Source organism: Macaca nemestrina, chromosome 15 (genome assembly GCF_043159975.1).
Source record: "Macaca nemestrina isolate mMacNem1 chromosome 15, mMacNem.hap1, whole genome shotgun sequence".
In the NCBI taxonomy this organism is placed as follows: Eukaryota; Metazoa; Chordata; class Mammalia; order Primates; family Cercopithecidae; genus Macaca; species Macaca nemestrina.
In genome coordinates this window covers 26,846,727-26,902,941 of record NC_092139.1, presented here as the reverse complement: position 1 = coordinate 26,902,941, position 56,215 = coordinate 26,846,727, and the positions used below count along the sequence as shown (strand labels likewise).

General features: G+C 52.7%; 1 protein-coding gene across 1 annotated transcript; it reads left to right on the top strand.

The window, feature by feature from the left end:
- Positions 1-1,949: 1,949 nt before the first annotated feature.
- LOC105496317 (V-set and transmembrane domain containing 2 like) lies at positions 1,950-44,777 on the top strand. The gene is made up of 4 exons (XM_011766651.2): positions 1,950-2,294; positions 31,193-31,362; positions 33,109-33,159; positions 43,394-44,777. Exons 1-4 carry the CDS (start codon positions 2,174-2,176, stop codon positions 43,664-43,666), a joined length of 615 nt encoding a protein of 204 aa, XP_011764953.1. The 5' UTR covers positions 1,950-2,173; the 3' UTR covers positions 43,667-44,777.
- Positions 44,778-56,215: the final 11,438 nt, after the last annotated feature.

Here is a 56,215-nt window from a genome sequence, read left to right as displayed (position 1 = left end):
CGAAGGAGTCCTGGGTTTTAGTCTGGCTAACATGGTGGCTGCTATGTGATCTGGAGGATTTTCAGTTTCCACATCTTTATGACGAAAGCAGTAGTCCGTTTCACTGGGAGCGAGATTCAAGGGAGTTAATGAATGAGAAAACACGTGCATAGAGTCCAAGACGCCTGGCCAGCCCAGGATAACCTAAACACCATCACTATGTGGGAAGAAAGTCAGAAGTGACAGAAACAGGCAAACACGGCCCCTTCCTCCAGGGCATGTGGTCCAGAAGGTGCGGGGGTCGACACCTGGGACCTGTACTCGGTGCTGAACGGAGTGCGGGGCTGTGGATGGGGCTGGAACACAGTGCTTGTAAGTGCGGGACATCGTGGAGGAGGTGTCCTTAGTTTGGAAGAAGCTGGACTGTTGCCGGCTACCACGGGCCCCTTCCGGTGTGCTACTCCCCATAATACCGGAAGGGGTGTGCTGAGACAGAGGGAAGACGGCGAGGGGCTATGTTCCTTGGGCTCTAACCTCATTCTCAAACTTGGGCGCTGTCCACAGGGCTGGACGCGGGGTTCACCTGTGTTCTGGAGTGGGTGGTGGGCTGTCGGAGGGGTTGACCCTGTTCGGCGGGAACGGGGGAGAAAGTCTGAGGGTCTGTTCACGGTGTGAACCCCAGCATCAAAAGGTCAGTTGAAACGCTGTCCACGGTGCCCAAAGGATGGGACCTGGGGACCGGCGCTGTCCTCCTCCATGGTGCTGAAACTGGGAGGACCAGGCTGTGTGAGCAGGGAGGCCTGGGGAAGGGCAAGGGATGAGAGCAGGAGGGACCCCGCTCGGGAGTCAGGGGCCCCGCCCGGCTCGCCGTGGGACCTCAGAGAAGCTAATTACCTGATTTCAGGTGCTTTCTTATCTTTTAAATGGGACCACAGGTCCGCCCTCCTGTCTGTACCGAGGGTCTGTCCCATCAGCCCCAGTAACACGGTTTGGGAAGGAATTGGAGGACCTTGTTGGATTCCTGCTCTTGGGAATGGTGCCCTATCCCCCTCCCCTGCCACACTGACACACACATACACCCACGCACACGCGCGCGCACAAGCGCGCGCACACACGCACACACACACCATCGAGGCTCATTGGTCTAGGGAAGGAGCCTACAGTCCAGAAGGGGGCGATCCCATCCACCACATAAGGTCCAGTATCTTCAAGAGCCAGGAGCCGCAACAACTGGCCTGCCTCTCTCCCATTACAAAGACTGGAAAACTGAGTCCCAGAGAGGGGAACACCGACAGTAATAACCACTGAGCTCCTGCCACGTGAGCGGCATTATGCTAGGCGCTTTGCATGCACGATTTCGCAAATCCTCACCAGGACCCCCGCAGACAGCTATTACCCCCATTTCTCAGATGAAGACTTCGAGGTTCAGAGAGGGGTAGACACCTGGACGCGATCACACAGCGAGCCGAGGTCGGCGGCAGAGCTATCACCAGGTTCCCTGTGTCTCAGCCCAGGCTCCCACCCTACCTCGCCCTCACCCCCAGCCCCACTGGTCCCTGACCCAGGCCCCGCCCTGCCGGTAAAGTTAGGAGCCTCTGAGCGCGCTGGCCTGGCAGCGGGTGCCTTGGCTTTTCTCCCTCTCCCTGCTGGACGGTATTTCTGTGGCTGAAGCCCGTTGGGTCGTGCTTTGCTGGAACTGCGGGAACCCAGTCGCTGGGGTGGCTCTCTCCGCCCCATCCCGGCCCCGCCCCCGCACTCGGGCGGGGGAAAGTTGCAGGTACCGCTTTAAAAATCCCAGCCTGGGCAAAACTTTGATGATAAATCAAGCGGTAGATCCCTCCGCCGCCTGCTCCGGGCGGGAGGAGGGACGGGAGGAGGGAGCGGAGGAGGGAGGCGGGAGGAGGGAGGAGGGAGGAGGGAGGAGGGTGCCGCGGCAGCGCGGCGTGGCCTTCCGCGGAAGGGAAGAGTCCCGCAGTCGGAGGCGGACGGCTGGGCGTGCGCTCGCTCCCCGCAGCCGGGGCTGGGCCGGAGCCAGGCGAGGGCTGGGAGCCCGGCCGGGCCGGGGACAGCGGGCGAGGGGCAGCTGCCGGAGCCGGGCAGCCAGGCCGCGCAGGTCAGGGGACGGCGGGTGCGGGGTCTGCGGTCTCCGGGGCCCCGATGTGAGGCGGCGGCGCCCCCGGCCCGAGCGCGCACCATGGGGGCCCCGCTCGCCGTAGCGCTGGGCGCCCTCCACTACCTGGCACTTTTCCTGCAACTCGGCGGCGCCACGCGGCCCGCCGGCCACGCGCCCTGGGACAACCACGTCTCCGGCCACGGTGAGTTCGGTCGCCGCCACCGCGGACGTCCCTACCAAACCCCACCCCGGGCCGCGCCACTCCAACTTGGCCGCCCCGGGGCTCGAACTGGCGGCAGTCGTGGCGGGAATCCCGGGGCGCCCCCTGCCGGCGCAGTGGACCCGCCCTGGCACCCCGACCCTGTGGAGGAGGGGGCACCCGGGGCGCACCCCCGAACCTCCTCCCCCCACACTCGCGCGGATACGCACACCTCTATGGCCACACCGATATGCACAGCCGCGGACACACTCAGACCCACAGTCGCTGCTTTCTCACACTCACAACTCCTACCCTGCACATCTCCACACACCTCAGGTCCCCCTCCTCACTGCAAGCCCTTACACTTATGCCCACTACGCACGCACATCGGGCACTGCGCCGGTGGACTCACTCTGCCAGCTGGCGCACACGCTTCGCCACAACTCTTGCCTGCCCACCTGCAGACACACTGGTGCGCGCGCGCACCCACACAGACACACACATACACACACGAACACAATTTGCTCACCCACTCCTCCCCGCTCATCTGCCTTTACTCTTCGTGGGTTTAACTGCACAGAGGCCCTTGTCCTCTCCCTCTCCGCACCCTCCCCTTATACCACTGGAAAGGTCCTTGGGAGCAGAAGACCCTGTTTCTTGAGAACTGTCACCTGAGGCCGCAGCCTCCCTGTTGGGCGGGTGGCACCTGGTGGAAGCCCCTCAGAGCCACCGGAGTAGTTGAGGTTGCTGCTTGCAGCCAGAGGCATGGGAGTGGGAGTGGGAGTGGACGTGGAATGCCGGGTGCTTTTGTCTGCCTCTGGGGGTGGGCAGGAAGCTGCTGCCATCCTTCCATAGGGTCCCCCCATCCTCATCCTCGGCCCTAGAGGACTGAAATGTGGGAAGTCACAACTCCAGCCGCTGTGGGAGCCGGGGAGCAGACAAGCATTCCCAGCACTGGCTGGCTGACTGTCAGAAGCTCCTGCTAGCCCCAAAGGAGCCCAAGTTGGCAGCAGAGTTGGACTGTATGAGCCTGGCAGCTGTGGGGGCTCCCCCTGGCTCCTGTGAGCCTGGCTCTGGGATGGGAGCTTGAGCATATATGAAACCAAAGGAGACCTTTCTTTCATGCAGCCCTTCACTAGACAGACTCCCAGCCCTGTGGGGGAGGCTGCAGCCCCAGTGCTGGGCACTGTGGGCCCAGGGCTGCGGGGAGGTTTGCACAAAGGCCAGATAATTGGATGATTTATTCTGATGGGAGTGAGTGAGGGGTGTGGGGGGGGGTAGATAATCAGGGAAGGCTTTGCTGGGGTGTGACACATGAGTGGGATTTCTCCAGTGGAGAGGGGGGCTTCAAAGCCATCCTCAGGGTCTCTGCTTTTGGGGAACCATGACTCCCCACCCCCTTCTGCCTCACCATGTTTGGTAGTAACCGCTGTGTGCATCATTTATGTACCCTTCGTACCCCTCACCTGATTTCTACTGACCTGGCTAGAGCGGTGGTAAATAAGGAAAGGGTTCTTTTGATCCTCAACTTACAGATAGGGACACCAAGGCTCAGAGAGATGAAGGAAGTTGCCCAAGGTCACACAGTAAGAGAGTGACTGAGCCAGGACAGGCCCCAGGGTCTGTCGGGCCAAGACAGCGCTTTTTTTCCAGGACATTCATCTCCTTGTCAGATTCCCTCCCATTCTAGGGAAACGGAATTCCTCCCTCTCCACCCCTCCTCTCCTCGCTCTGTTCAGTTCCTTGGCACAGTTGGAACTTTCAGTAGGAGGGGTTTTCATGGAAGGGCTTCCCTGAGTTTGCAGTCCCAAGGGGTACAAGGAATGGGACTCTGAGGCTTATGGTCGTTCTGTCCCTAGAGCACCAGACCCCAGGGACTTGGGTGCCACTCTGTCATTCCTGAGGCCCCAAAGTGGCTCCCCCCATGGAGAAGCAGGGTCTGTCTGCCCTTTGTGTGACAGTCTTTACCTGCCCCCTGGTGCCAGGTAAGCTGAGGGGGCACAGCTCTGCCCAACCAGCTGTAATCTCCCCTCTGCACCCTGGAGGGTCAAGCTAAGGCCCAGGGCAGGGGCTAGATGAGAAGGAGGCACCCCTAGTTGCTGGGGAAACTGGCTTCTCTCCTGAACCCCTCGTGTGGCTCTGGGCAACTGAGCCACCCCTCTGGGTCTCCCTGTGTCCCTAAAGAAACAAGGAGGCCAGGCTGCTCTGCAGGGGCCAGGCTGCCTTCCCCCGACATTGCTAGGTTCAAAGTCACCAAGTAGTGACCGCCAAGGAGCCCCCACAGCTGCCCCTCTGCCGGGCCAAGCACCCGCCACCACAGGAAGGGTTTGGAACCACTCACTTAATCACAAAAAGAAACTGTTATTAATGATAGTGAGACGCGGCGAATAAGTGGGTCATGTCTAATAAGCCATTTGTGTTCAGGAGGAGAATACCAATTTGATAAAAGCTGTGTGTGCTGAAAAAGCTCAGAAATTGCTGTTTAGCAGATTGGAGCCTGATCGTTTCATTATTCCTGGGCTCCGTGTGTCCTCAGCTGATTCAGGAAATGTGGCCCAGTCGGGAAGGTGTCTCTATGTCTGGGGGTGGGGGGTGGGGGCTGGAAGCAGGGACTCCTGGGGAGGGGCACGTTGACCCCAAGTGCTTGGTGGCTGCTCACCCCTCCAGCTCCATCTGAGCCCAACCTGGCCGCCGGGCTCCTGCTTTCCACCTGCCTGCCCTGGAGCTTGTCACAGGGAGAGCCTACGGTCAGATGGGTCAAAAGGGACATCTGTTTTGCTTCCCATCTCCCTCCCAACTCCACGCAATGCACTTGGAAGAGGGCTTTTTCGAGGTGTGAGGAACGAATGGGGAGCATGTATCTCAAGGGGGCATCAGGCACTGGCAGGTGGGATGGTGATGGTCCGTGTCTGCACCTAGTAGGTGCTCAATAAACAGGAGCGATTTTGATTTTTTCTTATCAGAAAAATGTTAACTCATTCCCATGCGCACAGCAGGGATGGGAGGAAAAGGTGCAAACATTGACGAAATGCCTACTGTGTGCCCTGTGCTGCCAAGCCCTTGCCAGTGTTAACTCCCTCAGGCTGACCATTCATGCAAGGCTGGTGTTGGAGATAAGAGGAAACCGAGGCTCGGAGAGGGCCAATGATTTACCCAGAGGTGCTGAGTCTGTACAGAGAGCTGGAAAGCTGTGTTTAGGATGAAGGTACATTTGGTGGTTCTGGGACTGCCTCCTCCAGGACAGCCTTGAGGCAGGCTTGGCCATGGCATCTTCCTTCGTGTAGCCGTAACCCAAGCTTGCTCCCTTCTAGCTCCTCAGGGAACCAGTAAAGCAGTGGGTTCCACCAAGAGGAACCAGCCACTCAAAAAGGTGGCAGGTATCTGAGGATACCTGTAGGTTAGAAACAGGCAGCTGGACTGGACCCCAGGATCTTTCCAGATCTTGTCCAGGGGAGGGATCCAGAAGGCAGGGTCTTTGTGAAGATCTCCGTAGACCCCTACAGCTTGCAGAGGACCCAGCGAGCCTCACATGGCAGAGTCCCCCAGGGAATTTGTTACAATGCAGATCCCCCCAAACCCACTGCCAGAATGCTTATTTGATGGGACCTTGGAATGTGCATCTTATTATTATTTTTTAAATTTCTCTTGAGACAAGGTCTTGCTCTATTGACCAGGCTCAAGTACAGTGGCACAATCTCAGCTTACTGCAACCTCTGCCTCCTGGGTTCAAGCGATTCTTTCATCTCAGCCTCTGAGTAGCTGGGAGTACAGGTGTGCGCTACCACCCTCAGCTAATTTCTAAATTTTTTGTAGAGATGAGATCTCACTATATTGCCTAGGCTGGTCTTGAACTCCTGGGCTCAAGCCATCCTCCCTCCTCGGCCTTCCAAAGTGCTGGGATTACAGGCGTGAGCCACCGCATCAGGTGGAATCTGCATTGTAATAAGTTTCCCAGAGGATTCTCATGCAGCCTGGGGTTTGGAAGCCACTGCCTAAGTATTTACCCATACCTGATGGGAGATGTAGGGACAGGAAATGTCTGATGCTAGGGGCTGGCTTGGTTTGGTTTCACAGGGGAGGGAGAGGTCCAGACGGGGGCAGGTGGATGGTCCCTGAGAGGAGCCCCAAGAAGCCTCACACTGCAGCAGACAACACCCCTCCCGCCCCCACTCTGCCCCCCACACACACCCCTACACACACACGCCCCTACACACACACCCCTACAAACACCCCTACACACCCACACACACACACACACACACACACACACACACACACACACACAGCCCTAGGCAAGCACCTTCAATTATTCATATACCCCAGTGCAGACAAAGATCCTGGCTTGGCCGGGGGCTTTGTCCATTGAGTGATTCACTGTCCTGAGATTCTCTCTGTTGCCAGGAGGGACCAGCAGGGCGCTGGGGGAGGGAGGGGGCACGGGGCCATTTGGCAAGCAGCCTGTGCACTGAAAAATGACTCTGGTTTTCTTGCGTTCCTTACTGAACTGTTGGTATCTCACCATCAATAAGCTGGCTAGTTTGGTGGCTGGAAGATGAAGAAAATTGAGTCCTGTCTTCCGAAGGTTATGATGTTAAAAATGTGTTCGTCTTTGTCTCAGGCGTTGGTGATTATTCTATCAATTACGCCTGTAAACACTCTGCCTTGGGCTGAGGGTTTTCCGGCCTCCTGTGGGGAATTGGCCCTCACAAGCGCTTTTCCCCAAGTCCTTCATACCAATTGGTTTTGACACCTTGCCCATCAGCGGCTCCCGCAGCCTTTTCCCCAAACAAGAGGAGCCGCAGGCGGCCAGCAGGACGCAGGGAATTCGGGTCCTTGCCATGGTGACAGCAAGGGTGGTGGGCAAAGTCTCCTGTGGCAAACAAGTGGACAGGGTGAGGGGAGTCATGTAAGTGGTCCCTTCTGATCCACCAGCTGTGGGGGCAGGAGATGGAGCTTTTGGAATGAATCATCGAGGCCCTTTGGGATCATCGTCCCCAAGCCTCCCTCTTACAGATGAGAAGACGGAGACCCAGGGGCAAGGGGGAATTTGCCCAGAATTGCCCTGGAGGGTACCTCTTGGATTTTGGGATTACCTCATCCAACTCTGTACAAATGGAGAGATTGGCTGGGTGCGGCGGCTCATGTAATCCCAGCACTTTGGGAGGCCGAGGTGAGTGGATGACTTGAGCCTAGGAGTTTGAGACCAGCCTGGACAACATAGTGAGGCCTTGTCTCTACAAAAAAAAAATAGCCAGGCATGGGTACACACCTGTTGTCCTACCTTCTCAGTAGACTGAGGCGGGAGGATCATGTGAGCCCAGGAGACAGAGGTTGCAGTGAACTGAGATTGCGCCACTGCTCTCCAGCCTGGGTGACAAAGTGAGACCCTGTCTCAAAAATAAATCAATAAAAATAAAAACAGGAGAGATAAACATATGGAAGCAAATGTGTGTTGAGTGCCATGCCAGGGCCTTAAATGGTGTCATCTCATTCAATTCTAACAAAAACTCCAAAAGGAAGCACCGTCTCAGGCCCACTGTTTAGATGAAGAAAATGAGACTTGGGGAGGTTAAGTGGCTTACCCAAGGTCACACACCTACCAAATGTCGGAGACTGGACTTGAACTGAAGAATCTGGCTCCAGGGCTGGGAGGCCAAGGAAAGAGGAGGAAGAGGCCCACTTCACACAGTGGGGAAGAGCAGGGCTGGGCCTTGAGGCTTGGCTCCGGGGTGGAAGGAGTGCAGTGGCCTCTGCATTCCACACCCAGGAGAGCGAGCAGCAGTGGGAACAGAATGCTGTCCCAGCGACCCTCCAACTTCTCTCGATTTTCGAAAGCGTGGGGAGAGTGCATGGTGTGAACAGCAGCACGGGTGCCCACGTGAGAGTGTTTGGCCATCACCTTGGACTTTGGGGACCAAACCAGCTGCTGATGGGGTTGTGGGAAGACCCTCTCAGTCCTGAAAGGAGTTTGGGGCCCGCTGGGCACACTGGGGTCAGATTTCCTTGTGTCCTGGGACCCAGGACAATGCCCGGCCCAGGAAGGTGGCAGGGAATGAATGAATGGATGACAAGGAGGACAAAGCAGGGGATGAGGTCTGAATTCTTAAAGCTTTGCTCATTCCAAGTCAGTATATTTTTAAACATTCAAATGATTTTAATTTCATAAGGAATCTATGTTTAAAGGGGGAAAAATCACAAAATTGGAGCCCCTTCCTCATCCCTGCTGAGCAGAGAGAGGACATCCTGGAGTGGGCAAGGCTGGTGGCACCTTGCAGTGGGTGGTCCCGGGCTCTGACCTTGGGGTGCATATGCGATGCTGCAGTCATGAGGATGGGGGAGTCCAAGGGTCGCGCCCTCCTCCCCTAACCTCGATGAGACACTTGCATCAGAAAAAGCGGCAGTGGGCCGGGCGCGGTGGCTCAAACCTGTAATCCCAGCACTTTGGGAGGCCGAGACAGGCGGATCACGAGGTCAGAAGATCGAGACCATCCTGGTTAACACGGTGAAACCTCGTCTCTACTAAAAAAAATACAAAAAACTAGCCGGGCGAGGTGGCGGGCGCCTGTAGTCCCAGCTACTCGGGAGGCTGAGGCAGGAGAATGGCGTAAACCCGGGAGGCGGAGCTTGTAGTGAGCTGAGATCTGGCCACTGCACTCCAGCCTGGGCGACAGAGCGAGACTCCGTCTCAAAAAAAAAAAAAAAAAAAAAGAAAAAGCGGCAGTGGTCCAGCTGGGGAAGAAATCTGCTCCTCTCCTTCCTGCTGGTCCCGGGGTCCAGAGCCTACCCAGCTGGCTCCGCCTGGTTCCCACTGCTCCGGAGAAGTGAGGTGGGGGTGGGGAGGCAGAGAGGGGCTGCTGCTCCTCCAGGTCCCCTTCTCACAGCCAGGCCTCCCTTCCCTTCCTTGAAGCCATCAGGGAGTCCCTGGGACTCAGCTCCACCCCCCACCCTCAGTTTCAACCCTCTTCAAAACCCCCCAGGGCCCGCAACAAGATTGGGTCCTACCTGAGAGATGATTTTAGGCAGAACCTAGAGAAACCTCTTACATTTTAATAGTTACGCATTTATTTTAATGTGTACTGAAAAAATATAACCAGCACATCAAAACTGTGATTTCACAGATATGATTGCTTAGGATGAGACTAACGGGGGTATTAAAAAATGGTGGGTTAGTTTATAGAAAAACATTAAGGACATAATAGAGCAGGCGGCGCGTGGGCAAGTGCGTGGGGATCCACGGTGCGGACATGACTTGGGGACCTGGGGGCATCCGACGGGCTGCCCGGTCACACTGCATGCTCCATACTCTTCATACTGGGAGCTACTGGCCTAATGGGGCTGCTGCCATGTTTGGGAAGCTTGGTCATTCATTCATTCTTTTATTCATTCAACAAATATCAACTGGGCACCTGTCATGTTCCAGGCTGTTTTAGACACTGGGGACTTATCAGTGAAGAAGACAGCTAAGGTTCTTACTCTCTTACAGTTCTCAGTCTAGTGGGGGAGACAGAAAACTGAACCCATAAAGAATATATAAGTATAGAGCTGGGTGCAGTGGCTCACACCAGTAATCCCAGTGACTCAGGAGGCTGGGGCTGGAGGGTCACTGGAACCCAGGAGATTGAGACCAGCCTGGACAACATAGTGAGACCCTGTCTCTAAAACAAAAAAATACAAAATTAGCCAGGTGTAGTTTATGCCTGTAGTCCCAGCGACCTGGGAGGCTAGGGTGGGAAGATGACTTGAGCCCAACAGTTCAAGGCTGCAGTGAGCTGTGATTGCACCACTGCCCTCTGGCCTGGGTGACAGAGTGAGACCCTGTCTCCTAAAAAAAAAAAAAAAGAAGAAGAAGAAGAAGAATATATATGTATTGTGATAACATTTAAGAAGTTGGGGCCAGGCGTGGTGGCTCACACCTGTAATCCCAGCACTTTGGGAGGCTGAGGCGGGTGGATCACAAGGTCAGGAGTTCAAGACCAGCCTGGCCAAGATGGTGAAACCCCGTCTCTACTAAAAATACAAAAATTAGCCGGGCGTAGTGGCAGGCACCTGTAATCCCAGCTACTTGGGAGGCTGAGGCAGAGAATTGCTTGAATCTGGGAAGCGGAGATTGCAGTGAGCCAAGCGAGACTCCGTCTCAAAAAAGAAAAAGAAAAAAAAAGCTGGGATAATATTAAACACAGAAACACAGAGAAGGACACCCACCTGTGGGGCAGTGAGGGTACCCAGTAGTGAGCTCCCTGTCACAGGAGGTGTGCAAGCTGAGCCCTACCCGTTACTAGCTGGGGATATTAGTGAGGAGATTTCTGCCTTATTTCCCAAAGGAGCAAAGACTGTTGAAGTAGGCAGAGCAGCCAGAACACAGTGGGCGGCTAATAAAGATCTGTCACACAGCAACTTAGTGATGGTGCTGGCACAAGGGCCCAGGTGGGTGGAGCTCCCAATGCCGAGGATGCCCTGGCCCCACCCAGGGGTCATGGCAGGGATGGGGCCTTCTCTGTCCCCTGTGTTGTGACGTGGGGACAGTGGCTCCTCGGTGACTTCACTTTAGCTCTTAAAGTGCCAGGATGGGGAGAGGGGCTGGGGGATGCTGTTTTTTGTCTACCATGCTCCCCTCTCCCACACCCTGTGTTTGCCTTGCTGTGTGACTTGCCATGTCCCTGCCCCTCTCTGGGCCTCAGTTTCCCCACTGAACAATGGTGAGTTTACCTGAGCTCCAAGCCTGTAGAATTCTTCCATCTGTATACTTAGAAACCCATCTTTTGTCCTGCAGCCAGCATGTATGTGCGTATGTGTATGTGTGTATGTGTGTGTGTGTGCATATGTGTATGTGTGTGTGTGTGCATGTGTGTATGTGTGTATGTGTGTGTGTGTGCATGTGTGTATGTGTGTGTGTGTGTGCATGTGTGTATGTGTGCAGGCGAGGATGGAGCTGGTGGGAGTGGTAGGATTCCATCAGCACCTTAACTCTCAGTGGCCTGCAGGCATCTGTGGACCAAACAGCAACCAGCATTCATCAAGCATTCTGTGTTTCCATCGCTTCCCCTGCCTCCTCTCATCTACTCGTCACCACGCTAGGAGGCTGGCACTCCCATTTTACAGAGGAGGACACTGAGGGGCGTGGTGCGACTTGCCTGAGGACACACAGATGCTGAACAGCAAAGCCAGGCTTGAGCCCAGCTTATGGGACGACAGAGCCAGAGTTCGTAGCCTGCGCATCTGTCCTGCTCCGGGCTGCCAAGCTGCGTGTGTGGGCAGGTGCTTTGTTCCGGAGCAGCGCTCCTGGCTTGCTCGGATTCTCACAGGGGTCAGCGCTGCCAAAATGCTGAGAATGCCCTGTTCTGGCTACAAGCACATGGCTCCAAAAGTCTAGGCGCCTGCATCTGAGTCCAGCACTGTTAGTGGGAATGGTGGGGCCCTGGGGGCATGTGTGGGACCCTGTGTGTTCCTGCCTGGAGTTTCTAGTGGAGGGAGTGGTGTTTCTCTCTGACTGTGTAGGTGGGGGCTGTGTCTGGGGGGTGACTGTGTGGTTGGAGGGACAGTGCAGGCTGAGAGGGAGGCTGGGGGTAGCTCAGGTCTGGGCTGGTGCCCTCTGCCCTGTGCCCGTTTGCCTCAGTACCAGCCTTCCCTGCCACCTGCACACTGGTGCCCTTGAAGGTGAGACGCAGAGGCTATGGGAGCGTCTGGAAGGTTAGAGCAGGAGTCAGAGCCGGGGGAGGGGGCCTTGCTCCAGCCAGCTACCAGCGAGTGCGGGCAGCAGTGTCCACCTGTGCCTGGGAAGTGCTCTGCAGCGGCCCCTCACCCTCTGGCTCTCTCTCTCTCCCTGCCCTACTGCTCTCTGGGTCTTTCTTTCTCTCTCCCTCTGTCTGGGTCTCTCTGATCTTTCTCTGTCTCTTTTCCTCTCTATCTCTGTCTTTCGATCTCTTTCCTCTCTCTTTGTTCCTTTGTGTCTGTTGGATCCATCATCCCCTCTTTTCTCACCACCCCCACCCGTTCCTTCCTTTCTCTCCAGTACGCACACCGCTCTCTTCGATGACATCTCAGGATTACACATACATATATTCCGTATATCATGGTGACACCCACACAGAGCAGGCACTCAGTAAATGTCAGCTGAATGAATGAATGAGTGACCAAATGACGAAGCTGGAGGGGACACCGACGCTTGTCTACACTGGTGTTTCCTAATTTTTTTGGAAGTCACACTCCTCTTGAGAGGCTCATGGAAACTGTGGATCGTTTCCTCAAAAAATGCCACGGAGTTTTATCCACAAGCTTCAAAGGGTTTTTTGAGGCCCCCAAAGCTTGTCTATGGCCCCAAGCAGAAGCAACCTTCATTTCACGGGAGAGGCCCAGACGGCAGTCAGGGCTGGCTTTGGGACATGGGACAAGTCTGTGGCAGGGCTGGGCTTGGATCCTGGAGTCCTTTCTCTCTCCCTGCAGCCCTCTCATGCGAGCTGGGTGGGAACAAACTTCATTCACTTTTCCTAAGTCCTTGGTGAGCATACTCGGAGAGTTGGGGTCGGGAAGAGATAATGGGGGACTGTAAAACAGACAGGAGCCCAGGGAGCAGTGCATAGGCAGGTGGGCCAAGTGAGGGAGGTCTCTAGAGGGAGGTCACTGTGTCCTAGTGCAGTCAGAGAAGACTTCCTGGGGGAGGCAGGCTCCTTCTGGGTCTGTATCCAGGGACCGCTGGGGCTGAGAGGGGACTCCAGAGGCCAGCCTGGAGCTGCGCCTGGCTGCCTGGGTCTGGTAGAAGCTTCATGTGGAGAACCGTGTGCATGTATTTAGAAAAGCAGGCTGCAGCTGGAACCTCCAAGAATCGGCTCTGGAGTTTGGTCGTACCCCTGGAGAAGGGGGCAGCCCCGGGAGCCTTCTGAGTGGGGAGAGCGCACAGCCAGGTTGGCATTGGGGTGGGTTGGCTGTGGTGAGTGGAGATGGGGAGCCGAAGCAGGACTTGAGGCTGGAGAGGGTGTGCACGGACAGGAGAGGCTGCTCCCGGGAAGGTGCTGAGTTTGGTGTGAGCCTTGCTGAGTTTGTGGTTCATGGGATGCTAGGGCTGGCCAGGTATCCAGGGAGGGTGGGAACGTGGGCTCAGAAAAAGAGGGAATTGTTGGGGGGTGTGTGCACATGTGTGTGTGCATGTCTGTGTGTATGTGTATGGTGTGTGTGCATGTATGTGTATGTATGTGTATGTGTGTATTGTGTGGTGTGCATGTATATGTCTATGTGTGTGTATATCTGTGTATGTGTGGTGTCTGTGTGTGATGTGTGGGTGTGTGCATCTGTGTGTATGTGTGTGGGGTGTGGGTGTATGTGTACGTGTGTATGTGTGCATGTGTGTGTGGGATGTTTGGGTGTTTGTGTGGGTGTATATGTGGGTGTGTGTATGTGTGTGGGGGGAGTGTGTGTATATATGTACGTGTGTGTATGTATGTATATGTGTGTATATGTGTGTGTGCGTGTGTACGTGGGTGTATCTGTGTATGTGTGTGTATATGTGTGTGGGGGTGGGGGTGTGTGTACGTGTGTGGGGGGAGTATTTGGGGGGGTGTGTGTGTGTATGTGGGTTTGTATATGTGGGGAAGTGGGTGTGTGCATATGTGTATGTGTATGTGTGCGTGTGTGTGCATGTGTGTGGGTGTGTATATGTGTATGTGTGTGTATATGTGTATGTGTGTGTGTATTGTGTGTGTGTTGTGTGTAATGCGTGTGTAGTGTGTGTGTATTTTGTGTGTGTGTGTAATGCGTGTGTGTGTGAGATGCGTGTGTTGTGTGTGTGTGTGTACACTGGCCTCCTTTCTAGTCCTTGCACACACCAAGTTCCTTCCCTCCTCCAGACCTTTTCTCTCCCTGGCTGTTCCCTCTGCTCCTCATGCTGTGTTCCCGCCTCCCTGGCTCCTGGCTCCCCCGGTGCTCCACGGACCCCTTAGAGAAGCCAGAAGCCCATAATCTGTCAGAGCCGCATCGCACGGCCCGCAGCAGACATGGGGCTCCCATTCAACACGCCCACCTTGCAGAGGGGAAAACTGAGGCTTAGAGAGGCGTGGTGAGCTGGGGTGCCACACCTAGTTCAAAGCAAGGGTGCAGAGCCCAACCCTATTTTCCCCCAACCCGGCATTTTAAGGGTGTCTCTTGGGATGGGGGTGGGGTCTTGACTGACCCCTCCTTCCTCAGAGCCCCCAGGCTGGGGCCCGAGGTGGGGAAGGCGGAGAGCTGACGGCGGGCTGTCTGTTTCGCTTTGTGAGGTTTTAAAAAAATCATTTCCGGCGTTGAAGGCGGCGGCAATTAGGGCCTGCTCGCTGGGGAGCTGTTTGCCGCCTGTCATCGGTCCGGGAAAGGGTCCCTAATGGAGGCCCGGCGGCCAGAGCGCAGGGTAGTGGAAATAGTGCTCAAAACAAAGCTTCACTAATGGTCTCCCGGCAGGCAGTGGAGGAGAGGGAGGGGCGGCAGACAGCGGCTGACGGCCCCTGGGACAGGGCCCAGATCCACCAGCTCCTCTCTCCGCGGCCCTTAGACACCCTCCAGCTAGTGCGGGAAGCCCCGGGCCCCCACCCGCGCTGCTGCTTTCTTGCTCTGTGCTCTTGGCCTGTGAAATTCCCTCCCAGGCCGTGGGAACAGTAAGTGCCAAGGTCCTGGGGTGGGGCCCAACCCCTTCAGCCAGAAATTCTCTGGTTCTAGAATAGCCCTAGGGTTTGATAAGTCCAAGGGGCCAGGATCCTTGAAGAAGGAGGAGCTAGAGCCAGACTATGTGGGGAGGGGACAGGAGAGCAGCCTGATCCTGACTGGGAGCCCACTGTGTGCCTGCGTGGTCTCACTGCAGCACTGCCCACAGTACCCATTTTACAGATGAGGAAACCGGGCTAGAAGCTCAGAGATTAGATTCACCTACCTTGAGAAGGTGCAGTTGGGTTGAAATCCAGGGCAGCCTGACTCCAGAGCCCACACATTTACTGCTGCATCCTTGCATTTCTCAGACACGATTGGGCAGGGGTGGCAGGGGCTGGGGCTGGGGCATCTACTACGTCCTGGGTCGGGGGTCAGGTTTGAGCCAGGCCAGGTTCTGGTCAGGGTGGGGCCACACCACCCTACCCACTGGGCACCCTCAGAACCTCTGTTCTGGAACGTCCCGAGTGTCTGCCTCCATCTGTACCCGTCCGTTGGTCTCTGCCTCCCCTTTTGCCCCGTTCTTCATGTCCCTGGCCCTCCTGCCTCCACCCTCAGCGCCACCCACCGTCCTCACTCTTCTTTCTTCTCAGGGGCTCTGAGGCTGCTCCTTTCTGGGGTTCCGGAGCAACCCCATCCCTGTGGTTGATGCAGCCTCCTTTGTTGCCCCCACTTCCTCCCTTTCAGCCCCTCCTGGCAGCAGGGGACGGCTATGCGCCTCCGCTTTGGAATCTGACACTGAGGCTGAAATCCTGCCCCACTCCAGTCTCTCTGAGCCTCGTTATGCATCAGTGCAATGGGCTCACCCCACTAGCTTTGCAGGATGTACTGGGGAGGATGAAAATAAACGGTATCGGTAGAGACGTCGGGACGCCTCTGTGTCTGCTCCTGGCTCTTGGCTCCCTGCCCCGGCCCCTGCCCTATCTCTGGCTCCCTGAGGACTCCCACGCTTGCCTCTCTCCCTCCCACCCACTCTCACTCCTTGTGGCCCAGACATGGGAAGAGGAGGCGGGAATTCCACTGGGGAAACCTGCTCAACTCTCACAATCCTGCAAGTGCCAGAATATTTTAGTTCTCCTTAAATCTCCCTAGATTTGTAATTCCACTGCTGTCTCCCTCAATATGTGCTGGTGGCCTTGGGAGGCGCCCTGCTTCTAGCTTGCCGGCTCCAGCACTTCCTGCCCGGCTATGTTGGGGGGCCTGGCAGGGAACCTAGGCAAGTCCCCACCTTCTCTGTGCCTCAGTTTCCCCATCTGTAAGAAGACAACGATAGTGGCCACTTCCCAGGTTATTTTGGGGATTAGGTAAGATATTTTATTGTATTAAAGAAACACCTCTATAAAAAGTAATGAATTACTGATATGTGCGACAATGGTAGATGAACCTCAAAAACCCTATGCTAAATGAAGGAAGTCAGTCACAAAAGACCACATATTATATGATGCAGTTTATATGAAATATCCAGAATAGGCAAATGTGAGAATGCAGATTTGAGGTTGCCAGGGGTTAGGGGCGAGTGGGGAGTGAGGAGTTTCCTTCTGGGGGGAAGAGAGCATTTTGGGACTAGTTGCACCGCATTGTGAATGCACTAAATGCTACTCAATTGTCCACTTTAAAGTGGTTAATTTTGGCCAGGCGCGGTGGCTCACACCTGTAATCCCAACACTTCGGGAGGCCGAGACGGGCGGATCACGAGGTCAGGAGTTCGAGACCAGCCTGGCTAACATAGTTAAACCTTGTCTCTACTAAAAAAAATACAAAAAAATTAGCCGGGCGTGGTGGTGGCCACCTGTAATCCCAGCTTCTTAGGAGGCTGAGGCAAGGGGAATTGCTTGAACCTGGGAGGCAGAGGTTGCAGTGAGCCAAGATAACACCACTGCACTCCAACCCGGGTGACGGTGTGAGACTCTGTCTCACAAAAAAAGAAAAGAAAAGGAAAAAAAATGTTAGCTATTTAAATTTTTACTAGGCAGGGCGCCCCCTCCTCCAGCAGCCAGAGACAGGCAAGGACCCACCTGGGTGAATGTGCTTATATGTGTCTAAGACTCAGCAAGGAGTGGGTCTACCAGGGAACAGCGGTTATTGTGGACCTTGTGGGTGCTACACACTGAAACAGGCTCTTCACTTGCATTTGTGCATTTAATCCTCAAAATAAGCCTGTAATCAATGACAGTGGGAAACCAGATCTGAAAGTAGTGAAGCAGCTTGCACAATGCCACCCAGCACGTCAGGGAGAACCATGGCTCGCATCCTCACTGTAAATCCTGGGCTCCCCCTTGCCCTAGTGCCCGACCGCCCCCTGGCCCCTTCCCCTGTTAGCCACCACACCAGCCCTTCCTGTGGGCAGAGCACAGTCTGAGCTCTGCGGAGCCTGGGGTTGCAGAGAAGAAGGAGGCTGTGGACTGGATGGGACACGAGGCCCGTGACGGTGTGTGGCCCACGCAGGAGAGTAAACAGCTCCCACCAGGGGCAACATTTCTTTGATGTCTCCTATTTCATTCAAAATTTATGACTTCTATATTCTATCCCATAATATATTCATGTTTGTTTTAATACAAAAATAACGTTCTTGTCCCATGTTTCTGGAGTGAAGTCAATGCCTCAGGAAGTTGCTTTCCTGGTTTGAGCGGCGCAGACCATAAAGGAGTCATCCATTTATTTTTTGTTCATTCATTCTCCAAGTATGCATTCAGGTCTCTTCATTCCTTAAGTGGGTGTTAATTCTCACTGCCGGCAATATGCTGTCCCGAGAGCCACACTGGAAGAATCAGCAGGACTGGGATAGGGAAGTGGCAGGGAAGCTCTCCAGGTATGTGGCCCAGCAGGAGCAAGGCTTGGAGGTGGGAAGTAGTGATGGGTTGTGAGATTGGGCCATGGCCATCAGAAGCCAGGGCTGGTGACAGTGCTGGGTGCCCGCTGGTGTCCACGCTTGAGCAGGACCTGCGTCCCAAGCCCCTTGTGATGAAAAAGAAAGTCTCTGCTTGGTGCTGCTGCGACTTTAACACCCAACCCTCGCCAGTCTCCCTTGTTAAGGAGAAAAAACGGAGATTGAGGCTCATAGCCTTCAGCAGGCAAGCTTCTTTGGCTAGAATTTACAAATGCTGTTTGGTTTTCATAGCGTTTATTTTTACAGTTACCCTCTATTTATGGCAAGTGATGCTGATTTTTCATTTATGGCGGTAATAAAAGTCTTCTTTTAACCTGAATTTATTTAAGTAAAAAGGGAAAGATGCTTTGAAAATAGATGTTAAGTAAATAATGGTGCATGTGGTACAGGGACCCTGTAAAAATGGTGATGGCGGCTAAAAGGCTGGGCTTGGGAGACCCCTCTCAGGTATGCCCTTTCCTGTTCTGAGTCCCCCCTGACTGTGCAGACTTCAGTCAGCCTTCAGGTTCAAGCATGTCCCCTCCTACTGGTAACCTTCCCTGACTCTCCAGGCAGACATGAGCTTATCTTTCCCCCAGGATCTTCTAGAACCTGCACCTCCTTCCATAGCTCCAACATGTAGTTTGCCCTGTATAACCCTGGGCAGCACTGTGATTCATGGCCATATGAACAGTGCACATTCTGAACAACCGTACATGGCGGTCCAGGTTCAATCCCAGCCATTGTTCCTATAGCAGTCTCTGGCATGTGTGTCTCTCCTGGGGACTGCAGGCTGCCTGTGGTCAGGGGCCTAATCTGTGGCATCCTGGGAAGCTGGCACAGGGCCTGGCTTAGGGTAGGGGGTCCATCAGAGTTGATCTCTTCCATTCCTTTTGAGGGAGGACTTAAGCTCCTACTGCATGCCGAGGCAGACACCTCCCACCGAGGCATGCTGCAGCTCCCTAAACTTTCTTACAAAATGCCTTCTTCTTGGCTTCTTAGGAAGAAAGCCCGTCTGCGTTTGCTTGCCTGTTCCAAGGTGAAACAACCTTCAACTCACACCTCCATTCCTCCTGCCACAGGCACCTGTCAGGGGCCAAGGGCTGCCCAGAAAGAAACAAAGAGAACCCTCGGGTGCCTCCCTGGGGAGGAGAGGGCCCTGGATGGGGCCCTGGACACAGCCAGGCTTCTCTGTTTCTGGAGGGCTTTTCCATCCTGTTTATCTGGGTTTTCCTCTTATGGGGGGTTTATGTCTCCTGATTTTAGAAGCCAGATGAGATTTACAGGCGGTTGGGCTGGGACCTCATTAAATCCTCCCTCTCCAGCCCGGGAGAGCTCTTACTCTGCTTCCCAGCGGGGAGGCAAGGTGGCCACAGGCCTTCCTGAACCTGGAGCACACATACCCTTGTGGCCCGGCCACCCAGCTGAGCTGGGCATAGAGCAGGCTTCCTGGAAATGGTCCCAGAGAATCACACTTTTTCTAGCTGAAAAGGTTGGGGCTTAGATAAGATTTAGGCTTCAGTGGGGGAAATTTTGCAGCCAGCTTGAAGTCAGGCTGAAATCTAACTTGTCCCTTGATGCTGTGTGATCTCAGGCACCGACTCTCCCTCTCTGAGCCTTGGCACTGCCTCTGTGAAATGGTACTGATAATAGTACCATCTCATCAAGTGTGAAAGGATGAAAGGGGTCCTGTGTGCAGTGTCTGGCATAGAGGAAGGACTTCCTTCCTTCAACCCCGGGGCAGGGGACTGGCTCCAGTGGCCCCCAGGTTCTCTGAGCTTTGGTTTTCTCACACTGCTGGAAAAGGGCCTGGTATGGAAGTGGGCAGTGGCTGCAGAGGCTGTGGATGTCCCTTACTCTGTCTTCATCACTGCAACAATGGGGCCAGCAGAAACAGGGAAGTGTTTGAATTCTAGAGTCCCAAGATCTGAGTTCTAATCCCAGCTCCTGCTCCTGACTTGCAGTGTTACACAGTCTCTGAGCCTCAGCGTCCCTGCCTGTAATAAAGGGACAATGATCCCTGCCCAGCAGGATCACTGCGAGCATCATATGGGATCAGGCACATCACCTTCCTGTTGCGTTGTGGGCTCCAATCAGAAAGGTGGTGCCATGGGGTTGCTAGGCTGGCCCGTAGCCAGCAAGGGTTGGGGAGCCACTGGCAAAGCAGCACTCCCCTCCTGGCACTGTCAGCCTTTATTTATTGCCCTGTTTCTTTCTTGGTTGAGTTTCACAAGATGACTTTACGGGCCATCTCAGGGGAGCCTCCAGCCTGCCTGTCAGTCTGGCTAGGTGGCCCCTCAGCTGGGCCAGGTGGGCCAGGCTGGCCTTGGGCAGCCAGTGGCCACAAGGGCCAGGAGGAGGGGTAGTGGGGCGGGGGCCGGCCTGCTGAGCCCCACTTAGGACCTCCCTGGTTGTGCATGTCCATAGTGTCCACATGTCTGTCCCTATCCCTGCTCCTGTGGGCACAGTCCCCCCAGAAATTCCAATCTGGCACATAGCAGGTACCCAATAAATGTTGAGTGAATGAATGAACAGGATGAATGAATGAATGATCTCTATGCTTCTTGGTTTTTTTCCTTAGAACTTCAGTCCTCTGGGCTTTTGTCCGACCTTCGTTTCTCACTTGATTGATTGATTGATTCATTCATTCATTCATTCACTCATGGGTTTAGCACACACCTAACCACCTTCTGTGTGCCTGATCTGGGCTGGGCAGTGCAGGGTGCCTGACCTGGGAAAGCTCCCAGCTTGCAGGAGACCCAGACGCCTCAGTATCTGTCATATAACACACTCCGGGGCAGGGAGAGGCAGCCTCAGAGACCTCTGGGGGCACCAAGCAGGGCTTCCACCCTAGCCTGAGGAGGGAGGACACCTTCAGGCAGAGGACTACCTGTGAGTCAGGATTCCAGGGACAGTGTGCAGGCTGCATCCTTAGGGGAACACATGTAAGTGGCCGAGAGGGGCTGCCGTTGGGGCGTGGGCAGAGCCAGAGCTTGCAGCCTTTGGATACCGAGCCTGGGAGCCTGATCTTGACCCTGGGGGCTGGTAGTTTCTCAACGGGGCCCAAGTACAGGAGCTTCCTGAAGGCCCCAGGCAGCCTGGAGCAGGGAAAATGGGGTCCTCCCCCTGCCCGCCACCAGAGCTGCTACAGCAGAGTGTTCCCTGAGCATCTACTATGCGCGGCATTGCTCTGGCTGCCGGGACATAGCAGTGAACAGACTAGAATCTCCTGCCTTTAACTAGAATCTCCATCTTCAATTCTAGTTGGAGTACAGATTATACATAGAAATAAAATGAGCAAACATATAATAGAGGAGTGATGAGTGGTAAGGAGAAATATGAGGTAAGGAAAAGGGAACCGAGAGAGGGTTGGGGGGGGCAGGGAGGGCCTCACTGAGGAGGTGACATTGGAGCCGAGGTTTGAAGGAGTTGAAGATGCGGGGAGGGATATTCTGGAACAAGTCTAGGGGATTTTTGTTTTCTTTCTCTCTTTCTTTCTTTCTTTTTTTTTTATTTTGAGACGGAGTCTTGCTCTGTCGCCTGGCTGGGGTGCAGTGGCATGATCATAGCTCACTGCAGCCTTGGACTCCTGGGCCCCAGCGACCCTCCCACTCTAGGAGATTTTTATTGTGAATCCACTGCTGCAGTCAGCCCAGGGAAGCCAGTAGAGGCTTTAACAAAATTCTGGTAAAATATACATAACATAAAGTTTCCCATTTTCCCCATTTGTAAGTATATGGTTCAACCGCATCACGAATATTCAGGCTGCTGTGCAGCCATCGCCACCATCCAGTCCAGAAATTGTTCATCGTCCGAAACAGAAACTCTGTGCCTGTTCAATAGCAGCAACTCCCCTCCCCTGCCGCCAGCCCCTGGCAACCCCCATTCTGCTTTCTGTCTCTGTGAGTTTCAATCACACCATATTTGTCTTTCTGTGACTGGCCTGTTTCACTCAGCATAATGTCCTCAAAGTTCATCTATGTTGCGGCGTGTGTCAGAATTTCCTTCTTTTTAAGGCTGAATACTACTGCATTGCACAGATGGACTAGATTTTGTTTCTCCATTCATCACTGGAGGTTTCTGAGTAGGGAGCATCACAGTGTGATCTAGTGAGAAATGGGGCCAGGCTGAGGGGTGACCAAGGGGTCAGTGGGGCCACAATGGTTCTCACTGTGCCTCTCTCTAGCCTCAACTCTGCCTTGGTTTTCCTGAATAGAGCTGCCCCTGCCATCAGTCCCCAAGGGGGGTCCTGCTTTCATTCTGATGGGTGTGCTGAGGACCAATCTCTGCAGGCTTCCTGGAGGAGGTAGCCTCCCAACCAGAGATTTGAAGGTTGAAAGGGCAGGAAGGGCTGTGCAGAGGGAGACAGGAGATTCAGGGCTGGACCAGAGGGTTTGGGATGGGGAATCTGGGCTCAGAGATGGAGGGAGCTGAGGGCTGCCTGTGCTGGATGAGCCCCTGTGGCTTGCATGAGTCCCACTGGCTGCCAGGGACCATAGGAGCACCAGAGGAAATGAGCACAGAGAAGAGCTAGAGGACTGGTGGGTGAGGGGCTGCAGGGCCCACGGGTGAGTAAAATACAGATGCGCCCAATGCATAATCCCATGAGGCGACAGGGAAGCATCTTTAGCCATCTTTCTGGAGATGATAGGGTGTTTGAACTAGGAGGTGAAAGAAAGGAGTGCTGTTTATTGAGCACCTACTATGTGCCAGGCATGAGGCACATGTTGTCTTGTGTAATCCTCTCATCAGCCCTCTCATTCTTCCCTTTTTCTAGATAAAGGAACTGAGGCTCTGAGAAGCAAAGTGGTTTGCCCAGGTCGCACAGCTAGGGAGTAGGGGAAATAGAGTTTGAACCTAGGCCTGAAGGCAAAGCTTTAAGTGGTTCATGCTGAACCAGGGCCTGGGAGGTTAAGGTAAGGGCCCTAGTCTCAAAGGGCAGGCCAGGTCCCCCAGGTCATCTCCTGCCTTTCCCAGAAGCCAAACCCAGTGACTCTGGCCAGAGCCACAGAGCCATTTCCTGCAGCTGATGCACTGATAACCAGGCCTGGGGTTAATTAATACATCGCACCCCCAATTAAAAGCAGAAAGAAAGAAGATGTTGCATTCAATCAAGTCCCGTTCTCCTTCTCCTGCAGAATCCTAATTTGTGGACACCGGTTTTAATTGTCTTCCCAGTGAGCCCAGCCCAGCGCAGGCCCTGAGGCTGGAGAAGACAATTGCATCCTTCTCAAAAATCTATAACTATACCAGCCTCCCTGGGGACTGGCTGCGAGGAGTTACCTGAGTAGGGAGAGGGGCTCAGGGGCAGGGTAAGTCAAAGAGGAGAGATGGATTCTATGTCCCAGACTCAGCAGTGATGCTGACGTGGGGATCAGGGTGTGGGTAGCTGGAGGGAAAGAGTAAGGGTAGGAGGCCGGGTTACAGGCTTCCACTTAGAGCCCTCTAGAACTGGGTTCAGTTTCACCACTTACTCAGTCCGTGGCCTTGGGCAAGCCACTGACCCTCTCTGAGCTTCAGCCTCCCCATCTGAAAACGGGGATGATAATGAGCATACCCACTCCACAGCATCATGGTGGGAGCGTGAGAAAATGTATGTAAAGAGCTTGCACCTGGGTATGGTGGCTCACGCCTGTCATTCCAGTGCTTTGGGAGGCTGAGGCAGAAGGATTGCTTGAGTCCAGGAGTTTGAAACAAGCCTGGGCAATATAGCGAGACCCTTTCTCTAAAAGAATTTTTAAAATTAGCTTGTAGTGGCATGCACCCGTAGTTCCTGCTACTTGGGAGGCAGAAGCAGGAGGATCACTTGAGCCCAGGAGTCCATGGCTGCGATGAGCTGTGTTCGGCTCACTGCCGTGCTCGTGCCACTCCACTCCAGCCTGGATAACAGAATGAGACCCTGTCTCAAAAAATAAATAAACATGGCCAGGTGCAGTGGCTCGTGCCTGTAATCCCAGCACTCTGGGAGGCCGAGGTGGGCCGATCACTGAAGATCGGGAGCTCGAGACTAGCCTGGCCAACATGGTGAAACTCTGTCTCTGCTGAAAATACAATAATCAGCTGGGCGTGGTGATGTGAGCCTGTAATCCCAGCTACTTGAGAGGCTGAGGCAGGAGAATCGCTTGAACCTGGGAGGCAGAGGTTTCAGTGAGCCGAGATCACACCACTGCACTCCAGCCTGGGCAACAAGAGCGAGACTCCGTCTCAAAAAAACAAAACAAAATAATAAATAAACAAACAAAACAAAGAGCTTGGGACAGTGCCTGGCACAAAACAAGTAGTCTGTCATTACTTCATCATTACATCATCATCATCATCAGCAGCAGCAGCAGCAGCAGCATCAGCATCAAAATACGCATCAGTCACCTTCCAGTTTCTGGTGCTGGTGCAGTACCCTCACTCACAGAGTTAGGAGAGGGAGGAAGACCCTGTTGCTGATTGAGCTGCCTGCTTTCAGTGGGGTTGTGAGGAACTGAGCTCCCCATCTCTGGAGGTGTACAAGTGGGATGCCGAAGTATGGAGCCTAGTGGCTAAATTTTACCTGATAACTCTGACCAAATCCTGATAGGGGCTGGGGCAGACCCATGGATCTTGGTCACAACTGCCAGTCAGACCCATGTTTAAAATCCAGCTCTGTGTGAATCTTGGGCAAGTCATTTTACCTTTCTGAGCCTCACTTTCCTCATCTGTCAAGTGGGAGTGGGCAAGAGTGTTAGAGACAATGTCTGCGTGGTGTTGGGCACACAATAGCTGCTCAAGAAAGGAAATGGATTTCTTTTTTAAACAAAGCTTTCTTTCCTGCGTCCCTACCTTTGCTCACAGGGTTCCTGCTACCTGACACTTTCAGGCCTGCCTCTGCTTGTCAATATCCACCCATCCTTCAAGGCCTGGCTTAGGTGCCACCTCCTCTCTGAAGCCTTCCCAGATTCCCCTCCTCCCCCACATGGAAGTGACCCTTCCCTTTCCCAATGCCCAAAGCTCTGCCCTTAGGACATCTGTTACTTTCCTCTTCTGATGATCTGAGCTGGTGGGGCTCTCAGGACCATCAGGATTAACCTGAATTGTACAGAGGAGCAAACAGAGGTTCAGAGAGGGGAGAGAGTCTCTGGAGGTCACACAGCAAGTCTGTTGGCAGAAACAGGTTCCATCCTCCATCCTTGGCTCCCAGTCCAATGTTCCCGGCACTTACCTACGTTCACAGCGGGCTTCTCCCTCTAGGGCAGCTTGGGGCGGGGACCGGGACAGGCCTTGGTGCTGCTGACTGTGAAGAGGGAGGCCCAGATTTGTCGTCAGATGCCCAGAGCCTTGGGTTTCACACTTGTCCTGTGGACACATTGCCTTCTTCACTACCGAGGTCTGAGTCAAAGGGTCCCTGAGGGGGCCTCCCCCAACCCACGCTTTGTAGACAGCTCCTGGCCAGCTCTGGGGATCAGAGAGGCTCTGGGACCACAGCCTCGCTGTGGGGTGGGAGAGCTGGTGGCCGTACCCGCAGCTAACTCAGTTGTCTCCCACAAGGCCTTAAACCTGCTTCTCTCCCTGTCCTCCCACCTGAAGCCCCTCCCTGCTCCCAGCTTCACTACCTAGCCCACTGGGGCTAAGGTGAGGGCAACACCTCCTCCAGGAAGCCTTCCCCAATTGCCTCCAGCTGGGTGAAATGCCTCTGCTGTGCCTGCCCAGGCCTTTTCACTCAGAATAAAACAGACTCCCCATCCTACCCCACAGGACTCTGCAAGGTTGGCCATTTGAGATTGAGCCTTTTTTTTTTTTTTTTGAAATAGAATTTCGCTTTTGTTGCCCAGGCTAGAGTGCAATGGCGCAATCTCAGCTCACCGCAACCTCCGCCTCCCAGATTCAAGCAACTCTCCTGCCTCAGCCTAACAAGTAGCTGAGATTACAGGCGCCCAGCACCATGCCCGGCTAATTTTTGTATTTTTAGTAGAGACGAAGTTTCGCTCTGTTGGTCAGGCTGGTCTCGAACTCCTGACCTCAAGTGATCCTCCTGCCTCTGCCTCCCAAAGTGCTGGGATTACAGGCTTGAGTCACTGTGCCCAGCCGCAGGACTGGGCCTTTTAAAGAAATATTTAGGGCCGGGAGCGGTGGCTCACGCCTGTAATCCCAACACTTTGGGAGACTGAGGCAGGTGGATCATGAGGTCAAGAGATCGAAACCATCCTGGCCAACATGGTAAAACCCTGTCTCTACTAAAATACAAAAATTAGCTGGGTGTAGTGGCGGGCACCTGTAATCCCAGCTACTTGGGAGGCTGAAGCAGGAGAATCGCTTGAACCCTGGAGGCAGAGGTTGCAGTGAGCTGAGATCGTGCCAGCATTCTAGCCTGGCGAAAGAGCGAGACTCCGTCTAAAAAAAGAAAGAAAGAAATATTTAGGTTGGCGCAAAAGTAATTGCAGTTTTGGCCATTAGTTTTCATGGCAAAACCATAATTACTTTTGCAGTAACCTATAGCACTACCAGCACAAGGCATTTGAATACTCTGGGAAGAGCATGGACTTGGGCGTCACAGAGGCCTGGTTTCAAATCCAGACTCTACTATGTGGCCGTGGAAGGGTTACTCCCTGGCACTGGGCCTTAGCTGCCTGGTCTGAGCCATGTGGACATGTGATGGGGGGACCTGAAGCTGGCAGAGCTCACCACCTGCTAAGACGTCAAACACATGTGGCCACTGAGCCCTAGGAATGTCAGGACTGAAAGGTGCCATGAACACGTAAAATGCACTTCAGTGTTTCATGACTTAACACAACAAAGAATGGAACATGTCTCATTGGTAATTTTCTTTCTTTCTTTTTTCCAAGACGGAGTCTTGCTGTTGCCCAGGCTGGAGTGCAGTGACACGATCTCAGCATACTGCGGCCCCCTCCTCCCGGGTTCAAGCAATTCTCCTGCCTCAGCCTCCCAAGTAGCTGGGACTACAGGCACGTGCCACCACACCCGGCTAATTTTTGTATTTTTAGTGGAGATGGGGTTTTGCCACGTTGGCCAGGCTGGTCTCAAACTCCTGACCTTAGGTGATCTGCCTGCCTCGGCCCCCCGAAGTGCTGGGATTACAGGCATGAGCCACTGTGCCCGGCCTCATTAATAATTTTCATTACATGTTCAAATAATTTTTTTGATATCTTGGCTTAAATAAAATACATTATTAAAATTAATTTCAGGTTTTTTTTTTCACATGGCTCCCAGGAGATGGAATATTCCATGCGTGCCTTGCAGTGTGGCTTGCAGTCTGTTTCTGTTGGACAGCAAGGCCCTAGACGGCCACTACTGGGGTCCCGTTGGAGAGGTGGCCATGTGGTGGGGTCCTCCCCTGTGCTCCTGCCCACCCCAGGCTGCCACACCATGCCAGGGCCCAGGAGGTGTCTGTTTGGGGGGCGAGAGGGTCTCTCCTGGCTGAACCCGGGCTGCTGAGTTACCCCAGACTAGCCCCTGCCCTCTCTGAGCCTTACCTTCTGCATGAGTAGGAAGAGCTGGTGGGCCAGAGTCAGGGTTTTCTGCTGTGGGCAGGGGGAAACCGAGTGGGGGTGAATTGGAGGCCTGGCCCTTCCCAAGGAGACCCTAGTGGAGCCTCCACCCAAGGGCGGCCCTCTCTGTCCTCCTCCCACTCATGAGACCACGCACATTGTCTCCCGTGCCCCCGCCCACCGCACATGGTTCCCACCTCCCCTGTGTCTGGAAGGAGGCGGCATGCAGCGGCTGAGTCACACCGGCCGGGTCCGAGGGCTGGCTTCAGCCTTTCTTGCTCTGTGTTCTGCATTGAGCAAGATAGCTGAACTCTCTGGAGCCATTTCCCCACTGGAAGAGGGGAAGTGGAGGCACTCTCTGATTTCCGTGGCTCAGGCAGTGGCACCTGGAGAGGCCACAGCTGTGTCCCTCCACTGTCTTTTGACCAGCCAAGGTCACACTGGTGGTCATACCAGATCCACCCAGGGTCCTCACCCCTCTCCTCCTGTTTGCAAAGTCCCCTGGTGCCCTGGTGTTGGGCAGGAGGGACATGAATCCAGGCCGAATCCACCATCTTGGGCGAGGGACCGGCAACCCACTAGAATCACCTCTTATGCCCTTCCCGTGCAGGCTCCTCACGATCTCCTCGTGTTCCGCTCGAGGTGCCAAGTGGGTGTCAGGGAAGACTCCGAGGGCGAGACCTGGCCCAGGACTCTCAGGGCAGGGTCCCCCGAGCTCTGGACCCTTCTCCACCACTGCCCAGCTAAGGCTGTTTATTCATTCATTCAAAAAGCACTTACTGGCTGGGTGTGGTAGCTTATACCTTACCTGTAATCTCAGCACTTTGGGAGGCCAAGACAGGGAGATTGCTTGAGCCCAGGGGTTCAAGTCCAGCCTAGGCAAAAAGCAAGACCATGTCTCTACAAGAAATTCAAAAAACTAGTTGAGCATGGTGGCTCGCGCCTGTAGTTCCAGCTACTCAGGGGGCTGAGGTGAGACGATTGTTTGTGCCCCGGAGGTCAAGGCTGCCGCAAGCTTTGAATGCACACTGCACTCCAGCCTAGAAAACAGAGCAAGACCCTGTGTCCAAATAAAATGTATTTATTGAGCATCTGCTATGTGCCAGGCGCTGCTCTAGGAGCTGGGAGGGAAGGCTGACAGTAAACATACGTAAAATAGGCATATTAGCTGTGCTGTCCAACACAGTAGCCATTACCTGCAAGTGGCTATTAACATTTATGTTTAAATGAAGTAAATGAAGTAAAATTAAATAAAATGTAAAATTCAGGTCCTTAGTCACATGTCACGTGCTCAGCAGACACAGACGACTGCTGGCTACTGCACCAGCTCAGGTACAGAACACCCTCCTCACAGCAGAAAGTCCTGTTGGCCAGTGCTGATGGCGTTAAATGAGGTAGTCAGGGAAGGCCTCCCGAAGGAAGAAGGCTTTGAGCAGGATCCTGCGGCAGGGGAGGGAGGGAGCCATGGGAGGGATGGCTGTTCCAGGGGAGTCTGAGGAGAGGGTGTTCCAGGCAGAGGAATCGGCAGGTGCAAAGGTCTTGAGGTGGAATCTCAACTGGAATGTCCAGGTAAGGAGCTGAAAGGAGGCTGCTGTGGTAGGAATAGGAGCAGGGAGTCAGGCAGAGGCCAGCACCGGAGGGGAATGGCCTCCCATGGAGGGCCCTGTCAGCCATCTGGAGTGCAGTGGTGCGTTCGAGGCTCGCTGCAGCCTTGACCTCCTGGGCACGAGCAATCCTCTTGGCTGGGCATGGTGGCTCATACCTGTAATCCCAGCACTTTGGGAGGCAGAGGCAGTGAGGACTGCTGCTGCTACGGTGGGTAGGAGGACGCCCTGGGAGAGTGGTGAGTAGAGCAGGGACAGGGACTGATTTATGTTTTGCCAAGGTGTGTCTGGCTGCTGTGTGAAAATAGCTTGTCGGGGAGGAAGAGTGGAAGCGGGAGGCCACTGAGCTTTCCCCACTGTTGCAGTTGAGAGAGAACGGCAGCTTGGCCTGGGGAAGGCAGCGGAGGAGGGGAGAAGGAGCCAGATTCTGGAGGTGTTGGGAGGCAGGACCCACAGGGTTCCTTGAAGATTGACTGTGGGAGGGCAGAGAGGAGGGAGGGAGCCCAAGGTGACTAGTTTCTGGGTTGCTCCCCTGGAAGGATGGGGTGGCCCTCACAGTGATGTGGGGGAGGGACCTTCCCTCTAGGCGCCCGCATTGACTCTTCCTTATTGGGGATAAGAAGGGTCACAGCTTTGAGGCAGGCTGCGTGTGATGGCGCCCCACACCACCCCTCGCACATGTTCAGGAACCCAGACATTTATTCCTATTAACCAACCAGTCCTTGTTTACAGAACAGCGGCTGGGACTTCCAAGCCTCAGCAAGTGGGGAACCTCCATGAGCTGCTTTCTGAACCCTTGACCTTGAGGATTAGGGGCATCTCAAATTTGCTCTCAGCCCAGAAACCCACTGCTCAAGTAGAGCTGCACGAGGAGAAACGGCAGAAGCTTCCAGATGGAGTCCTTTGTCAATTCACATCACCTTCAGTATCCTGGGGACAGGGGGAGGAGAGAGGTGGCCCCAGAGCAGGGGCCTGAATCTAGGATTTCACCTCCTAGCCCAGGACTCCCTCTTCCTCCTGCCCTAAGCGGAGCTGGGGTGTTGAGGACTCCAGGGGCTGGGAATCTGCCCCTCTGGGCCAGGGGACCCTGTTAGGCTGCAGCACCAGGAGGGACAGGGTGGGGGCTGGGGGATTGACAGCCACAAGGTTCCTGGGTGACCTGCACGTTGCCAGGCGTCTTTCCAGGGCGAGATAATCTCTCCTGAGAAGAGGAAAGAATTCTAATTACATCTCAGGACAATATTTGTTTGGGGAGACAGGAGACAGAGCATATGGTGGGGAGGGGCGCTGGGCCACATGAAGTGGGGATGTGTTTTCCCATTTACCTGGTGGGATGGAGGATGGCGGATGGAGCAGGGCTCCTGCTGGGCCAGGGAAGCCGTCTGCCCTGGGCTGTGGTGGAGAGCTGGGCCCTGCACGGGGCAGGAGGCAGGAGTGGCTCCCACCTCACCCTGGGTGCCCTGAGAGGGTGGAGAATTCTGCACCCATTCCATCCACCGAGCAGCCACTCTGCACCAGCAACTGCCAGCTGCAGGAGCTCTATGTCCCTGTCCTCCTGGAGCTGCCACAGGCACCAGGGCAAGGCAGGAGGTGGGGGACCTTCTTGGGATCCTCAAGGAGGACCTTTCTGGGGGTGATATTTGAGCTGAGCTTTGCCAGATCTGAAGGAGCCAGCCGGGCAAAGAGGGGCGGAGGGAAGGGCATTCCAGAAGGAGAACAGCCAGAGCAAGAGTGAGGCTGGAAAGGGAGGTGTGTCCACAGGACAGGGAGGAAGCCAGGGGAACGGGTGCCGATCCCCATACCTGGGGCCCCAGGGGAGGGTTCTAAGCAGCGGAGAGGCCACATCTGATTTGGTTTTGCAAAGATGGCGCTGGCTGCTGTGCTTGGACACTGGAGTAACTCAGGAGGGGAACCGAGCTGGGTGACTGGAAGAACCTGGAAGAGCTGATGAAAGTGGCAGCTCCTCCCGGGCCTTCTTGCCGTCCACATCCAGCCCAGGCCTTCTCTGATCCCTGGCATACTCTCCCACGGCGCCCAGCTGCTGGTGTGGCCTCCAGGGCCGACACCTACTCCCTCATCCCCATCTCACGTTGGCTGCTGCACACACCCTTGGCCCGCCTTGCTGAGCTTCTCGGGTGCCCACCTGAAGCCAGACCACTCCCACCAGCGGGCTTGTGGGTACCCCCACCCCCTCCACCCATCCCTCACTGTACTGCTCCTACATTCTCCACCTCCCTTACCATCAGCTCTGTGGTTTCCTGAGCCCCCCCACTCTTCCCCCTGTTTCTTGCACAGCCCTGTTCACAGAGACACCCCATGACATGACAGCACGGACGGGCGAGGATGTGGAGATGGCCTGCTCCTTCCGCGGCAGCGGGTCCCCGTCCTACTCGCTGGAGATCCAGTGGTGGTACGTGCGGAGCCACCGGGACTGGACCGACAAGCAGGCCTGGGCCTCGAACCAGGTAATGCCCCTGGGGAGATGCCAAGCATGGCTGGGGAAGTCCTGGTCCCTGGGGTAGGGGTATCTCTCTGCCCCTCTTCTCCTCTGAGGGATGTGGGCTCCAGCGCTGTTCTCCACACCACACAGCTGTCTCCCTCCCTTCTTCCTCCTGGGGTGGGGGTTTTAGGTGATCATGGAGGCTTATCTGGGGGAACGGGCAGGAGGCAGAGCTAGGCTGAACACTTGAAATGGCCACAGCAAGAAGGGCCTTCCAGAGCACAGAGGGCCTCCCTTCAGGGTACAGGTGAGGAAACTGAGGCCAGAGGGACAAGCTGGCTTCAGGTTATGGAGCAAGCTAGGTCTTGTGACTCGCTTCCCACCACTTCTCCAGGCCACACGGGCAGCCTTTTTGTAAAGAGCTCTGCAAATGCTGAGTTCATTCACAGGCACACACGCAGGTGTGCACCAGGCTCCCAGCACACCCTTGGCTGCACATGTGCTCGCCCCTCTACACGTGCATGCTCGTGTGTACACACCTGTAGAGCAGATGCTGTGGGGGCTCTGCCCCATGCCCGGTGTGCAGCATGCCTGGGACCAGCCCACTGCCAACTGCCAGCTCCTCTGGCTCTGCTTGAGGGTTTTCTCTGGACACCAGAGCCTGCCAGCCAGCGAGGCAAGCAGGAGGAGCAGGGGACTCAATAGGCAGAAGCAGCCCCCACCAGTAACCTGCAAAGTTGGAGGATGAATGCCCCAGTTCCCTCGCCCTCAGCTGGGATGACAGAAGCATGTTCTTCACTGTCTCCCCGAGTGCCCAGTGGGATGAAGCTCCAATTGCCTACAGTGGTAACTAACCGACAACATACCTCCCATTATTAACTTTCTTCCCCTTTTGGATTCACTCACTTTCTCCCCTTACTTGTGCTTCCTGGGATCACCCCCCAAATAAACTACTTGACCTTTGTCTCAAGGTCAGCTCTTGGAGGAACTCCATCTGAATCATCTGCATCCTTACACATGTGTATACACTAATGAACACGCAAACACATAGAGATCTGCCCACCCATTCATATACGACCACATGTATCTGCACACATTCACAAACACGCATTGGCTCGCTCATACACTCCCCATGTTCATGAAAGAGTGTCTCACATGTGCCCAAAGGCATAGCAAACTCTGTGTTGCTCCTGGAGGTGTCAGCTCCCCAACACTTCCAGCCCTGCCACATGCAGGCTTAGAGGACTCCAGTGGCCAGAGAAAGCCCTTAGGCAAACCGTTGCAGGTGTCTGCAGTTGGAAGCCTTCAGGGTCAGCTTGCAAAGGTGGGGAATGTGGGTAGGGTTCCCACAGCATCTGCACACACGTTCACATGGGTGGCACACCTGAAAGTACAAACACACTCTCAGAGTGATCAAGAGTACAAACACGCTCCTAGCAACGTACCAAGCCGACGCTTAGATTTCTGCCTGTTCACACTCCCTCCAGTGTATACCAAAGTACCCTTGTGTGTCTAAATGCACAAATGTGGTCATTTTCTACATACCTCCATTATCTTCTTTTGCTCTGACATCCCCTCTGTCCCCTGAGTGGATACAGAAAGCTGAAGGACCCCAACTCCAGACTCCATGGCCCCCGAGCCTCATCTGCTGTCATGAGAATCTTAGCTGTTGTCTGTATCCCTATAATGTGTCTCCCCACACTGCCACCCCACCCCCATCCTGTGCTAACACCTTGTCTCTGCTCTCTCCACCCCTCCCCGCTCCCAACAGCTAAAAGCATCTCAGCAGGAAGACGCAGGGAAGGAGGCAACCAAAATAAGTGTGAGTTTTGATAATGACTTCTCGAAAGGGCTCTAATGGAGGGCACAGCTGTGACTTAAAAAAAAATTGGGGTCCAGTTCAGCAGGGAGCTTGGGCAAGAAGATGGAAGAGAAGAAAAAGAGAAGGGAAAAAAAATGGCCCTGCTCTGTTTTTTAAAAGCCGGAGATTTTTCAAGTTCGTTCAATGATAGGCACAAAAAATGACAGGGGAGAGAAGATGCATTTTCTCCTGTCGGGGCCAAGGCTGTGTGCGTCCTGGTGCCTTCAGGCTTGTCTCAGCAGCATTTTTTATTTGGGGAACCAACGAGATTTAATGAGCCTGAGCCAGCTTTTTTTGGCCTATCATTACTGAGTGTTACGCCATCTCGGGGTCACTCGGTGATCTGGCCCTGGGGACGGGGTGGGGGCACTCTAGCCAAAGGATTTCAGGACTGGGCAGGCCTTCTTATTTATTGACTCATTTGTTAGTAGCCACCCTCTATAAGAAGGGCCAAGCATTCACCCATTTTGCAGGTGGGGCAGCTGAGGCTCAGGAGGTCAAGGACTTGCCCGAGTCACGCCAAGGGTGACTGGTGTTGCTGAGCTACCTGGTTTCAGGGCTCAAGCTCTTTGTCACCGGCTGCAGGCCAGTGCAGCTGGGGCCCAGGGAGTTCAGGGGGTGACAACTTTTGTGAAGGAGGGAGCACCCAAAGCCAGTCCTGGGAGAGGCAGACAGGAGGGAGAAAGGAGGTGAACGGGGGAGAGAACACAGAGTGGAGGGGACCCGCCCGGGGACACATGTGGCCATGCAATGAGGCAAGATTTGTGCATGGGGTGTGAGGTCAGCCTGGTAGGAGGCTAGACATCTGCCAGCACCACACTCAGAAAAGGCAGGTGCCCGTGGGGTATGAATGCTTGTGTGTGCGGCATGCGCATGGTGGGGAAGCCTTTCGAAATTCACCCTTTTTTGCTTGATTCTTCCACAACTTTTCAAGGACTTGTAGGGGAGCTCAGGTCCCCAAGTCCAATTCAACAGGGATCAACAGAGGAGCCGCACCCCCAAACCGAGGTCACCATGTGGAGACTGGGCACAGGGATCATTGGGGTGCCATGTCGGGCATCAGAGGTGGCATCATGGAGGCAGAGAGGCCAGGCAGGAGGCTCCTGCAGCGCCTTCACCCCCACCCTCTGCCAAGGGCGCATCCATATCGAATGCCCCGTTTCTGGCCCAAATACCCATCCGTTAAGCCCAGGCAGGTAGATCTGTGTGCATATTAATGCCCTGTTCATCACAGCCCTTTCTCCTATAATTTTGCTTGGGGTTTAAGGAGCAGCTCTGGCAAAGGAGAGAATAATCTAATTGACTTAGAGGATTAGAATTCCGGGCTGCTGGGTCCCACATGAGGGGAATGCGACGACGTTAATTAGTTAAATAAAATAAATGTGCTCAGCATGAATGTGCAATTACCCCTACCCACCCCCCTCCAGCCCCCGCAATGCCTGCACCAGCTGGGGCTCCGAGGGTCTGGTTAGGAAGCACACAAACAGGCATGGGCCAAGCTCCTTGTGCAGGCAGCGCCATGGGAACAACCATTCCTAATACGCAGGTACTCTCCCTGGATCCCTGCAGTCTGAGGAGGCAGCCCAAACTTTCCTCCGTGGCCTTCAGAACTCTGCACGATTGCTCTGCCCACCCTCCAGCCTCACCTCCTCTTGCCTGACCTCACTCCCCTTCCCCTCCCGACCCTGGCAGCCTTTCCACCTTCCCATTCCTTCCCACCTCTCGGCCTTTGCACAGGCTGGTCCCCCTGCCTGCAAAGCTGTTTCTCTCTCTCTTCCCACAGAGCTCAGCTCGGGGAAGCGTCCTTTGAACTTGTGACCCAGCTGGCGCCCCTCCTATTTCCCTGCTGGCTGTATTTCTGGTTGTCATTATCCACTTGTGTGAGTTTTGGCTTCATGACTGTCTCTCCCAGAGATGGGGGGCACTGGGACTGAGCCTACTTGACTCACTGTTGCATTTCCAGAGTCTAGCACAGAGCCTGGTATGGTGTAGTAGGTACCCAATAAATATTTGTTGAATAACTATCACACACACAGACATACGCCCAAGCCAATGTGTGTGTGAACCATACACATATTTATTTTATTTTATTTTATTTTTTGAGATGGAGTTTCACTTTTGTCACCCAGGCTGGAGTGCAGTGGCGCGATGTCGGCTCACTGCAACCTCCGCCTCCTGAGTTCGAGAAATTCTCCTGCTTCAGCTTCCCCAGTAGCTGGGACCACAGGAGCATGCTGCCATGCCTGGCTTTTTTTTTTTTTTTTTTTTTGTATTTTTAGTAGAGACGGGGTTTCACCGTGTTGACCAGGCTGGTCTCGAACTCCTGACCTCAGGTGATCCTCCTGCCTCAGCATCCCAAAGTGTTGGGATTACAGGCAGGAGGCACCGTGCCTGGCCAGATGTTCGTACGTGGACTTGCCACCACAGTGTGGATCCCATGTCTGTTCACATGTGCATACCGGTGACATGATGTGAACCAGTGAAAGAGCTCCTGGCGGGGGGCCGGGAAGCCCAGACCCTGTCTATAGGGAACAGCTGAGCCAGGCAGGGACCTAGGCCCCATATTCCCGTGACTTCTAAAAATCCCGATTTTAGTGGAGTATCTCCTGAGTTTTAACTATTGGGACCTAATTAGATCTTTTGAAAAACACTGTCTAAGCTAAAGAGTGCAGTCTACAGGCTGGTGGAATCCCAGAATCTCATAGGGAGATCATTTACGTGGGAGGACAGGCATCTGTGATCAAATAATAATGGTCTAAGGTTGAGGGTAAGAAAATGCTGTCAGCTTCGAGGGGCTTGGTGGGGGGAGGGCTTCGTGAACCTGCCAGGGTGGCCCTGTTGGCCTTGTGAAGATTCAGACTGTGAGAGTCGGCTGTGCTGACTGCCAGGCGGGGACTGTGAGGACACAGTGGGGCCAGCACTTAGCGTCCCAGGAGCTGAGTCCTGGTTCCAGCTCTGCCACCTCCTCGATTCTCACTTTTCCTCAGTTAGCTGTTGTTGAAGGCACATATGAAACACTTTGGAAACTGTAAAGTGCCATGGATTAGGCTATGTGAATGACAGTGATTCCTTCGGTGGAAACTTGTTAACATGAATTTGTGACTCATAAAACTCTTATTCCTAGCAAGACAGCAGGACGTGGGCAAGGGAATAAAAAAAAAAAATCAGATGCTGGACTGAGTGCACACCTGTAATCCCAGCACTTTGGGAAGCCAAGGTGGGCGGGTCATCTGAGGTCAGGAGTTGGAGACCAGCCTGGCCAACACGGTGAAACCCTGTCTCTACTAAATATATAAAAATTAGCCAGGTGTGGTGGTGCGCACTTGCAGTCCCAGATACTTGGGAGACTGAGGTGGGAGAATCGCTTGAACCCAGGAGGCGGAGGCTTCAGTGAGCCGAGATCGCACCCCTGCTCCCGTAAGGACATCATTTATGTGGGAGGACAGGCATCTGTGAGAAAATAATAATGATAATAATAATATAGCAGCTAGCATTTATTGAGTGCTTACCATATGTTAGGAGCCATAACGAGCACTTTACATGAATTATCTCATTTAACTTGGGCCCAGGGAAGGGCCCTGGCTTAAAAATGTCTCCCTTAGTAGCTTGCATCTGCTAAAGATTCCACCATTAGGTGGAATCATTTCTGTGGCTCAGGCAAACATTTCTGCTTATTGGCTATTTTCAAGTTCCGGAAGTTTTTCTTTCGATCTAACTGAAGTCCTTTGTGCTAGAATTGAGGTTAATTTTCCGCTTAACCAGTTTTGCAAGGAGAGGTCGTCCACAACTTCCTAGTTTTAAGACGAGGTGAAATTCTCCACACATACCCTCCTTCCTGGGGGACTTCATCACTGCAAATGGCTGGTGGTTGGAAGCTGAGTTAAACAAAGATGACTCTGGAAAGACCACGGGCTCACACACACACCCTCCCTGCCCTCAGGGTGCTCCCAGTCCAGTGTGGGAGATGGGTGTTAATCCAGTAATCATGCATGATAAAAAAAATAGAATTACAACTGTGACCAAAATGAGGAGAGCTGCTATAACGGGGGATCTGATCTAGCCTGGGGGGCCAGGAGGGCTTCCTGGAGGAGGTGATGTTTGAGGTGAGCACTGAGGTGTGGAGGATTTGACAAGGAGTGGGGAACTTGGCTGGGTGTGGGCGCTGGAGGAATTGCTAGTGGCCAATGAGGCTGAGGGGCAGGCCGGGAGGAGACCTCAAAGGGCCTTGTCAGCCACCGTGGGGGCCATCGAAGAGTTTAGGTTGGGGGCATTTTGAAAAAATTGGTCTGGCTGTCATGGAAGAAGAGGCTGGAAGGTTGTGTAGACCTGGGAGGAGGCTGGGGTGATGGCTCAGATGGGAGAAGCCCTGGACCTTGCTTTCGCCAGTGCTGGGGGATGTGGATTCTGGAGAGAAGGGGAAGGGGTCCGATGGTGTTTAGAGGAGGTCAGTGGGCTCAGGGGTGGAGTGTGCAGAGCGTGGAAAGAAAACAGAAACGGCCATTGCAGAGTTTGGCTACAGCAGTAAGACCTTCTGGGGCCCAGGTATGGGGAGACCCTGAGTTGGGTTCTGTACATGCTGAGGGGCCAGTGAAGTGCCGGGTGGACCTGATAGAGGTTGATTACAGGGCCCGGCCTGGGGCAGGAGCCATCTGACCCCTATTCCTCACCGCAGCACCTTCCCTGGGGCCTCCCCCTCTTCCCAGGAGGCCACGTGAAGGCAAGGGTTGGCATCACGAGTACAAATCCATTCTTCTGGCATGGCTGGAAGAAGATCCCAGCCTGCCCGGTGTGAGCTGGCCTCGGGGTATCCCTGCAGTGCCCGGAAAAGCCTGGGCCGTGGGGCGAGCAGGGAGGAGGCTGAACTTGGCCCTGGTCAGGGTTCGGCCTTGTCTCTTTCAGCGTAATTAGGTGCTTAATTGCACAGCTCAGGCCTGTCGATGCCTGTGTGGAGGTGATTATGATTTACAGCTGAGTCGCCATGCGGGGGTCTCCTTTCTTCGTGGGCTCTCCAGTCGCCCGGAGGGCTGGGCTGAAGGGCTTTCTGCATAGTGTGCGGTGGATGAAATCCAACACGCTGCTCCTGGAATGGGATATTGGGCCCCCTCCTGTGGGAGAGGCCTCTGATGAGGTTTGGGGCTGGGTTTCCCCAAGACATGGAGGGTGAGGGGCCTCGGAAAGACATGAGAAGACTGACCTATAGTTTACTGTTCAGAAGGCTCCCAGAGGGGTGGGTAGGGTGTGGACTCTGTCACCAGCTGGGTGGCCTTGAGAAAATCACTTCAGCTCTCTGAGTCTCAGTGTCTTCACCTGCATCACAGGGTTATTGTGAGGTTTAAATAAGATTGATGAAGCTTGGCTGGGCGCGGTGGCTCACATCTAGAATCCCAGCACTTTGGGAGGCCAAGGCAGGGAGGATTGCTGGAGCCCAGGAGTTCGAGACCAGCTTTGGCAATATAGTGAGACCCCTGTCTCCACAAAAAGGTACAAAAATTGGCCAGGAGTGGTGGTGCGCACTTGTGGCCCCAGCTACTCAGGAGGTCGGCGGGGTGCTGAAGCGGGAGGATTGCTTGAGGCCAGGAGGTTGAGGCTGCAGTGAGCCATGGTCACGCCACTGCACTCCAGCCTAAGGTGACAGAACAAGACCCTGTCTCAAGAAAAAAAAAAAAAAGAAAGATTGGTGAAACTTATCACATCATCTCACAGTGATCAGGTGCTGCATAAACATTAGCCACTGGCACTACTGTTGCTGTTATTATTTTTGTTAAAAATATGGTATTTGCCTTCTCCAGATTGTGCTTAGAGGTGTGGACCACAGGGACTGGGAGGGAGAGGTGTCTGACGTGTGTCCTCACCCTTCATCCTGTTGGAAGTTCACTCGCTGAGTTGCTTGGTTGTGGGTTAGGGGTCTAGGTTCTCTGTTAGACTGTCAGCTCATGCCAGCATTACCAGGATCTGGCTGGCTCATTGTGGTAGGCACTTGCTAAATGCTTGTTGAATGAATGGACAAATTTAGCCCAAGAAAACCAAGGCCAGAGTGCTGGTGACTTGTCAGGGTCAGCACCTGGCCTCCCATCACTCCCTGCAGTGCTCCCTGCCCTCCTCCTCTCTGAGAGAGGAAGAGCTCGTGCTTCTGAAGGCCACATCTGTCTGTTGGCAGAGGGGGTGACAGGGAGGAGGGAGCTGGCTGCCTGGGGAGCCGCCCAGGCCTTCGTGGCCCCATCTGGGGGATGGGAGCAGGTGGGCTGAGGGCTGGGCCTCGCTTGGTGCTCCCTCCCTAGGAGCGAGTGCTCCCAGCGCTTTGCATTATTACTCCATTAGCGCCTTGTAGGGTTGACAAATGAAGGATAATTAATATCCGTGAGGGAAGCAGATGTTGAGGTAATTCGTTCCCGCTGCGCATTTGCAGCAGCATCTCCTAACTCGCCGGAGAGAGCACACAGGACCGCAGGGCAGAGGTGATGGAGTCAGAGGGACAGGGTGGGCTCCAGCAGGGCCTGGCACTAGGGAGGGGGTGCCCCCACATCCAGAGGGGCACCTGGGAGGGTTTCCCACTGCTTGCCATGGGGAAGTCCTGCCTGGGTCCCACCTCCGTGCCTCTGCTGAAGGCTTTCCCTCCATATAGGGGATGATGGGCGGCCGGAAAGGCTCAGCATGAGGGAGGAAGGCCAGGCTCCCCGCTGCTGGACACTCTCCTCTTCCCTGTGGCCCTGCCAGCACTGGTGGCCCTCCGTGAGCCTGTCACACTACTGGGAGGGTGAGAGCGCATGGAGCCTGTTCCCAGTTCTGCCACTCACTGACTCCGTGCCTCTGGGCGAGTCACTTCTTTTGGAGCCTCAGTTTCACTATCTGCAAAGTGGGTATCATTATGCGTATTCACACTGCCATAAAGAACTACCGGAGACTGGGTAATTCACAAAGAAAAAGAGGTTACATTGACTCAACGTTCTGCATGGCTGGGGAGGCCTCAGAAAACTTACAACAATGGCATAAGGCTAAAGGGAAGCAAGGCATGTCTTATGTGGTGGCAGGAGAAGAGGAAACGAAGGGGAAACTGCTACTTTTAAACCATCAGATCTTGTGAGAACTCACTCACTATCATGAGAACAGCATGGAGAAAACTGTCCCTGTGATCCAGTCACCTCCTACTAGGCCCCACCCTCAACACGTGGGGATTACAATTCGAGATGAGATTTGGATGGGGACACAGAGCCAAACCATATCATCGTGTGCATGTGGCTTAAAATTAGAAAGCATGACATCTGAGCACCACTTCAGTGGGAGAAAGAAGGTCATGGGGTGGGTCCGTTCATTGCAAAAATGTTGAGGATTATTTATGGAGTGCTGGGCTCTGTGATAACCACTCACATGGACAAAATAAACACTGTCCCTGCTCTCATGGCGGGTATGGTTTAGCCAGGGAGAGAACCCAAAATCAAGTCAACAGACAAATACACAATCCAAAATGAGAAGACTGCTATGCAGGAAATAGGAGGGAGTGGGGACAGGGGTCAATTTCTTGGAGGAGGTGACATTTAGGATGAATGGGAACCAAGCAGGTGAAGAGGAACAGGGAACCCCACCCAGGCAGAGGGCGCAGCACATGCAAAGGCCGCGAGGTCAGCCAGAGTTTCCCACTGGGGAGGGTGATGAAAGAGGCCTCCCCAGGGCAGATTGGTGAGATGATGAGAAGTCACACGTGTGAGTGCCCAGCCCAGGCTCAGAGACATCTGCGGGCTGCATGCAGAGGCCGTGCTTTCTCATCCCGGCCCCCTCACCGCAGGGGTGACCAGCAGGGGCATCCCACCTGGAGCCAGAAGCTGGGCTTCCCTCTCTAGGAGCTGGGGCTTGGCGGCAACAAGCCAGTTCGTTGTCCTTCCAGAAGAGAGAGACCAGTAGGCCACAGATCTGAGGCCCACTCACCTGAGCCTACAAAGCTGTCTGGGAAGGGGATCAGCGACTGGCAGCTGAGAACTGACCTCCACTGTTCTGTCCAGGCAGGAGAGGGACTGCAGGTGGGTTTTTTTGTTTTGTTTTGTTTTGTTTTGTTTTTTTCTCTAAGAAGAAGGGGCCAGGGAAGGAGAGAAGCCCCCTCTCACCACCATTACCCCTCTCCATAGGCCCAACTCCTTCTTCTTCTTCTTCTTTTTTAAAAAAAATTTAAAAATCTTTTTATTTTGAGTCATAGGCTCAGGAAAAGTTTCAAAAATAGGTCATTAAGTCCCCTGTACCTGTCAGCCAGCTTCCCCAGTGGTGTATCTTATATAACTGTCCGTCTGCTTTTTCTTTTTTAATTGAAAAAACACCCACGGCTACTTTATATTTAGGGCAGATTTATTCATAAGAGCTTTAATCTGGAAATCACACAAATGTCCATTGATGGGTGATCACATAAACCAATTGTGCAGTATGCATGTGATGGAATACTACACGGCAATGAAAAAGAACAAATGGATGGCCGGCATGGTGGCTCACACCTATAATCCTGGCACTTCAGGAAGCTGAGGTGGGTTGCTCAATTGAGGCCAGGAGTTCGGGACCAGCCTGGCCAACATGGTGAAACCCCATCTCTACTAAAAATACAAAAATTAGCTGGACATGGTGGCGGGTGCCTGTAATTCCAGCTACTGGGTAGGCTGAGGCATGACACCTGCTTGAACTGGGAGGTAGAGTTGCAGTGAGCTGAGATCACGCCACTGCACTCCAGGCTTGGCAACGGAGACTCTGTCTCAAACAAACCAACAAATAGATGCAGGCAGCAACATGGAGACATCTCACCGATAACAGGGTGTGTTGAAAAAGCCAGGCACAGGAAAGAAGCCACACATACAAGAGTTCCAAAGCAGAAAAAAACTATCTATGGTGACAGAAGTCAGTCAGAAAGCGGGGGACCCCAGCGGGGGAAGTATTGTTGAGTGAAGGGTGTGCTCTAGGGGGTCACGAATGTCCCATGCTTTGCTCTGGATGGTGGTTACACAGGAAACATTTCCTCGGGCTGTGTGCACTTTACTCTGTATAAGTGACACTCCCATTTTGAAACAGAAATGTAAAAACCCAAACAAATAAAAAGTCAAAGTACAAAGGCGAATATAACAAACATCCTTGCTCCCCCCAAGTAGAGTAAATAGTTTTCAGCATTCCGATATATTTGTCATCAGCCTTTATATTGTTTTGTTTTGTTTTTTATTGTGTTATTTTATTTTATTTATTTATTTTTTTGAGACAGAGTCTCGCACTGTCGCCCATGCTGGAGTGCAGTGGTGCAGTCTCGGCTCACTGCAACCTCCGCCTCCCAGGTTGTTCAAGTGATTTTCATGCCTCAGCCTCACGAGTAGCTGGGATTACAGGCACGCACCACCACACCCCCGGCTAGTATTTGTATTTTTAGGAGAGACAGGGTTTCCCCATGTTGCCCAGGCAACATGCCCAGGTCTCAAACTCCTGACTTCAAGTGATCCGCCTGCCTTGGCCTCCCAAAGTGCTGGGATTCCAGGCATGAGCCACCACACTTGGCCTGGTTTGGTTTTTAAAAGATCGGTCTCACTCTGTCACCTAAGCTGGAGTGCAGTGGTGTGATCATGGCTCACTGCAAGCCTCAAACTCCTGGGCTCAAACAGTCCTCGCACCTCAGCCTCCTGAGTAGTAGCTGGGACTGCAGGCACCTCTATTTTTTTTTTTAGGAAATGTACACTTTCAGACTAAATGAAGACTTTGCTTTGTAGTCTATACCAGGTCCACTTCCTCCCCTGTGTTCTGCCCCAGAGTCCACCACTGTGAGGAGGTCCTGGTGTTCCCTCCTGTCTATTTTAAACTTCCACACCCGGAAGACTCCAAAACCAGTATAGAGTAGGTTTCTGTGTTAATTTACATAAATGGCATCCCCTGGGGGCAGGCAGCAGTGAGAGCTTTCCCTCTGCTGTTTGCCACTGAGCTCATGTGCCTAGTTCTAGCTCCGTCTTTCAGACCACTCTGCAGTGCTTCATGCAGGGAACAGACCACTGCTTAGTTATGCAGTCTGTGGATGGACATGGCAGTTGCTTTTACTTTTTTGCTGTTTAACTCACTCTTGTGCAAACCTCGGTGGGCCCTTGTGGGAGTGTTTCTGGGGGCTCTAGTCCTAGGATCCTGGGACCCCCGTACTCTTCTTCTCCCCCACTGTCACGGGATAGACAGGTCACGGTCTCTCTGTCACCCCCAGGTGGTCAAGGTGGTGGGCAGCAACATCTCCCACAAGCTGCGCCTGTCTCGGGTGAAGCCCACGGACGAAGGCACCTACGAGTGCCGCGTCATCGACTTCAGCGACGGCAAGGCCCGGCACCACAAGGTCAAGGCCTACCTGCGGGTGCAGCCCGGGGAGAACTCCGTCCTGCACCTGCCCGAAGCCCCTCCCGCCGCGCCCGCCCCGCCGCCCCCCAAGCCAGGCAAGGAGCTGAGGAAGCGCTCAGTGGACCAGGAGGCCTGCAGCCTCTAGACTGATGCCCCTGCCCCTGCCCACCCGCCCCCACGCTGTACAGAGTGCATGAGGAGCCGCTGGACCACTGGGGACGGACTGCCTGCGTCCAGCCGCGCCCTATCCCTGAGGCCGCCTGTGGCCACCATGTCGGCCCTCTTTCCACCACCCCTTGCTCAGCATGTAAGCCCCACCCACCCCTGCCCTTTCAGACCCCTGTGGTGACCTGGCTCGGAGAAGGTGGCCCTGGGCACCAAGGGGCCGTCTGCCCTGAACACTGGGGCGGGGACCATGCTGGGGCCCGGGGCCACCCCCTTCCTGTCACCAGCTTCTGTGGAGTCCAGTGTTTTGCTTTGCTTGCTTGTTCCCATCCTGTCCTGAGCCGGGGCCCCCAGCCTCACCTCCCTCCTCCTACCATCCCTCACTTGGACCTGGGGGTGTGGACAGTGACCCCTCCCTGACTATGAACTTGAGTCTTCTGAGCAGAACTAGGGCCTCTCCCCTGGTGAAGACCCAGGGAACAGAGTTCCCAGGAGGGCCCTTCTGGGGCAGTGGCTCTGCAGGGTCACTCACGGAGGCCTGCGGGAACAGCGAGACGCCCCACCACCTCCTGGCGGGTCCTTCCTGTTCAGCTCCCTGTGCGACCCTCCAGGGATGCAGGGGATCCAGGATTCTCTGCCCTGTCACAAGGCAAGTCAGAAGGGAGGGGTCTTTCCCTCGGACCCACGGCCCCAGGCAGAGTTTTACACCAGCAGGACCCCTTTGAGGGTCTTCAAGGCTCTCCCAGGAGTCCCCCTCTGCCGGCCCCCAATGCCCCAGCCCCCTCTTGGGTCCTGTGCCAAGTCCACCCCAGGGCCTGGGGCTGTTGGGAGCCAAGGGCCCCCTGGTACTCAATTCCCTTACGATTCCCTATCAGGGGGACACCTGCCCCCTGGTTATTTGTAAATATTTCTATTGGATCCAATTCCCCTTGGAATTGGCTGGCACCTCTGGCTGCCGCTCAGTGATGATGTGGGGGAGGTGGGAGAGGCCGAGGGCTTTGCCTAGGGGTGGAGTGCCCTGTATACATGATCCAGTCCGTGATTACCAGCCAACCTGAATAAAGCGGTTTTAAAAAAACCTCTGGGCAGTGTCTTTCTGGGGCATTTGTGCCTGGGGGCGGTGTGTGGGGTGGAGGCGGGAAAGCAGGTGGCTAGCTCACACCCACGCCTCACTCAGCATCTTTCTCCTGCTTTGCACCCCAAGCAGCGCCTGGCTTCGCAGTGCAGAGCACAGGACCGGTGGGGGCAGAGGGAGAGGGTGGGAGACAACCAGCTTTTGTTCAGCTCCAATCCTGTTACCAGGCACTCGAATTACTCTTTGCCTCTGAGATAATCACCCACAGAGAAGACTGCATAAAACATGTTTACACAGTTTTGTAAATAATGTAAAGCAAATACTTGTGTAGTCACTACCTACCAAACACAGCACCCCAAAAGAGAACCTCCCCAAGCCTCATGTGTCACCTCCATCCATCCCTTCTCCCTGTTAGAGGCAGCCACTGTCCCGACGTTTAAGGTTTTTTTTTTTTTGAGATGGAGTTTCACTCTGCCACCCAAGCTGGAGTGCAGTGGTGCAATCTCGGTTCACTGCAACCTCCATCTCCCAGGTTCCAGTGATTCTCCTGCCTCAGCCTCCCGAGTAGCTGGGACTATAGGCATATGCCACCACACCTGGCTAATTTTTTTGTATTTTTATTAGAGCTGGGGTTTCGCCATGTTAGCCAGGATGATCTCGAGCTCCTGACCTCGTGATCTGCCCGCCTCAGCCTCCCAAAGTGCTGGGATTACAAGCGTGAGCCACTGTGCCTGGCAGTTTTTTTTTTGTTTTTTTTTTTTGTTTTTTTTGTATTTTTAGTAGAACTGGGGTTTCGCCATGTTGGTCAGGCTCGTCTCAAACTCCTGACCTCAAATGATTCACCCGCCTCAGCCTCCCAAAGTGCTGGGATTACAGGTGTGAGCCACTGTGCCCAGCCGGTAATCCCATTCTTAATGTTCTTTTTGTAGTCTTACTACCTAGGTGTATGTCATTTTATTTTTGAAGTTCCGGGGTGCATGGGTAGGATGTGCAGGTGTGTTTCACAGGTGAATGTGTGCCATGGTGGCTTGCTGCACCTATCAACCCATCAGCTGGGTATTAAGCTTGGCATGCATTAGCTATTTTCCCGCTATTCTCCCCCTCCCCCGCTCTCCCCTGCCTATGTCATTTTAAACAATGTATGTGAGTTTCCTCCATTGTCTGACCTGCATATGCACAGAATCATACTGTATTTCTCGCATCTCAATTTGTGAGATTCATCTATGTTGCTGCATGTGTCTGTAATTTGTTCACTTTTATTGCTGTACAATATTTCACTGTATGACTATCTCACCATCTATCAACTTATTTATCCATTGTATTGCTGACAAGAATTGGAGTGTGTTCCTGACTGGGTACTATGACTTACCAACAACACTGCTACGAGCACACTGGTCCGGATCTCCTGGTGCACACGAGCCTGAGATTCTCCTAGTGGATTTATCGAGTCAGAGGCTTAGGCACTTTACTTTGGGATCTCATTTTCTCTTATAAGGTATCAACAACCCCTTATTACAGTTGAGGAAACAGGCTCAGAGGGGTTAAGTAGCTTGCCCAAAGTCACAGAGTTGTTGAACTCAGACCTCCCTTAGCCTTAGTCTGTTTGTCTTGTCTCTGCCAGGTCTGGACCAGCTCCCTGGTCCCTGCCATCCCATACTACACCCTGGGCTCTTGATTCCCCTTGGCTTATTCCAGCTGAGGGTCCCACTCACCATGGTCCTGCTGAGAATCTGCCTGAGGATGTGTCCACCTGGGGCTCTCAGGTCAAGCCCTCATAGCCAGAGTGGCCATCTGGTCCTTGCTCTGCAACTGCAGAAACCACAGGCACCCCTTGGGGACTGGGAACTATGGAAATGATGACTGACATTGGCCCTGGGCCCCGTATCCCAGCCCTGTGCTGATCACCACAGTAGCCCTGAAGCAGGCCTTGCATCTTCTGTCTTCAGATGAGGACAATGAGGTTCAGAGAAGGGTGGGCTGGAGGATGGATGGATAGATGGATGATGGATGGATGAGGACATGAATAATAACCAGGCTATGAAGCAGGCGGGACTCTGCACCTGCAGCAGAATCCAGGTATGCCAGGGATAGATGGTCCATGACCTGTGGTCCTCTCAGGCCACTGGCTAGCCTGTACTCAATGAATATGGTCTCTTCCAGAATACAAGGCTGGCTCTGGAAGGCCCAGGTCCCTCTAGGAGGGTATGGGAGGATCTATGTCATGCTAGAGTGATAACAATACTCACCAGCTCTGAGCACCTCCTACACACCAGGCACTAGTCAAGGGCTTTCCACAGGAAGTTCTGATATTCCACAGGGTTTCATCCAACCCTCCCAAGGGTCTATGTCCCATCCCTGGCCATTTTACTCCCATAGAGGGGTCCCCCCAACCTCCTTAGAGGGATTTTTCTTGTTCCACTGGGAAGACAGCAAAGGAAGAGGGAGGTGGCTGGGTTAGAATCCTGCTTCTGCCCATCTTTGCCCCATGGCCGCAGGCAGGGCTTTTCACCTCTCTGAGCCTCAGTTCCCTGTTCTGTACCACGGGGATGCTCCTGGGGAAGTGCAAATCAAAACTACAATTTGTTACCACTTCACACACATGAGGACGGCTGGAATAAAAAAGACAGACACTAACACATACTGGCGAGGATGTGGAGACATTAGAACCCTCATGCACTGTGGGTGGGAATGTAAAAGGATGTAGCTGCTTTGGAAAACAGTCTGGTGCTCCTCCCAAGGTTAGTCAGAGAGTTACCAAATGTCTGAGCAATTCTGCTCCTAGGTATCAGCCCCAGGAGGACTGAAAACACACGACCACATAAAAACTCATGCCTGAATGTTTACAGCAGCAATATCCATAATTGCCAAGAAATGGAAACAACCCCCATGTCTATCAAATAATGGATGGCTAAATAAAATGTGGTATATCAGCCTGGGTGTAGTGGCTCACGCCTGTAATGCCAGCACTTTGGGAGGCCGAGGTGGGCGGATCATGAGGTTAGGAGATCGAGATATCCTGGCCAACATGGTGAAACCCCATCTCTACTAAAAATACAAAAATTAGCCAGATGTGGTGGTGCATGCCTGTAATCCCAGCTACTCAGAAGGAGAAGAATCGCTGAGGCTGAGGAAGGAGAGGAAGGCTGTGGAAGGAGAGGAAGGCTGAGGAAGGAGAGGAAGGCTGAGGAAGGAGAGGAAGGCTGAGGAAGGAGAGGAAGGCTGAGGAAGGAGAGGAAGGCTGAGGAAGGAGAGGAAGGCTGAGGAAGGAGAGGAAGGCTGAGGCAGGAGAATCGCATGAACCAGGGAGTTGGAGGTTTCGGTGAGCTGAGATTGCCCCACTGCACTCCAGCCTAGCGACAGAGCGAGACTCCGTCTCAAAAAAAAAAAAAAAAAAAAAAAAAGTGGTATATTCAGACAATGAAATATTATCTGGCAATAAAAAGGAGTGACATTCAGACACTACATGCTACACTGTAGCTGAGCCTTGAAAACACTGTGCTAAGCAAAAGCAGCCAGACACAAAAGGCCACATATTGTGTGATTCCATTTACATGAAATGCCCAGAATAGGCAAATCCACAGAGACAGAAATCAGATTGGTGATTGCCTGGGACTAGGAGACAGGAGAGTGGGAAGTGACTGCTAATGGGTATGAGTTTCTTTTGGGGGTGATGGAAACGTTCTAAAATTGATTGTGGTGATGGTTGCACAACTGTGTGAATATACAAAAAGCCATTGAATGCACACTCTAAATGGGTGAACTGTGTAGGATGTGAATGATATCCAAATAAAGTTGTTAAATGAAACAAGATGCTCTTGACCACAGTGCCCACATCAGGCATGGGGAGACGCTTAGGAAATTCTGGCTCCTATTAATATTGCTGTGATTTTTATGTGATGCCAGAGCAAAGTTGGCTTGTCCTCTAGGCTGGTTGGGGGTGGAGATGGGAGCAGTAGAGAAACATGAGGCTGGGGGAGGGAATTTCTTTTTTTGTTTGTTTGTTTTTGAGACGGAGTCTTGCTGTGACACCCAGGCTACAGTGGAATGGTGTAATCTTGGCTCACAGCAACTTCCACTTCCCGGTTTCAAGCGATTCTCCTGCCTCAGCCTCCCGAGTAGCTGGGATTACCGGCATGCACCACCACAACCAGCTAATTTTTGTATTTTTAGTAGAGCTAGGGTTTCACTATATTGGCCAGGGTGGTCTCGAACTCCTGACCTCAAGTGATCCACCCACCTTGGCTTCCCAATGTGCTGGGATTACAGGTGTGAGCCAATGTGCCCAGCTGCGGGGAGAGAATTTCTTAAAGGGAGTCCCCAGGCCCTACTCAGAAGGCTTAGAAAAACCTCAGTGCACCTCCAGAGTAGCTGTGGGCTACTTTCCCTTTTGTGCCCAGCATAAGAATAGCACAGGGCCTGGGATGCTTGTTTTAAGTTCAGAGGTCCAGACCCTGTCTTGGCCTTCAGACTCTCACCTGCCAGCACCTATAGTCAACTAGTGACCCCCAAGATGACAATACGTCTTGGTGATGGTTCCACGTGGATTTTTTAATTGCTATAGAATATTCCATTTTATTAGGCTGATCTTGCATTGCCATAAAGAAATACTCGAGACTGGATGATTTAGAAAAAAACAAGAGGTTTAATTGGCTCACGGTTTTGCAGGGTTTATAAGCATAGCACCAATGTCGTCTTGGTTTCTCGTGAGGGGCTCAGGAAGCTTCCAATCACCGCGAAAGGTGAAGCAGAAGCTGGCACGTCATGTGGCAAGAGCAGGCGTGAGCGAGTGGGGAGGTACCACACATTTCTAAACACCCAGATTTCACAGGAACTCACAATTGCGAGGACAGCACCAAGCCATTCATAAGAGATCTGCCCCCATGACCCAAACACCTCCCACCAGGCCCCACCTCCCACATTGGGGATATTTCGACATGAGATTTGGAGGGGCCAAACGTCCAAACTAATATCACCCCTTATATAGACGAATGATGATCCATTTAGTCAGTCCCCAAATAAGGAACATTCAGCTTGTTTCCAATCTTGCCCTATTATAAACAATGTTGCAGTGAATTTCCTAGATGATAAATCTGTTCATACTTATGCAAATATGTTCGAAGGATAAATATCTAGAAGTTATATTGCTGGGTCAAAGAGTCGTGCATTTCATTTTTAACGTTTAATTTTTTGGGGAGACAGGGTCTTGCTCAGTCACCCAGGCTACAATGCAGCAGTGTAATCTCAGCTCAATGCAACCTCAACTTCCTGGGCTCAAGCAGTTCTCCCACCTCAGCCTCCTGAGAAGCTGGGACCATAGGCATGTGTCACCATCCCCAGCTAATTTTTTGATTTTTTGTAGAGAAGCGGTCTTACTATGTTGCCCAGGCTGGTCTTTGGCAATTTGGCAATATCGACCAAGAGTAATTGGACAATATTACTCTTGTTATGAGAATAACTTGTTATGAGCTTGAACCACTGCACCCGGCTGACTTGTGCATTTTAAATCTTGGTCAATATTGCCAAATTACTCTCTACAGATGTAGGGCCAATTTACACTCCTACAAGATATATGTGAGAATGTGCACCTAATCCCTGACTCCCCCAGTCTCTTCAACCCCAGAATCAAACACGTTGGTGCAGTTCTCTATTGGTTAAAATGGAATCTTTTTTTTTTTTTTTTTTTTTTTTTTTGAGACGGAGTTTCGCTCTTGTTGCCTAGGCTGGAGTGCAATGGCACAATCTCAGCTCCCCTCAACCTGTGACTCCCTGGTTCAAGCGATTCTCCTGCCTCAGCCTTTCAAGTAGCTAGGATTACAGGCATGCGCCACCATGCCTGGCTGATTTTGTATTTTTAGTAGAAATGGGGTTTCTCCATGTTGGTCCGCCCACCTCAGCCTCCCAAAGTGCTGGGATTGCAGGCGTGAGCCACTGCGCCCAGCCTAAAATGGAATCTTACAGTGGTTTCAATTTACATTTCTCCTATGAGTGAGATTGGCCATTTTTTTGCTTGTTTAAAAACCAAACCACATGTGCTTCATTTTCTGTGAACTGACACCTCATAATCTTTTTCACTGGCTTGTTGATTGCCATCTTATAGATTTGTAGGAGTTCCTTCTGAGATGAATTGAAAACTTTTTTCTTTTTTTTAAATCTTTTGGCTTTGTTTACAGGGTCTTTTTGTATTTGTCAAGTAAATATTTTTAATCATTAAGTAGTTTGTACATATTAATCTTCCATTTTATCATTTCTGTGTGTCCTTTCATTTATATAAATGTAAATTTGATCCTTCAGGAATTGAAATTGCTTTAAGGTATGAGGGGGGACCCAATTTTGTTTTCTAGATTTTAAACTTTTTCTATGTCATCTTGGCACGATTTATTTTTTCCCCCACTGATTTGAAATGCTACCATTATTATATTCCAAGCTCCCACATATATATGGACTACTTCTCAACTTTCTTTCTTACTCCTTTGATCTCATTCATAGTTCAGTACCACACTGTTTAAATTATTATAGTTTTATAACTTATTTTATTTTATTTTATTTTATTTTGTTTTTTTATGTTATTTTATTTTTTTGAGACGGAGTCTTGCTCTGTCGCCCAGGCTGGAGTGCAGTGGCCCGATCTCGGCTCACTGCAAGCTCCGCCTCCTGGGTTCACGCCATTCTCCTGCCTCAGCCTCCCGAGTAGCTGGGACTACAGGTGCCTGCCACCTCGCCCGGCTATATTTTTGTATCTTTTAGTAGAGACGGGGTTTCACCGTGTTAGCCAGGATGGTCTCGATTTCCTGACCTCGTGATCCGCCAGTCTCGGCCTCCCAAAGTGCTGGGATTATAGGCTTGAGCCACCGCGCCCGGCCCTATAACTTATTTTAATACATTTTAAGGCTGTTTTTGACTTCACTTTCTGTTTAATTTTTATTTTCACAACTTGCCTGGATTCATCTTTGCTTTTCCATGTGAACTAGAATAATCTTATCCACTTTTTTTTTTTTTTTTTTTTTTTTTTGAGACCGAGTCTCGCTCTGTCACCCAGGCTGGAGTGCAGTGACGCAATCTCGGCTCACTGCAAGCTCCACCTCCCGGGTTCACGCCATTCTCCTGCCTCAGCCTCTGGAGTAGCTGGGACTACAGGCACTCACCACCACACCCGGCTAATTTTTGTATTTTTCGTAGAGACGGGGTTTCACCATGTTAGCCAGGATGGTCTCGATCTCCTGACCTCATGATCTGCCCGCCCTGGCCTCCAGAAGAGCTGGGATTACAGGCGTGAGCCACCGCGCCCGGCCCAATCTTACCCACTTTTAAAAAATTGTCATTTTAGTTGGGATCATGTTAAATTCATAAATTAACACAGGAAAAACTTACATATTTATGACTGTGTCTTTTTTTTTTTTTTTTTTTTTTTTGAGACAGAGTGTCACCCTGTCACCTAGACTGGAGTGCAGTGGCATGATCTTGGCTCACTGCAACTTCCACCTCCCAGATTCAAGCCATTCTCCTGCCTCAGCCTCCTGAGTGGCTGGGATTACAGGTGCCTGCCACCACACCTGGCGTTTCACCATGTTGGCCAGGCTGGTCTCAAACTCCTGAGCTCAAGTGATCTGCCTGCCTCAGCCTCCCAAAGTGCTGGGATTATAAGTGTTAGCCACCATGCCTGGCCTATAGCAATGTCTTTCTATGTTGTCTCAACATTCTCCTCCTTGGTACTCCCTCTTATTTTAAGACTTCTTGACTGGGCATAGTGGCTCATGCCTATAATCCCAGCACTTTGGGAGGCCAAGGCAAGTGGATCACCTGAGGTCAGGAGTTCAAGACCAGCCTGGCCAACATAGTGAAATCCAGTCTCTATAAAAATACAAAAATTAGCTGGGCATGATGGCAGGTGCCTGTAATCCCAGCTACTCGGGAGGCTGAGATGGAAGAATGGCTTGAACCTGGGAGGCAAAGGTTGCAGCGAGCCGAGATTATGCCATTGCACTCTGTGCGACAGAGCAAGACACCCTCTCAAAAAAAAAAAAAAAAAAAAAAAAAGACTTGTTTTTTATGCTTCTCCAAAGCGTATTTTAAAAATAAGATAAATGTTTACATGACTTGAGGGCAGTAGATATGCATAGATATGTGATAGAGCTATGCATTGATAATAGTATGTGCAGAATACAGAAAATGTTAATTTTAGAATCAAAATGATGAGTATAAGAATATTCTACCAAATTATTTCAACTTTTATGTATGTTTAAAATTTTTTATAAGATGATGCAGAGGAGAGAGCATTTAGAAGTTTTCTTCCTATCGCCCTTTGCGATGCGCCCCTTCTTCAACTAAGATCTCCCCAAAGGTTAAGGAAACAGTTACTTATGGGTTGAGGGTTCAGGGTCTAGCTGGCCTGGCAAATTTTTAAATTCCTATGGCTAAACTCCCTAACTGATGGAGCTATCGGTTCTGATTTACAACCCAGACCACTGCAACTCTGACTGCAGAGGATCTGCTTTACAATCATTCTTTTCTTTTCTTTTCTTTTCTTTTTTTTTGAGACAGGGTCTCACTCTGTCACCCAGGCTGGAGTGCAGTGGCACAATCTCAGCTTACTGCAACTTCCACCTCCCGGGTTCAAGTGATTCTCCTGCCTCAGCCTCCCGAGTTAGCTGGGATTACAGGCCCATGCCACCAAGCCTGGTTAAGTTTTGTATTTTTAGTAGAGATGGGGTTTCACCATGTTGGCCAGGCTGGTCTCAAACTCCTGAGCTCAAGTGATCCGCCCGTCTTGGCCTCCCAAAGTGCTGGGATTACAGACGTGAGCCATAGCACCCAGCCTACAATCATTATCTTCTGATAAGCAACTGCAGACCTTAAACCACTTTCAGCAGTTTATAGAGGCTGCAGATACCATGTACCTGGTGGGGGAGGGAGGAATCAGGTGAAAAACCAGTACAAGCAATACAAATTCAATGCAGTGGCTGGACACATAAGTTAAAATACAGAAAAAGGCAGGGCACAGTGGCTCACGCCTGTAATCCCAGCACTTTGGGAGGCAGAGGCGCGTGGATCACGAGGTCAGGAGATCGAGACCATCCTGGCCAACATGGTGAAACCCCGTTTACTAAAAATACAAAAATTAGCCGGGCATGGTGGCAGATGCCTGTAGTCCCAGCTTCTCGGGAGGCTGAGGCAGGAGAATTGTTTGAACCCGGGAGGCAGAGGTAGCAGTGAGCCGAGATCGCACCACTGTACTACAGCCTGGCGACAGAGAAAGACTCTGTCTCAAAAACAAAACAAAACAAAACAAAACCACACAGAAACGTACTATCTTTATGTCCTATACTTTATCTTTTGATAAAGAGAGCCATATTCCACTTCCTTTTCATGCTAAAACCCACCCTAGCCGGGTGTGATGGCTCACACCTGTAATCCCAGCACTTTGAGAGGCTAAGGTGGTCAGATCACTTGAGGTCAGGAGTTCAAGACCAGCCTGGTCAGCATGGTGAAACCCTGTCCTACTAAAAATACAAAAATTAGCCAGCGTGGTGGCAGGTGCCTGTAATCCCAGCTACTCAGGAGGCTGATGCAGGAGAATTGCCTGAACCTGGGAGGCAGAGGTTGCAGTGAGCTAAGATCATGCCACTACATTCCATCCTGGGCAACAGAGTGAGATTCCATCTCAAACAAACAACCAACCAACCCACCCTAAAGTGAACATGGGATGTATGTTTTATGTATGCTTACCCATTATGCATGCACTCGGCTCCCCTCATAAATACATACAGCTTCTCCCCTAGACCTGCTGAATATGTATGATACCAGTACTGTGAGTTGTAAAACCCAACCTGTACTTCTCCTCTTTAAAGACAGGGCACCTTTTGCCTGTGCTAGAGACTTTCTCTTCCTGGTATGCAAACTGGTATCACCAATAAAGCTTTCCTTCCTATTTAGCCATCCTGGTGGTCTTGTGGGTGACACCTTGCATATTTTTGTTGAATTAATTCCCAAATACTTTTTGTTGTTACAATTATAATTGTTTTCTTCTATTATGTCTTCTTTTTTTTTTTTTGAGACAGAGTCTCGCTCTGTCGCCCAGGCTGGAGTGCAGTGGCCGGATCTCAGCTCACTGCAAGCTCTGCCTCGCTGGTTTATGCCATTCTCCTGCCTCGGCCTCCCGAGTAGCTGGGACTACAGGTGTCCGCCACCACGCCTGGCTAGTTTTTTGTATTTTTTTTAGTGGAGATGGGGTTTCACCGTGTTAGCCAGGATGGTCTCGATCTCCTGACCTCGTGATCCGCCCATCTCGGCCTCCCAAAGTGCTGGGATTACAGGCTTGAGCCACCGCGCCCGGCCTTATTACGTCTTCTAACTCAGCAGTTCCCAACCTTTTTGGCACCAGCGACCGGTTTCATGGAAAATAATTTTTCCATGGACCCGGTGGTGGGGCACAGAGTGGGATTTGGTTTGGAGATAAAACTCTTCCAGCTGAGATCATCAGGCATTCAATTCTCATAAGGAGCATGCAAACCCAGATCCCTTACATGCGCAGTTCACAATAGGGTTCACCTCCTATGAGAATCTAATGCCCCTGCTGATCTGACAGGAGGTGGAGCTCAGGCGATAATGCTCGCTTGCTGCCGCTCACCCTCCTGCTATAGGGCCCGGTTCCTAACAGGTCACAAACTGGTACCAGTCTGTGGTCTAACTAGTTGTTCTTTGTATAACTGTGAAGGCTATTGGCTTCTGTATTTTCGTGTATGTATTGGCCACTTTATTGAATCTGTATTGCTTGCACTGGTTTTCACTTGATTCTTCCCTCCCCCACCGGATACCTGATAACTGCAAGCGAGATGATCTCCCTCATTTCTTTCCAAATCTATATACTTTTTATTTCTTTATTTGGTCTAATTGAACTGGCCAGTATCTCCAAGACAATGTTAAATGATAGAACTGCTTTAGAACATCTTTGTCTTGCTTTTAACGTTAATGAGAATGCTTCTTTTGTTTCTAATACTGACTTTGAATATACTTCTGGAGTCTCTTGTGAATGTTTTAGGAGACTGAAACCTGATTGATGAGGCACACAAACACTTCAGTATGAATGTTTATTTCAAGTTGGTACCATTTCAGCCAGGTTCTAGGAATATGTCCGTACTCCCCACCTCAACCTCACCCCACCACCACCTCCTAGACAAAAGGAAAACATTTTTGGAATGACACTCAGTACTTTGCCTTAGTTACCTTCAGGTGCAGCCCTGGAAGCCATCAGGTATAACATTTAGAACAGGGGCTTTGGGGTCTGATAGACATGGGTTTGAATCCCAGCTCTGCCACCTTTGAGGTATACGGCATTTGGTCCACTTCCTCCCATTTGAATCTTGGTTTCCTTGGAGAATTTGAGGGGGACACTGAGGTCAGCATCTAGCACAGTGAGGCTGCTCTCATTTACCAGCATGGGGAGTCGGATGAGCAGGG

Bases quoted from the DNA above. Each gene is read 5' to 3' on its own strand.
- LOC105496317 (XM_011766651.2), top strand. From the start codon at position 2,174: ATGGGGGCCCCGCTCGCCGTAGCGCTGGGCGCCCTCCACTACCTGGCA. The intron at 31,363-33,108 runs GTAATGCCCCTG...CGCTCCCAACAG, and splicing joins AGGCCTGGGCCTCGAACCAG to CTAAAAGCATCTCAGCAGGA. The intron at 33,160-43,393 runs GTGAGTTTTGAT...TGTCACCCCCAG, and splicing joins AGGAGGCAACCAAAATAAGT to GTGGTCAAGGTGGTGGGCAG.